General features: G+C 44.2%; 2 protein-coding genes across 2 annotated transcripts; both read right to left on the reverse strand.

Moving 5' to 3' along the window:
* Positions 1 to 26,986: 26,986 nt before the first annotated feature.
* Positions 26,987 to 28,133, reverse strand: LOC127304247 (probable magnesium transporter NIPA9). Its single transcript, XM_051334944.1, has 4 exons — positions 27,912 to 28,133; positions 27,661 to 27,790; positions 27,439 to 27,531; positions 26,987 to 27,050 (listed from the first exon to the last, which is right to left on the reverse strand). Exons 1-4 carry the CDS (start codon positions 28,131 to 28,133, stop codon positions 27,004 to 27,006), a joined length of 492 nt encoding a protein of 163 aa, XP_051190904.1. The 3' UTR covers positions 26,987 to 27,003.
* A 22,406-nt stretch (positions 28,134 to 50,539) lies between these two features.
* LOC127298325 (uncharacterized) lies at positions 50,540 to 51,387 on the reverse strand. The gene has a single exon (XM_051328213.2). It carries the CDS (start codon positions 51,305 to 51,307, stop codon positions 50,603 to 50,605), a length of 705 nt encoding a protein of 234 aa, XP_051184173.1. The 5' UTR covers positions 51,308 to 51,387; the 3' UTR covers positions 50,540 to 50,602.
* Between the last annotated feature and the right edge of the window lie 20,702 nt (positions 51,388 to 72,089).

Genomic DNA, 72,089 nt, shown 5'->3' on the forward strand with positions numbered 1-72,089 from the left:
GGAGCGAGTAAAGTTTGTCCTTAACCAATAAAGAGCAGGCCAGCCATGCCCGCACGAACGGCTGCCTCCTCAACCTCAAAGCTCTATTACCCCCGGCCTTGCGTGTCGGCATTTCCCGCGCCGGCCGTGCCGCAGGCGCATGCTCCACACGCGCGCCCGTCCTGCTCTCCTTCATCGCCATGCATCATCGACTAACTAAGGCATCTCACTCGAGCGGGCCGATCCAAATCAACAACCTAAACGGTCTGTTTCTGTCCGTTTGGATTGGCCTGCGCATAAGATGCGTCTCATGGTCCGGCCGGTCCCGACAATGCGTGTAGCGGCGTGATCCATTCGGTTTGCTGGCTAGTTGGCCCACGAACCAGAGGAGACAACCAAAATGGCATGAATTTAAGAAGCGAGCAAAATTTTGATGGAAATTTTATTGATTCAAACATTACTTATATCGTTTAAAACTAAAATCTAAACTAATTCAGGCGCCTCCATCTTCTTTGTCGTCGGAGACGAGGTCGACGAATGGCGCTGGCGTCCAGAGATGCTGCACCCAAGCAGGCACTTCCACTAGCGGCGCATACCGCAGAGGAGGCGGCGTGTACTGCGACGATGTCGCTGGCGGCGCGACGACGGAGGAGGTAGAACCTCCTGGACGTCCCATGTTGCATGTGGTGGCGCGTGCAGCGGCAGTGGTGGCGGCGGAAGGGAGGCTACGTGCTCCGCCACCATGGCCGAGAGCTGGACGACGTCCTACAAGACTGGCTAGGACCATTTGGCCACCTCTTCGGCCAATGACGCGGGCAGGGCGGCGGCAGAGGCCGCCTCCTCGTCGTAGTTGTTGGGGAGGTCCACCTCCTCGTCGTAGTTGTCGGGGAGGTCCGCCTCTAGTTTCACAGCGGTTGGAGGCACGTCGTCCATCTCGTCGTCCTCGTAGAAGACCTCGTCTTCGTTGTCGGGAGCGTTGTCGTCGGGCTTGAAATCCCGACGGTCGTCGATAACCAGGCGCGCCTCATGCTCCTAGGCGAGGAATGCACGCCAGTAGTCCTCCCGCCGATACACCTCCTCGTGTTGCATGACCGGCAACACGCGCTGGATCCGCCGGCGCATCTCCTAGCGCAAGGATTGCCGGACCGTCGGAGGTGGCGGAACAGGGAGCCTCCCCTTGTTCAGGTGCCCCCATGCGGGAGGGAGACGTCGCGGTGGCGGCAGGGGTCGCCCTGCGCCCACCGCTGTTGCGCCTCCAGCACCGACATGTAGCTCATGTTGCGGCCCAGTCGGTGCGGAGGAGGAGCCTGATGGGATTCGTAGCATAGAAAACAAAAAATTTCCTACCGCAAGAACGCAACCCAAGCCAAGATGCAATCTAGAAGACGGTAGCAACGAGGGGATGAACGAGACTAACCCTTGAAGAGTTCCAAATCCTACAAAAGGAGGCTCTCGTTGCTGCGGTAGACGATCACTTGCCGCTTTCAAAAGCGCGTAGAAGATCTTGACGGTGCCACAATCGGGCAGCACCTCCGTACTCGGTCACACGTTCGGTGTTGATGACGACGTCCTTCTCCCCGTTCCAGCGGGCAGTGGAAGTAGTAGATCCTCCTCGGAATCCCGATAGCATGACGGCGTGGTGGCGGTGGTGGTGGAGATCTCCGGCAGGGCTTCGCCTAAGCGCTACGGGAGGTGTATGAGGAGGGAGGTGAGCTAGGGTTTGGGAGAGAGGGAGTAGGGGCGCCGGCCAGGGGCTTCCCTATGGTGGTGCGGCCAAGCCATGAGGGCTGCCCCTCCCTCTCCTCCTCATTATATAGGTGGAACCCCAAGTGTTTGCCCAAAGTCTTCGAATAAGACCCCAACAGAAAAACTGCCTTATGGACGAAACCTAGAGGGACAGGGACACTCCCCTTCCCCTTTGTTGGCCGGCCAAGGAGGTGGAGTCCACCATGGACTCCACCCTCCCACTTGGTTGGCTGGTTTAGGGTTGGTGGAGTCCCTCCGGGACTCCTCCTTCCATAATGATTTATTCCGGATAATTCTAGAAACCACCTTCCATAAATTCACCGGATCATTTCCAAACTTGGAAAGTGACTTCCTATATATGAATCTTATTCTCCGGACCATTCCGGAACTCCTCGTGATGTCCTGGATCCCATCTGAGACTCCGAACAAAACTTCGAACTCCATTCCATATTCCATATCTACTTAAACGACATCAAATCTTAAGTGTGTCACCCTACGGTTCGCGAACTATGTAGACATGGTTGAGACCTCTCTCCGACCAATAACCAATAGCGGGATCTGGAGATCCATAATGGCTCCCACACATTCAACGATGACTTTAGTGATCGACTGGACCATTTACATATGATACCGATTCCCTTTGTCACGCGATATTTTACTTGTCCAAGGTTTGATCATCGGTATCTCTATACCTCGTTCAACCTCGTCTCATGACAAGTACTCTTTACTCGTACCGTGGTATGTGGTACCTCATGAACCATTCATATGCTTGCAAGCTATTAGACGACATTCCACCGAGAGGGCCCAGAGTATATCTATCCGTCATCGGGATGGACAAATCCCACTGTTGATCCATATGCCTCAACTCATACTTTCCGGATACTTAATCCCACCTTTATAACCACTCATTTACGCAGTGGTGTTTGATGTAATCAAAGTACCTTTCCGGTATAAGTGATTTACATGATCTCATGGTCGAAAGGACTAGGTAACTATGTATCGAAAGCTTATAGCAAATAACTTAATGACGTGATCTTATGCTACGCTTAATTGGGTGTGTCATTACATCATTCATATACTGACATAACCTTGTTATTAATAATATCCAATGTTCATGATCATGAAACTATGATCATCTATTAATCAACAAGCTAGTTATACAAGAGGCTTACTAGGGACTCCTTGTTGTTCACATAACACACATGTAACAATGTTTCGGTTAATACAATTATAGCATGGTATGTAAACATTATCATAAACTCAAAGATATAATATAATAACCATTTTATTATTGCCTCTTGGGCATATCTCCAACAGAGCCTGCACCGGCGCCGCCTACGGACTGGCAAAGAGGTGTGGCTACGGGGTGGAGGCAGGAAGCGCCGTGCGTAGGGTTCCGCCAAGGTGGAGAATCCTGGCGGCGGCGCCGGCCGGACGAGGATCCAGCCTCATGGTCATTGGCGGTTTTCTTCATCCACCTCGGCAGCTTCATCGTGCGCGAGATCGTGCGGGACTGGCAATGGTGGCGGCGGTGGAGTGGGGGAGAAGATGCAATCGCGTCCGTGGCTTAAGTACCGTTGGCCATCAATGCTGATGCAGGAGTTGAGGTGGCACGCGCAGCTTCTAGCGCCATCGGCTTCAATGTCGGCGCATGAGTTGAGGCGGCAGGCGCAGTGGTCAGCGGCGGCCTTGATGGCAGACGCTTCCGCCGGTTAGCCGTCGGGTCGCTTCCAAGTGTGGCACGCGCTGTCTGCACAGCGTCCACGCCGACGCATCGGTTTTCCAAATTTTAAGCGCCGATGGGTCACGGTGGACGGGACGGTCCATTTACGTCGCCCAGCATTAGCGTGCGCGAGCTATCGTATGTCCGTGTGGACCGTTTCGGACAGCCAATACCATTTGAATCATCCCGATGAATATGCTCTAATCAATTTACCAAAACAGGCTAGCTTGCGCATATGGCAGATCTATCCATCCGGCCAGCCATCCAACCGGCGATCGAGGCGAGCACGGTGGTCTCTCTCTCCGGCCTGCCCAAGATCGAGGGACCATGCATGACATGACGCATCACTAGCGGTGGTTACGTTACAAACACACCAGGGGAGGGAGGGGCTTAATGCCACTACAAGAAATATGTTAACTAGTGACCTTCTTACAGTGACCACGAATATATTAGTCATAACTATATGACCATTTCACATCAATTGGTCGTATGGCATTTGGGAGCGTCGAAACCCCAATTTTCTACGACTATTCTGTTGAGAAAGGTCATAACCCAGTCACACGAATTGGTCGTAAGATAGATGGCATGGTCCAGGACCTTAATTTTAGCCGTCTAGGACCAATTTATATGGTCATGTGTGATGTTTCATGATGTCATGCATATATTGATTGGTAGGTCACCTCAACATTTTTTCCTGCATGTCATGTCCATATGGAAATTTCCTCTTATGTGTCTCAATGGCACAAGATTTAAATCTACAACTGACATGTAGAGGACCATATATTAACCTGTTGACCAGGAGGTTTAAGGGCATCCACTATGTAGTCCATAAGGTTGTCCACAAGCAAAAAGTTGTCCTTGTAGATGACTACATATATAGTGGAGCCTATCCACAAGATTGTCCATAAGAAAAAAAGCTTGTAGGTAACCCACAAGCTTGTAGACAACACACAAGTAATAAAATATATTACTTCTATAATTGTAGTACACAAAGTGATAGAATAGTACCCTTCACTAAAATCTATTGGTTACTTCTTCTAACACGTGAGGTCTAGTTTAAGGTGTTATTTTGCAACATACATAGTGGTGAAATATATTTGCCACAAGACAACTTAGTAGGTCCAAGTTTATGCAATTTCAATTACATAAATGATGCCCTAATTAGACAGCTTAGCCAACCATGTGGGGCCTTTTCTTACAAAATAGTTAGTGGCTCGGGCAATCCTACTGGCGTCTTTTCCCTCCAGTCCTTAGCGAAAATTTTGCCCGCTCAAACCACGCGCCTTATTTCCCCCAAATTTCTCGCGGTAGGTACAATATGGCCCCACCCGATAGCAAGAAGACCAACCAGTCGAGATCGAGTTCTCCCGACCCCGACCCGCTCCACCACCAAACCCTACCCCGCCGCCGCCCACCTCTGCAGTCCCCCGCCTCACCCGATTCTTCAAGGTCGGCGACCCCGTCTTTATCTGTGTACCGGAGCGGTGCCCCTCGCCGGTCTCCGCCTCGCCCGCTCCAGTGGCTGGGCACCATCTCCTCCCTCGTCCAACTGCCTCAAGCCAGATCCACCGCCGGCCTACAACATCCCTTCCCCACGCACACAAGATCAGACGCCAGCCACCTCCGCCGACGGTGACGCGGGGGGGCTCTATTGAGGAGACCAGTCGCCTCCTTGCATCCGCCCGTGATGGGCGAGCTCGCGGGGGAATTCATGGTACCCGATCGCCCAACCAGTAGGTGCTCCTGCTGAACCGGCGGCGCCACCTTTCTCTTCCTATTTCCTCAGATCCCATCACCTCCTCCTTGACCTCCTCTAACGCGCTGCATCTTTTGAAACAGGAACCATGCGGTAGGAACCCGAAGACGGAGGTCTTCGATGACGGCGATTTCCAGCCACAGTGGAGCTCTTCTTGACTTCGCGCGGTTGCCGCAGATGGCTTCCGCGTCACCGACCACGGGGTCGCTCTCCACGTCGTCTCCGACCTCGCCTAGACCGGATCTGCCAACAAAATCTCCTCCAACCACGTAGTTGTCAACAACGGGCCTCTCCACCTTCAGACTAGGCGTAGGTTCGTCTTCTCTGCATTATCCCCTCTTGTTCATATATCTGCTGGCTATCCCTTGATCCACCTATGGTCTTGGGTTTTCGTTGTGGAAGAATCAGATCTTGAGCAGGAACTTTAGTTTAATCTTGGCTTGTTAGGATTGGAGACAGTATGGTCGTTGCAGTGTTATTCTTGTTAGGAATTCTTGAGTGGATGCAATACTGTCGTTGCCATGGTACATACATATGTTGCAAGTTGAACATGTCCCCAGTTCCATATGTAAGTAGAGCCATTCATTGCTAGTGTAATACTTCAGTGGTAGTCCGGCCTATCTGAACATGTCCCCAGTTTCATGTTCAGTATATCAGTGATTACTTAGATTTTATTGCATGTGCTGAATTACTAGCTTGATGTTTCTGACTACCAAATGTATTCTGAATAGGGGACTCTGCCGTCGAGGATGACTTCTATGCTGCTGAGGTGAGCTTTTGTCTAACCCAGTGGTAACCCTGGTTTGTCTTAGCTGCATCATTTGTCAGCGGCATACGTGATCTAGGATGGGTTGGTAGTGCTAATGCTAATGAGTGCTAATTTCCCTTGTTCTGATTTTCTCAAATTTTGCAAGACTGAAGTTAAAGACTAATGCCAAAATGCTGGACTATTGTAGTTGTTTGATTCTGCAAATAATCATCTCTGTAAACAAGATGAGAATGTCCAAATGCTGGCTCCCTGATTTTGTAGATAAACTGCTGCTGTTGTCACTAGCTTTTCAATGATGCTTGCTTGCTCTGTACAATTAGAATGCTAGATGTTGTTTTATGAACATGTGCTTGGACTGATGTTTACTTTTATCCATATACGCCATCTAATCTTGCATCTGATTCGGATCTCGAAGTATCCTTAAGGGTTAAGATCGTGATATTTTTACTTGATTCTATGCTTCTTTGCTCTTCTCATGCATAAAATTGAGACACCATAATTTATTTTTCATTTTGGTTTCCATGTTAATCCTAAAGGTATGTCTATTATATAAAATGTGGCCATTCTCTTGGTTCAACCTAATAACTGTTGGAATTTTAGTGCAAACCATAGGCACTTGTGCGTTATTTCAGGTCAAAAAACAAAATCTTAGTTGCTCGAAGCAGTTAAAGTGATATCTCTGCATATGTTGTACTGGAAATACACTTAACTGCAAACCATTGTTGTTAACGGTGTTGTTTCATTTGTTTGTTAGGTGCTAGAGTAGGAGTAGCGGTGGGGACAGTCACCGAAGTTTTACAAGGGTATGTTCCTCAAAGCCATTTTGTTCTCGTTATGTTTCGAACAACTAAAAGACTGCTTAATTCATGTTTGGCTTGATATAAGAATTGCATAAATTGCTTCTCTGTATGTAAAATAATTATGTTGCTCTACATCTCATGTCTTGTTAAAATTTTGCTTATGGAATTGGTGATTTTATCCATCTATGGTGTACGGGGACTACATCTTTGGCATTCCATAGATTACTGGTTCCGTTCTAGTTGGTTTGTAGAATATTTGTATGTACATTTACACTCTTAAGACCCTTGTAGAACTGCTATTATCATAATAATTCTACTACTACTGTCTACCAGTTCAGCTATGTATTGTCTGTTCTTTCCATGCTTGAGCAATATTGCCTAGCAGTTACGTGATTGCTCAGTTAAGTGATTGCTCAGTGGAAATATCTTGAACTAAGATTCCTACTTAGTTATCTTATTTGAACGCTTGCAGATCCCACTTGCATTCGTTGCAGCACAACAAACATTGGTTTTGGTAGGAGTAAACCGCACAAGTTTGACAAGCAGCTGCTCAAGAAGGTAGAAGATGCATACCATGTGTGCTCACTTGATTGAGAAGCTTGCAGGTAAGGTCCAGTGAACCATTGGCTCGGAGTGGAAGATGGTAGATATTTTGCAACTTGCTCACCTGATGGAGAGAATTGTTTGCTACGAGATTATTTTATGTAACATCGTCATGTGTGAACCTGTGAACTTGTCTGTCAAGTTACTTTGTAATGTTGTTATACGTGAACTTGTGAATTCGGCGGTAATATATGGTGTTATGTAATGATGTGTATTTATTGGATGAAAGACCTGGGAATACACATTACTGAACGTAAAGATGCTTGAGCACCAAACAATATTGGACTATAAAAAGGCCACGACAAATTGAGTTGGACCAAATAACAGTTTTGTAAAAAAGCTGCGGCCCATACAAATTTTGATCGGATCAGCCCAACGTATCAGAAAAATAGCCTGAAAATCAAAAAATATATGGAAATTCAAAGGCCTAGGCCCAGAAAAGTGAAAGGCTAGATTTTCGGGCTTGGCCCATGTAGACGCTAGAAATGGACTGGGCTGATTTCGATCCATGACTATTTGGCTTGGTCACAGATCTGCCACGTAGGATTGCCACGTTGGATCCGACGTGGATATGCTAGATTTCGAGTGACCAAAATTTTGGTCGTAGAATCTACGACCACCAATTTTTGTCATAGCCCTCTATGACCAATAAAAAATAAAGGTCGTTGTGAGCCGTCAGTGACGCTCAACTGACGACCAACAGTTATTGGTCACATCGTGGTCATAGATGGCACACAATGACCTTCCAATGACCAATATGGAGGGTCGCAAGTCACCAAATTTCTTGTAGTGTGCCTCCTTAGTTCAGAGCCATTCTATCGATCCATCGATTTGGAGTTAAATGGCGTTTGTCAGCTAACTGAACCAAGCTAGCTATGGTGCCTGATTAGGGTGGCACTGTTGGCAAAAGGAGGCAGCCCACCAGCCGTGTGCCTGTTGGATAATTAGGCACAATTTCCATGATTAATTCCAGAATATTAAGCATGACGACAGTAACTACTAACATGTGAAACTCGAACATACTAGATGCAGTGATCAACATGAACAGTAGCAAAGCAAACAGTACAACAACCATCGCTAAACAAATCGAGATATGTCGCACGTACCGATCTGGTGGAGGTGGCGGTGGAGGTGTAGCAGATGATGTCGCAGCAGTAACGTTGTTGATGACAACGTTGTGGACGACAGGGACGACGGTTCGAAGTAGACGGCGTTGAAGACGGCGGTAGGCAGCACCGCCCGACTTGGACGGAAGGCGACCCGTGATGAAGAGCTTGAGCAGTCGCGCAGAGCGCTTCCCAAAAACCTAATTCGCCCTCTCCCGTACATGATCGCAAGGACGAGCGGTTCCGGAGACCTGCTCTCCCGTTCGCCGATGCACGTCGGCGCGCGGGATGGAGTAGGCTACGATGGCGGCGCAAGCAGAGAGAGGTGGAAACCCTAACTCGTGTATTAGATGTTATTCTGCGGTAGCCGGGCAGGAGATTATATAGGCTCAGGAAACCCTAGGCAACGTGGGCCACGCCCACGTCGCACGAACGTTTCGAGTCGGTTACAGATAGCCCACGATCCGGGAGCGACCCGAACCGACTAACTGCGACGCGTCCGTCTAGGACTCTATTTGTTTTCCTGAACTGCAAAAAGAAAGGAAAGTCTCGGCTCGATCCACTCACCACGAGCGCGGCGCGCGCGTCGTGTCGAGACGAGCGAGGAGGAGGAGGAGGAGCGCGCGTGAACCACTCCTATTCTTACTCACTTACTAGTGGTGGAACAACCCACCTTATAAGGTGGTCTAACTTCCTCCCAACTTTCCATGTGGGACTAAACTTCTCATCTCTTGCCACTCTCTAGTGAGCTTCCACCAACTTGGGCTCAAACTCACAAGGCTGCCACTAAGTGGGCTTTGAGATTTATAGGGAAATTCTGAAATCTAGTATGGGCCAATGTGTATAGGCCCAATATTTCAACAGTGCCCGGGTCGTGTCCTCTCCTGGGGGAGATCATCCATGAGCACCAACCGATTTGACCAGGAGCCGTCACGCCTGCCTCCCCGCCACCTTCATCGATCCTTGTATATATATATGCCAGGGACCGCCCGTCCCGCCGCCGCCGGGTCACCCCTATGTGTACGTCTCACCATGCCATGCATGCAGGTGACAATCCATCGATCAACACATCAATCCACGATAGAAATTGACAAAGGATTTTTTTGTGTAGCCCACGATACAAAGGATGATTTCGCATTGAAAATTTGCATGCTCTTGTAAGTTACGTCATTGGATTCTTCTAGAAGTTTTTTGAAACCTACAAATATCCGCATGCTTGTAAACTGGATCTCGGGAACAACAATTTTGATATTACACCTGGACACTTTTAGTTGTAAACGAAAAGATGCACTAGAAACTTGCACCTTTCAGTCATGGATTTCTTCTTTTTTTCTTAGCCTTTCCATAGACTTGTACATATTTTTCTACATGTGCACATTATAAAAGCGAATATCTAAGTAAACAAACTCAGCTGAATTGTTGTTTTCTCAAAAGGACATACTACAGAATTACAAGTCTGCGATGAAGGCAAAACAAAATTTACATATAGCACGGAGGCTGCTGAAGCCAAAAGGCAACAAAACCATCAAGCACACTAACAAAAGTTTCCTCTCCCACCCGATAAACTTCAACTTGGGTAAATGATCAATTTCTTCAGCAAAAGGCATAACACTCCAGCTTCAAGCATCGACATCATCAAGTTGATACAAATCATCAACACGTGGCGGTACACCTACCAACAGAGGTAGTCTAACAACTCCAGTATTCGACGGATGCCCTTCAATTGCAATCTTATACAGTGCATTTTGTCCGGTCACTACCGCGCGCATCATGAAGACATATTGTAGCAAATTGATCTCCATGGCCAAGTCCCCAGTGGTGGATCGGTCACCACTTTTCAACTTAGTATCAGGCATTAAGCTTTTTCTATCATCTAAAAGAGGTTGTGTCTTTGTTTAGGTGAAACTTAGTCAGGTTAGGGTTAGTCACCAGTTAACATCTCTTTCTAGAGTGGAATTAACGCCGTTCAGGATGTTGGTTTGGTTCGGAGCCTGAAGATGTTCTTCAGTTACTCGAGCTTGATTATTGTATAACCCTAGCTATCTAAGTAGTAAAGCTCCTGGTTTAATCGTAAAAAACGACATCATCATCATCATCATCATCATCATCATCATCATCATGTTGATACGAATCATCAGCTCGTGGTGGTGAACCTAACAAAGGTAATCTAACAACTCCAGTATTCCACAAATGCATTTCCATAACAATCCTATGAATTGCATTTTCTCCACACACTAGCGCATCGCCCTCTTGTCCATCCTGAACACATGACCAATATTTCAAGAACACAAATGGAAAGCAAATCAACTCGGTAGGAGATTTAATTAGTTATTTTCTCAAAGCAATCTCTGATATGTAGATGGAGATGGCTCATCAAATGGTCGCCATCCCTGTGATCTACACGTTCCTACTCCGGCAGGTGCTAAGAATATTGTGAAAAAAGATTTAGGGATGATGTTAGCTCCAACGGTCTTACTAACCACGCCCCATACCTATTTCGCATGCGAACACTTGAAGAAGTGATGGTGAATTGTTCACAGAACATGTAGTGTTGCCCACCTAGTTCCTTGTCACCATGATATCTTCTGTACCTATTGCATTATGGGCCTGTTTGGTTTATGCCCCTTGCTCACCTTACCAAAATATTGGTCATGCCAAATCTCCTCTCACTTGTTTGGTTTGTTGCCAATTTTTTGGCTGCTCATGGGACCACTTCTGCTGCTCTCACAGATTCTAGCCAAAATTTTGGGCAACCCACGGTGGCAGAATTCTGCGACAAAAATTGGCTTGCCAATTTTGGTAGGGCTGTTATGGGCATCATCCAAAAATACCCTATATGCCAAGTCAATGAAAGCCAAATCTTAATTGTCAGAGGAGTTTTTGTGTTCACACTGTTAACTAACTAGGTTGGAACCGATAATCTGATCGGCTCGGGTTGCGTGTTAATATAAGCACCAGAAGAGCCCTGGGCGTGGCGTTTACAAAGACCGGGCTGGACCTAAGTCCAGATCCTATGCGGGACGTACTGTTTTATATTTCCAACAGCCCCCCTTAATCTAAACTTGGTACAGGATTTAGATTACGCCTAAACTCATAAAGATTTCTAACAGGAAGAGCTTTAGTAAACCCATCTGCAATTTGATCTTTGCTAGAGATAAACTTTATAGCCAACTTCTTCGCAACAACTCTTTCTCGAACAAAATAAAAATCTATTTCAATATGTTTTGTGCGAGCATGGAAAACTGGATTTGCAGATAAGAATGTAGCACCCAAGTTATCACACCAAAGGCATGGCTTTTCTTGCAACCTAACTCCAAGTTCATTTAGAAGAGCTTCAACCCAGATCATTTCAGCTGTAGCATTAGCTAGCGACTTATACTCTGCTTCTGTACTGGATCTTGAAACAGTAGCTTGTTTTCGAGCATTCCAAGAAACCAGATTTGGTCCAATGAATATAGCAAAACCCCCCGTAGAGCGCCTATCATCTGGACAACCTGCCCAATCAGCATCTGAAAAAGCACTTAAAAGTGTGGATGAAGACGGCTGAAACGTTATACCAAAACTAATTGCATCCTTCACATATCGCATTATCCTCTTGACAGCTGTCCAATGGACAGTAGTTGGAGCATGAAGAAACTGACATACTTTGTTTACTGAGAAGGCCAAGTCTGGTCTAGTGAGAGTAAGATACTACAAACCTCCAACAATACTTCTGTATTTAGTACTATCTTCAACGCCAAGAGGATCTCCAATAGCAAGAGACAGAGGATCTGTAGTAGATAGAGGTGTAGGAGCAGCCTTACACATTGTCATACCAAGTTTGCCAAGCAAATCAGATGCATACTTTTCCTGGGTTAACAACAACCCCTTCGGGGACCTCTTTACTTCAATGCCTAAGAAATAATGTAAATCACCAAGATCCTTGATAGCAAAATGTTCATTTAACTGTCGAAGTAAAGCTGAAATAGCACCATTAGAAGAACTGGTGACTATGATATCATCAACATAAATCAGAATATAGATAGTGATTCCTGCCCTCTTGAAAAGAAACAATGAAGTATCTGCCTTGGAAGGAACAAAACCAAGATCATGTAATTTAGAACTTAGTCGAGAATACCATGCACGAGGAGCTTGCTTTAGGCCATATAAAGCTTTATCAAGTTTGCAAACATGATGAGGAGCATTGGGATTTTCAAAACCTGGTGGTTGCCTCATGTAGACTTCCTCCTCCAGAACACCATGCAAAAATGCGTTCTTGACATCTAGCTGTCGCAAACTCCAACCTCTAGAGACTGAAATAGCTAACACTGTTCTGATAGTAGCTGCCTTAACAACTGGACTAAAAGTATCCTCATAATCAATACCATACCGTTGTTTAAAACCTTTTGCAACCAGACGAGCTTTGTACCTATCAATAGTGCCATCTGCTCGTCGCTTGATGCGATAAACCCATTTGCAGTCTATCAAGTTTCGACCAGAACTTGAAGGGACTAAGTGCCACATTTTGTTTTTGATCAAGGCATCATGTTCTTCCTCCATTGCCATGCGCAAGTGAGGATCTTCGAGTGCGTCAGACAGCGAGCGAGGTTCATCTGTAGACACAAGCAACCCATACCTTATAGTGCCATCAGTATAAACTTTCGGATTTTTGATACCTTTTTGTAGCCGAGTTTGTACACGAGCCACAGGAGGAAGTGCAGCAGGAGAATGCACAGAAGATCCAGGAGAATCTGCCCCAGAATCTGCATTGTTTTCAGCACTAGAATCATCAGTGTCATCAGCATCAGAATCATCATGGGGATCAGGGAAAGCCAATGATTGGCCTGATCGTGTTGGCGAGGCAGCAGCAGGAGAGGACAGTTGCATGCTGCTACTGTCATCGGGCGAGTTGACGTTGGGCGTGCATGCGGGTGCGTTGTCGCTGCGCGTGCCACTGCTGTCGGGTGCAGGAGGCGGGGACCGCGACGGAGCCCGAGACGGCGACCTGCGACGATGTGAATAAAAGAGAGGCGCATGTGTCTGACGCACGCGCGAACCTGGAGTGGACAGCGAACCCTCGGAAGCAGCGGGAGCAGCGGACCGGTCTGCCTCGGGATCAGCTTGCACGGTAGATGATGTACGAGGAGGATCGCTGTGGGATTGCGCACCTGAACTGTCGTTTTCTCCAGAATTAGAACTTGACTCATTTTGTTCAGTTTCTTCACTGTTTTGGCTCACATTTCCTGTTGTATCGTCACCGGCCTGCAACGCATCAGTAATTGGCACAAAAGTAGTCATATGATCATTAGTTTGTGACACATCCTTATGCAAGATAGGTGACATAGGTGGAAGGAGAAGAAGTTCCTTCCGAAGAAGAGGGCCGGCATTTGGACAAAGTGCAGTGAAAGGGAACACATTTTCATCAAAGACGACATCTCGAGATATATAGACTCGCCCTGTGGATATTTCTAGACATTTGACACCTTTATGAAGAGGGCTATAACCAATGAAAACACAACGCTTGGAGCGAAAAGCAAGTTTGCGTGTGTTATAGGGTCGAAGATTTGGCCAACAAGCACAGCCGAAGGTTCGAAGAGCATCATAATTTGGTGTGACATGGAGAAGCCTCTCAACAGGAGTATCAGAATTAATGACTTTGCCAGGGAGAAGGTTTATCAGAAAAGTGGCTGTGAGAAACGCTTCATCCCAATATTTTAGAGGCATAGATGCATTAGCTAGCAAAGCAAGACCAACTTCAACTATGTGGCGATGTTTTCTTTCAGCAGAGCCATTTTGTTGGTGAGCATGGGGGCATGAGACATGGTGAGAGATACCAACTTGTTGAAAAAAGGTATTGAGTTTTTCATATTCCCCTCCCCAATCAGTTTGCATAGTAATAATTTTTCTGTTGAACTTGCGCTCAACATATTTCTGAAACTGAAGAAAGGCTTGATGAACATCAGAACGCTTTTTAAGCAATTATATCCATGTAAACTTGCTAAAATCATCGATAAAGCTTACATAATAGGCATGTTTCCCAGTAGAGAGAGGAGCAGGACCCCATACATCAGAAAAGACTTGTTCCAAAGGAACACTGGATCTACTGGTGGAAGTAGGATAAGGTAACTGATGCATTTTAGCTAACTGACATGAATCACAAACATATGGGGTAACCTCTGGGGTGTAAGCTATTTTATTTTTCCTAAGAACCTGTTGAACGATAAACGAAGACGGATGTCCTAAGCGACGATGCCACGTAGATGAAGACGGCTTTATTGTGATGAAGGCATGCTTGGAGGATTCATTGGAGATGGGCATCAGGGGATAAAGACCTCCATAGCATGGACCTCTAAACAGGATTCTTCGAGTTGCTTGGTCCTTGATCAAAAAGAAGAAGGGATGAAATTCAATATAGACATGATTGTCAAGAGTAAATTTATGTACTGACAAGAGATTTTTCGAAGCACTTGGAACATGAAGAATATCATGGAGATGAAAAGAATTATGAGGAGTGCACAAAACTGAATGACCAATATGACTAATATGCATACCTGTGCCTTCAGCTGTGCGAACACGATCTTGTCCATTATATGTATCATGAGTAGTGAGCTTGTTCAGCTAGCCTGTGATGTGATCAGTGGCCCCTGTGTCATAGTACCAGTTTGTATCAACTCCTTGTGACGCAAAATTTGCCCCCTTGTCTCCACCACAATCACGATCACCATTGTCACCACGGTCATCACCGTAGCGCCACCAGCACTCCTTAGCAGGATGTCCATGAATGTCACAGATTTGACAAGTAGTGTCAACATATGGAGTAGGATGACGACGAGGACGCCCACCACCATCACGGCGACCTTGATAGCCTCCACCATCACGTCGGCCTTGGTAGCCTCCACCATCTCGGCGACCTTGATATCCTCCACCATCACGGCGATCACGATCATCTCGGCGTCCACGATCATCACGACGATCTTGAGGGCGACGGTCATCACCACGTCCTCGATCATCACGCCAGTCTTGAGGGCAACGGTCATCACCACGTCCTCGGTCATCACGCCAACGTTCTTGGCCGCGGGAGGGAGGATCCGGGCCACGTGGAGAAGGACCGCGACGTGCAACGTTGGCAGAAGATGAGAACCCAACATCATCAGTTTTGTGGAGACGGTCATAGGCTTGAACTTGATCAAATAAGTCCGACAGAGAGGTGGCCGGGTTGGCACGGACGGCGGTAATGAGGTTGTTGTAGGGGCTGCCAAGACCATTGAGGACATACCAGATGAGTTCATCTTCATCCAATGGTTTTCCCGTAGCAGCAAGTTCAGAGGCAAGCGTCTTCATCTTGGCAAAATACTTCTCGGCAGATAGATCATGCTTCTTGGTGTCGTTGAGAGCACCTCGCAATTGCTGCACCCGGGACTTAGATGCGGTCGAGACATGGGAGTTTAGAGCAGCCCAGACTTCAGAGGAGGTTTCCAATCCAATTACATGAACAAGGACGTCAGGGGATAGAGCATTCAACAGCCATCGAAGAACCTGTTGATCACGAGCAATCCAAGTGGAGTACTCAGGATTGTCGATGACCATCTTCTTCTGGTCAGAGTCTTCAATCTCAATCTCCTCAGCGGGTGCCTTCTCAGTTCCTTCAACGAGAGCCAGGACGCGTGCACCGCGAAGAGCAGGGACGACGAGGGCCTTCCAGACCAGGGCGTTCTCACGGGTGAGGAGTTGGGTTGGGGGAGCCCCGAGGGTGGCGGCCAATGCCGTCGTGGATGAAGAAGAGGCCATAGGCTTGGGTGTTGGTTTGGCTTGGGTTTAGGTTTTGGCGGCGGCGGCAGAATAGCTGCGGCGGCGGCAGGGTTTCTTGTTGTGGATTTTGGTCGTGGGTTTTGGCGGCGGCGGCAGAATAGCTGCGGCGGCGGCAGGGTTTCTTGTTGTGGGTTTTGATCGTGGGTTTTGGCGGCGGCGGCAGAAGGGCTGCAGCGGCGGCAGAGTTTGACGGCTGGCTTGGTTTTGTGTTTGGCGGCGGCGGCAGCTGATCGGGGCGGCAGCGGCGGCAGGTTTTTCAGGCGAGAGCTAGGTTTAGGAGGAGTAGCTCTGATACCATGTTAACTAACTAGGTTGGAACCGATAACCTGATCGGCTCGGGTTGCGTGTTAATATAAGCACCAGAAGAGCCTTGGGCGTGGCGTTTACAAAGACCGGGCTGGACCTAAGTCCAGATCCTATACGGGACGTACTATTTTATATTTCCAACACACACAAGTGTTAAAAAGATCGTCTCATTGTTGGCAGTATCACTTTCAGAATAAGGTTTTGAATACGGAATTGGTCCTTGAAGTATATCTAGCTAACTTCACTATAAGTGATATGCATTGGCTTCACTGTAGATTTCCCAGATTTGCTCCACTCCCATTTGGGGGAATCTTGTTCATCATTCAACGCCCACCAACAGATTTTGTATTTCCTTCTATTGATTTTGCAACTCCCCATTTAGCCATCTCCTAAAGCTCTCCATTGCCTAGGAGGAATTTTCGGAAACTAGGTACATTTGAACCCAACTCGGTACCTAGCCAATGGGGAGAGAGGAGAGAGGGTCCCCAGGTGCGAAGTTTGATACTCCCTCCGATTCATACTAATTGACTCAACTTTATTTAGGTGCGGATGTAACTAGTCAACGAACACATCTAGATGCATCTGTATCTAGACAAAGTTGAGTCAACTAATTTAAATCAGAGGGAGTACTTAATTATGTTAATTTAGTATATGCATAAAAATTTAAAATATATGTCTTCTTTGGACTAAGTTCAAAAGTTCATAACTTAGTCCGAAACTTTGTTACTTAGTCCAAAAAAAAATCCGGATTTGAAACACGAAATGATTGGCCCAGAAGTTAGGTTCACATGAATCTCAGTCGAGATGATGAACCTCAGTTAGTTTGGCCGCAGCCCAACAGATCATGAATTCTTTCTTTGAATGGAGAGTTTCCACACCGCATCCTTCCAGCTAGCTGCAAAATCGTTTTTTAGCACATCTTCATTTTTCTGCTGACAGTATCAGTTTCAGAATAACGTTTTGCATACGGAATTGGAGCTTGAAGTATATCTAGTTTTTTCGATAATGAAGTATATCTAGTTAACTTTTGATGACAGAAAGACATGTACTGTATTGTTTTTCAGTACGTCTTCAGTCTTGACCCCTTGTGTATTATAACATCGTGCACCAACTTGCCCCTTGTGGCTCCTCATAAGTTGGACGCCCCTACTCCATCCTGAACATATATACATAGAGTGTTGACCTAGGTAGGCACGTATTTGCCCATATCTTGAGCGAATCGAAGTGCATAATTATTGATCAATTGCTTAGCACAATTTTGAGCATCTCAGCCTGACCCGACCCTTGAGAGTCTAGATCGAATTTGAAGTTCGAAGAGGGATCTCCTGAATCCAATATAATCCTGTCTCTGCCAGCGATCTCGGAGCAGGTTCGAGCCATGATTGATCTAGTTTAGTGATCACGTGGTTAAACAACTCTTGTTCCCGTTGAAACCTTATGCCCCATCGTATCAGTACTGGACGCATACACATTTCTGAATTCAGGGTGACAAGTGATAGCTTCGATGCAGGTCTGCGTTGTTACTACTTTTGTCAATCCTACGCTAATACATGACCGCACTATAGTAGAGCTACTGATGACTCATTGTTTGGACGCTTCCTAGCGAGCTAATCGAGCGAACTCACGGGTGCAGTTCTTAGAGCAAGTATAATAGAGTCCAGTCAGCTGACTATAAGGTATTAAATAATATATTTTAGATGAGTTGGAAGAGAGAGAAGAGGAGAGAGAAGGGAGGTGGGCTACTATGCAATAGCAAATTCTTCAGACGTCTTTCCTAGGCACTTTGTGAGAGTGAAATGTGGGCCATATATTAGTAAAGTATTTCATTAGTATAGCCAACTATTGTACATGTTAGCTATATGATGACTACAAGTGACATGGCATCTTGTTATAGCCAGTTAACTGTACTATTGGAATTGCTCTTATAAGACAGAGTCTCCTGTCCGTCTGTCGTTGTTAATGCAGACCAGTGATCTTTGTGCACACGGATCTCCTCTTCAAATAGCTCCAGTAAGTTCGCGTCAACCGTGACCCGACTCAAGTGAGCTGCACGCTTTTCGAAATGGTAGTAGCACTCCAAAGATCTTGTCATGCAAATATTTCAATTATTTTACGATGCAAGCTCCGTTTTATTCCTGGTCAAGGCTATTTTACAGTTATTTCTACGCGTTCATGCTTGATTGTTTCGTAAAGTGAACTGCTGTCTCCCGTACGCCCTACCACAGATTAGCATTTTGCTGCCAAATAATACCTGCAGATCGCAGATTGGGCGTGATCGTGTACTCGGTTTCAGAAGCACAGTGTGACCGTGTGGCAGGGTGATGACGGCTTTTTTGTTTTTTGAGAATAGGGTGATGACGGCTGCAACTTGCTGGCTAGATTTTGCGGTTTTGTGGCAGAGAGAAATTTAACGAATAGAGCCCATCATGCGTATTGCTCAGAAATGTCAGCTCGGCCCAGTACAATCCATCAGTATAGCCTTTTCAGCAACTCTTACCAACAACAGGCTGGTGTGGAGCGCAATTCCTAGGCAAATCCTATACACCGACCAGGTCGGTGCCTACCAGACACCGCAGGTCCTGGTCGGGTATTGGGTCTGGCCCATTTTCACCTTTATTTCATTTTCCTTTTTCGTTTTCTGTTTCTGTTTTTTCTTTTTTTTCATTTTTCATTTTCTCTTTTTTTTGTTTCCTTTTCTTTTTTGTTTATTTTTGTTTTTGTTCTAAATCGAAAATTTTCAAATTTGAAAAGTTCAAAATAGAAAATAGTTCAAATTAGAAAAACTTACAAATTTGAAAAGTGTTCAAAACGAAAAATGTTCAAAGCTAAAAATTGTTCGTATCCGAAAAATGTTCATAATCGAAAAAGTTCAAATTTAAAATATGTTTATTTTCAAAAAAGTTCTAATTTGGGGATAAATAGAATTTTTCAAAAAATGTTCAAATTTTGAAAAATGTTCAATCTAAAAAAATATTCAAATTTTGAAAAACAATATTCAAGCATAAAAAAGGTTCAAATCTGAAAATTGTTCAACTTCCAAAAATGGTCAAATTCGGAAAATGTTCAAATCCAAAAATTATTCAAATCCAAAAATTGTTCAAATTCGGAAATTGTTCATATAAAAAAAATAAAAAACTCGGAAATAATCTTTTTTGATTTTTCGAAAATATACAAATTTAGAAATATTCAGATTTTGGACAGTTTATATTATAAAAAGAATTATTTTTCCAAAAATTTTCAGATTAGTATTTTATAAATTTTTAAACAACAAAAGAAATAAAATAGCAGAAAAGGAGAAAAACAGAAAAAAAAAACAAAAACAAACTTGACTGGGTCGGCCCAACAGACACCCTGGGGGGTGAGGCACCTGGTCCGCACCGACCAGGGTGGTGTATAGCACCTCCCCAATTCCTATATACACAGAATAGATAGACCGTTACGGCGCGTCGCAAACAACCCACGTGCGGTTGGTTGGCCTAGTTCGCGGTTCATTTCTGTTTTCTATTTTCCCGTTTTTTCTTTTCCTTTTTTTCTATTTCTTTTTTATTTTTTCCTACTTTTCATTTTTCTAGATCTGAATAATATTAATATTTAAAAAATGTTTAACTTTTAAAATTATTCTGATTTTGAAAAATATTCATATACAAGAAATGTTCATATTTTAAAAAAATATTCAAATTTTAAAAAGTTCAAATCTCAAAAATGTCCACATTTCAAAAAAGTTTAATCTAAAAAAGTTCAAATTTTAAAAATATTCACATTTTCAAAAGTATGCGGATTTAAAAAAAAAACAAAAAAATAACAGGAAAAATGAAAAAATAACTACCTAGCCACGACCCAATAGACTGGCGCGGGGCACGCCTAGGTGTGCGTCAGAACGCAGTTGCCACACTGGTTAGCACAGAGGAGAACCCGATGTGGGCTATGAGTTTGTTTCCTATTTTTTGTTTTTTTGTTTCTTTTTTTAAGGTTTGAAAAGTGTGATGATTTAAAAAGTTCAAATTGAAAAACCTGCAAATTTTAGAAATGTTTAAATAAAAAGGTGCAAAATCAAAATATGTTGAAATTCAAAAATGTGCAGATTTAATACATATTCAAATTCTAAAAAATTAAATTTCAAATTTGAAATGATGTTAATTTTTAAAGTTATTCAAATTTAGAAATGTGGATTTTCATTAATGTTTAAATTTGAAGATATTCAGATTTAACAAATGTTTACATTTGAAACATTCAATTTAAATATTGTTTTTTAAGTAATCAGATTTAAAAAACAACAGGAAAAGATTAAAGAACGAAAAAACAAAAAAAAAACACTACCTTATCTTTTTTTTACAATAAAAAAAAATCTGTTAGGCCGCGTCCCAACTAACTGTCGCTAGGAAGTAGGACCGCACGGGTGTGCGCACGGCCTAGGTATCGACCAGCTCGGCACATACGAGCTTGGGCATTTACTGATATATACATGGGAATGTTCAAACACATACGGTTTCTTAGGAATAATCTAATTTGATTTGAAAAAAGGAATAATCTGATTTTAAAAATTACTTTTTACAAAAAAAGTAATTGCTCACATTGATATGTGACCCATTTATAGGACGATAGCATCAGTGCATGCATGGTTAAGTGGGATCGAGGATGGCATCATGCCTACCCTAAAGCTCCTCATTGTACTTGGAATGATATTATTATCGAATAAGGGAGGCTAGGAATAATTGAGCATTTTTATGACATCACGGTAGACATGTAGATTTTTCTCGAATAAAGGAGGCGACGTAGGGGAGCATTCTCTTTTCTCACGCCATGGGGCGACCATAAGTCGATCAACAAAAAATGGTAAATATTTTTCCCAAATAAATATGCCACGAATAATGGAGGATTGTTTTGTCCCGATCATCAGCAGGATAAAAGATGCTACGAATAATAATAAAAATTTCTTACGCCATGGTAACTGTTTTTCGGAATAAAAGAGGCGATGAATAATGGAGAAATTGTTTGTAGACACCATGGTAGGCATGGGGCGACCGTGAGGCGATTGAGAAAATAAGATAGTCGTAGTGCGGCGACAAACCGCCCTGTAGGTCTATCGTTAGACGATCAATAAAATAATGTAGCAATATTTTTCCCCAATAAAAGAAGCAACAAATATGTCATCGTAAAAGAAGCCAATAGTATGTTTTCCGAATATGAACAATTCAACTTGTTTCTTTTCAAAGTTATTGCAAAAGGAACACCATGCATGGTAGACATAGGGCGATTGACCACACTGAGTCAGGACAATGCGCCGTGGTTGAAAAACTTGACGAACTACGGAGCATGTTTTTTGCTGAGATAGCACAGAGAAGGTAGTACTTTCAACGACTAAACGAGGCGGCTCATGGTGAAGTTTTTATTTTTATTTTTGGATTTGCTAAAAAATAAGATGGTAATATTTTCTCGGCTGAGAGAGTGATGGGATTCGTAGTATAGAAAACAAAAAATTTCCTACCGCAAGAACGAATAATAAGTCAAGATCTAATCTAGCAGATGGTAGCAACGAGATAAAGATGAGACTAATCCTCGAAGATTTCCAAAGCCTACGAGATTAGTTCTCGTTGTTGATATAGTCGATCACTTGCCGCTTTCAAAAGCGCGTAGAAGATCTTGACGGTGCCACAGCCGGGCAGTACCTCCGTACTCGGTCACACGTTCGGTGTTGATGACGACGTCCTTCTCCCCGTTCCAGCGGTCAGCGGATGTAGTAGATCCTCCTGGAATCCCGACAGCACAACGGCGTGGTGTCGGTGGTGGTGGAGATCTCCGGCAGGGCTTCGCCTAAGCACTACGGGAGAAATGGGAGGAGGGGGCGGCTAGGGTCTGGGGAGAGGGGCGCCGGCCTTGATGCCCTTGGGTGGTGCGACTGGTGTGGTGGCCGGCCCCCTCTCTCTCCTCCTCATTATATAGGTGGAACCCCAAGGGTTAGCCCAAAGATTCGAATAAGAGTCCAACTCAAAAACTTACCAAAGGGGGAAACCTAGGGGGAGTGGGACTCCTCCCTTTCCTTCTTCCATGGCCGGCCATGGTGGTGGAGTCCACCATGGACTCCACCTTCCCCTTGGGGTGGCCGGCTAGGGTTGGTGGAGTCCAACCGGGACTCCACCTTCCATGGTGATTTCTTCCGGAAGGTTCTAGAACATTCTAGCGCCTTCCATAAATGGACCGTATCATTTCCAAACTTGAAAAGTGACTTCCTATATATGAATCTTATTCTCCGGACCATTACGGACCTCCTCGTGATATCCTGGATCCCATCCGAGACTCCGAAGAACATTCGAACTCCATTCCATATTCCATATCTACTTAAAACGACATCAAACGGTTCGTGAACTATGCAGACATGGTCGAGACTCCTCTCTAACCAATAACCAATAGCGGGATCTAGAGATCCATAATGGCTCCCACACATTGAACGATAACTTAGTGATCGATTGAACCATTTACATACGATACCGATTCCCTTTGTCACGCGATACTTTACTTGTCCGAGGTTCGATCATCGGTATCTCCATACCTAGTTCAACCTCGTTACCGACAAGTACTCTTTACTCGTACCGTGGTATGTCATCTCTTGTGACCTAGTCACATGCTTGCAAGCTAATCAGACAACATTCCACCGAGAGGGTCCAAAGTATATCTATCCGTCATCGGGATGGACAAATCCCACTCTTGATCCATATGTCTCAACTCACACTTTCCAAATACTTAATCCCATCTTTATAACCACCCATTTACGCAATGGCGTAAGCATCCTTCCGGTGTAAGTGGTTTACATGATCTCATGGTCGAAGGACTAGGTAACTACGCACTAGTAGGTAAAGACTAATTAGTGGCGCACCAAAAACAGATTCTGTGGCGCATGGATGGTGCGCCACAGAAACTTCGCCACAAAAATAAGGTTTCTGTGGCGCACCTTCTCATGCGCCACAGAATTAAGGTTTATGTGGCGCACCTGTACTTCGGTGCGCCACAGAAAAAGATGCGCCACAGAAGTTCGTTTCAGTGCGCCACAGAAATTGCTCGTATTATACAAGATTTTGAGCTCCCTGCCATACACATACAGGTTATACACAGCAATATACATATATTATACAGATTATATACAGTTGCAGATATAATATAAATAGCATGTACATTGCACAGATAACATAGACATCATCATCACATTACTTAGAGCCCGATCGAGATACATATATAGTGACAAGTGTCAAATGTTTTACATACAACTCTTAATTCCTACAAATTTCTCCATTTCGGGATACAAAGCGGTCTTCATCCGGTTCCTCCTTTGCTCCCTCCTCTCTACCCACCAGGCTCGCTTGCATCGGGAACTTCATCTGGTTCCTCCTCTAATTAAAATAGAAGAAAGTGATACAAGTCCAAGTCCGATGCACAAGAGAAATGGAATAAATGTCTCATACATTGTTGGTCAACACAAAATATTAACATTTAGGGATGGCGTTAGTGAGACCAAGTCCGATGCACAAAAGATTGATATTTGTGCTATCTTACCAGGCTCACTAATGTCACCCCCAAGTGTACGGTGACCAAACAATTTAATCATCGGCACTAAAATGGAAGAAAGGCCAACAAATCCGATGCACAAGACAAAATGGAATAAATGCCTCATACATTGTTGGTCAACACAAATACTATGGTCAGAAACCATTGTTGCAGTATACGCCGCAGTATACTTTGCAGAAGGGCCCCCTTTCCCCGGCCGCCATTCCGTGAACGGGTCCTTGATAAGAAAACAACGCCGACCTGCCTCTCCGGCGCAGAACCACGGCAGTCCCAGCCGCCTCCCTTGTGGTCGTGTCTCCTGCGCTCTTTTCCATTGCCGGACCACGATTGGACTCACCGGGGGCATAATGATAATCGCCATCACCACTATCGTCAGACTCCACAGGTGCAGAGTACACAGCAGCAAATGCCACTTTTCTTCCCTCGCCGTCCAGTGAACGAGTCTTTGATGCAAAGACCGTGCCGGCCCCTGTTGCCGCGCTTCAGGCCGTGTCTCCCACGCCCTGCACTCTTCGCCTTCTTTTCCGGTAAACCTATAGACTGATCGTTGGAATAAGGAAACCGATGACAGCCGATTGCGATCGGCCGTCATCGGTTTCCTTATTCCAACGATCAATCTATTGGTTCACCGGACAAGAAGCGCTACAAGAAATCTGCCATAAGTTGACAAAATAGAGGTGTCACTGAAACGTCAATAATGACTACTTGTGACGTTACGGTGACGCTTTTCAAAACGTCGAAAGCTGGGAGTCAGCAGTGACTGCTTAAGACGTTCCACTTGAAAACGTCGTAGAGCTTTGTGACGTTTTAAAATGTCACTGACGGCATGACGTTCCCAAAACGTCATGAGCACCTGCCCCCGAGTCCAGCGTGGCAATCCGACGTGGCAAAATTATGACGAAACCAAAACGTCTTAATTCGAAATCAGTCCAGTCCAATTCTGTATTCTACATGGGCCGAGCCCAATAATTCCAGCCTTTTACCGTAAGCATTGGCCTTTGTTTTGGTCCATTTCTGTTTTGGGCCTTAGCCGTTTTGCACCCTTTTTCTATTTTGGGCCTCACCATTTTTCCAGCCTTTCTCTATTTGGGCCTTAGCCTTTTACGATCCATTTATTTTTGGGTTGGTCAGGTTTATATTAACAAGATTAGACAATATATAAACATCAACACATGATGAAATCATCCATATAAGAGCAGTAACTGAATATATTACAATATTTCCACAAATCAAATATATATACAAGAAAGACACTGACAACAGATTCATATTTGTACTACAGTAACCCATTGCATTGTAGTGATCTCTGCTCAGTACTTGTTATTGTGTCCAGTGCCACCCCAAAGATATCATGGGAAAAACGAGCAGTTCCAGATTCACATTACAGGGACATTCAGTTCCAGATTCACATTACAAGGAATTGTCCGCACCTGCTCGAGGTCGTCCACAGCCAAGCAGCAGGATGGCATTGGAAGCAGCGTCCTCCTCCCGGCGACATCAGCAACGCGCTGGCTGCCGGCAAAGGCGTGAACCCAGGCAGCCAGGGTGACACACCATTACAACCTGCGTTGCAGCAGAAGGTCCCAATTATCGGTAGCTGATATAACCTTATGAAAGGAATGACACCAAAATTCAATCAGTAAACACCTAACTCAATCGAATATCTACTAATCAGGGCATGATTAACTGTCAAACAGCAAGAAACAACAAATTGCAGTAGGCAGCCCAGCGCAACATTAGCATGATCACGAGAGACAAATGTTCCCCAAATTAGAATGGCCTTCAACATACAAAGAGAACCAAGTGCATTTTTTAATATTCTGCTAGGAATTCTACAAAATATTTTCAGTCTATAAAAGTTCCAGCCTGAAAGGTTACAAAATAAAATGTGCATCTCAACAATGGAATAAGCTTAAAGATGGATACACATATCGCAGGAAAACTGTTTCATGGTCCACTTTAAAATGCACAAAGAAAGTTGCTGTCCATTAATTAAATTTGAGCATGGCATCTTCAAATTTCATAATACAACTACTGTCGTTATTTTAAACTAGGGATGCCATGACAAGATAATATGCATCATCAGAACGAAAACACATTTGAAGACAATCCAATTACTTTATTTCTAACACATCTAGGTTTAATTGCAACACACACAAAAAACAAGCCTTATGCTGCCTGTTTAATCGCAGCTGCAACTCAAAATAAAGAGAAGAAATGTAAAACAAGTTGCTGCTTATTATAGATGGCATATAATACAATAGAAGGAATTAAATAGCAGAAAAAAACTGAACTGCATGGATTGTATAGTTGAAACCAGTTTTGCTACATACAAGAAATACCAACATGTGGTTCATTAGCACATAGCACTGCAGTTCTGAACGTTTTAATTCAAAAAAATAAGAACACTGAAGTCAACATAGCCTTAAATAAAGTAAACACGGTATAGTGAGAAAGTATCTGTTGTGTCTACTTACACCATGCAGCATGTAAGGAAGGAGATTGAATTCTTGGTTTTGAGAAACTTCACATGAAGCCCTAAGAACAGTATTCAAAAGGCATGTTGGTTGAATTCTTTCTTGTAAGTAGTTAACTGCTATGTCAATCTGCATAGTAGGGGAGTAGTGTTGGTTGGATTTAGTTTAACTACCATCAATTTTACAAGGTCCAAATTAATCAATAGATATCCCTTCGTAGGTGAATGTGTCATTCAAGAGATATCTTAGATTCTAGACAATAGATAAGACATGGACCAGTTAACGAAGATCAAGATGTTTTTCTTTTTTGTAAGTAGTTAACTGCTATGTCAATCTGCATAGTAGCGGAGCAGTGTTGGTTGGAATAGCGGAGCAGTGCTCACCAAATCTTGGTCACGCCTTTGTTTCTTGTACATATGAAGCCAAGTGTTGAGCAGAACCTTAATTTGCATATACCATATGAAATTGCCGTCAGTTGCAAGTTAAAATTTATGGTAGTAACATCTAATGCAATCCCTACAATATGACCTGTTCTTCTCTTGACATGTTTTTTAACAAAATGGGAATGAACTAGTTGAAAGAGAAGAGCAGTTTAAACACTTCCCTAGCTTCAGTAAGAGGTTTTCCCTTGGGAGGTAGTAACAAAAGAGTATATGAAAATAAAAAGGTTGTACAGATGTAAATGCACGCCTAAAATTCTTGGTTGTGGGTCTAAACATAATATAAGCATAATGGGTGCAAAAATTCCCGTGAGAGAAATTACACTTGTGTTGTGGAAAGAAAACTTGAGTGGACGCAAAACAGCGTACATAGCAGAGAGCGTGGTACCTACAAACAAGATGAGAATGCAGAGCACCAGCCAGGGTATACTGACAAGGGGAATCTCTTCCACTTTCTGCTCCTCCCCTCCAACGCCGACTCCTGAAGTTAGAGAAGGCAGAGCACATCAAGTCTAGATTCAACAAAGGTCTGTTTCGATTCTGTTTCCAGCTCGTCGCCATTGCATGAAAATCGTAAAGGATGTGAGAACTTGTGACCCTTGTAGTTCACCTATGGTGCCGACACCGGCCAGCGTGATGGCGATCCAGTCGAGGCCATTCATGACCTCCTTGAGGTAGAAGTGGGAGAAGACGCAGAGTATGGCGAGGCCGCAGCCGGCAACGGGCTGCACGACAGAGACCTGCGGAGAGAAAGCAAGTAAGCGTCATTATTATCAACCAACCCGCGGCGCGCGCCGGCCCTAAGTGTAGCTGTGCAGAAACGCACGGAAGGATTGGGAGAGAAACGAAGGGGGAACGCATGGGCGCCTGCGAGAGCGCGGTGAGCATGAGCGCGGCGCCGCACATGTCGAGGAGGAAGCCGCTGATCCAGAGCCTGTTGAGCGCGTACCGCCGTATCACCTGCGCGCGCAGCAGAGCGTAATAAACAGTGAGAAGATAAACGGCGGCGTCGGCGATCCGGGGAAGGGGAGGGAGGGGAGAGGGAGGGAGGGAGGGGAGAGGGAGGGAGGGAGCAGAGCCCATACCACGCCGAGATTGGAGTAGCGCAGCCGCCGGAGCAGCGCCTCCGCCCCGGGCCGCAGAGCCGGCGCCACCTCCCCTGTACCGCCGCCGTCGACCGGATCGAGGAGGAGGGACGCGTCCAGCACCAGCCGCACGGGTCGCTCGACGGCCATGGCTGCGGTGAGGTGGACGGACGGGTTCGAGTTTCTGTTCTGTTGGGCGTTGGGGGTTGGGGCCGGCCAGCGTGAGCGCCACCGCCTCCCACATCTCCGATCTGATCCGGCAGTCACCGGGCGCGCGCGTGCGTGGGGATTCGCGGAACTTTCTGGGTGCGGGCGGAGGAGGAGAGCACGCGGGGGAGGCGGTTCGGGGGCCGGAGTTGGCCGAGATCTAGGCCGGAGAGGAGGGGCGGCGGAAGGGAAATGGCTAGGGTTTCTGGCTGGCGCGGCGGTCTGGGTCAGTTTTGTTAGAGTGGTTTGGACTGGTCGTGGCGCGCGAGCCCAAAATCTTTAGCCGCCAATGGGAAAATCCAGCGCAGCAATTTCGGTTCATGTTTGGTGCGTTGGATGCATTGGACGGTTGAGATCCAAGTCTGGGGCTGATCCTTGGTAGGTTGTTTCCTGGCTTCTGATTGGCTAGATTTTTTTTGGCCTGCTAATGACGTTTTGACCTAAATTGCCAATGACGTTTTTGCCCAATAACATCACAATTTTCTAGGGTTTTGCCCCCCTGATACGTCTCCGACGTATCGATAATTTCTTATGTTCCATGCCACATTATTGATGATATCTACATGTTTTATGCATACTTTATGTCATATTTATGCATTTTCCGGCACTAACCTATTAACGAGATGCCGAAGAGCCAGTTGCCGTTTTCTGCTGTTTTTGGTTTCAGAAATCCTAGTAAGGAAATATTCCCGGAATTGGACGAAATCAACGCCCAGGGGCCTATTTTTCCACGAAGCTTCCAGAAGACCGAAGATGATACGAAGTGGGGCCACGAGGCGGCCAGATGCTAGGGCGGCGCGGCCTGGCCCTTGGCCGCGCCGACCTAGTTTGTGGGCCCCTCGTGTGGCCCCCGACTCTGCCCTTCCGCCTACTTAAAGCCTTCGTCGCGAAACCCCCGGTACCGAGAGCCACGATACGGAAAACCTTCCAGAGACGCCGCCGCCGCCAATCCCATCTCGGGGGATTTAGGAGATCACCTCCAGCACCCTGCCGGAGAGGGGAATCATCTCCCGGAGGACTCTACACCGCCATGGTTGCCTCCGGATTGATGAGTGAGTAGTTCACCCCTGGACTATGGGTCCATAGCAGTAGCTAGATGGTTGTCTTCTCCTTATGTGCTTCATTGTCGGATCTTGTGAGCTGCCTAACATGATCAAGATCATCTATCTGTAATGCTATATGTTGTGTTTGTTGGGATCCGATGGATAGAGAATACTATGTTATGTTGATTATCAATCTATTACCTATGTGTTGTTTATGATCTTGCATGCTCTCCGTTATTAGTAGAGGCTCTGGCCAAGTTTTTACTCTTAACTCCAAGAGGGAGTATTTATGCTCGATAGTGGGTTCATGCCTCCATTAAATGCGGGACGGTGACAGAAAGTTCTAAGGTTGTGGATATGCTGTTGCCACTAGGGATAAAACATTGATGCTATGTCCGAGGATGTAGTTATTGATTACATTACGCACCATACTTAATGCAATTGTCTGTTGTTTGCAACTTAATACTGGAAGGGGTTCGGATGATAACCTGAAGGTGGAATTTTTAGGCATAGATGCATGCTGGATAGCGGTCTATGTACTTTGTCGTAATGCCCAATTAAATCTCACACTACTCATCATATCATGTATGTGCATTGTTATGCTCTCTTTATTTGTCAATTGCCCAACTGTAATTTGTTTACCCAATATGCTATTTCTTATGGGAGAGACACCTCTAGTGAACTGTGGACCCCGGTCCATTCTTTTACATCTAATACAATCTACTGCAATACTAGTTCTACTGTTTTCTGCAAACATCATCTTCCACACTATACATCTAATCCTTTGTTACAGCAAGCCGGTGAGATTGACAACCTCACTGTCACGTTGGGGCAAAGTAATTTGGTTGTCTTGTGCAGGTTCCACGTTGGCGCCGGAATCCCTGGTGTTGCGCCGCACTACACTCCGCCGCCATCAACCTTCAACGTGCTTCTTCGATCCTACTGGTTCGATAAACCTTGGTTTCTTACTGAGGGAAACTTGCTGCTGTACGCATCACACCTTCCACTTGGGGTTCCCAACGGACGCGTGTTGTACGCGTATCAAGCTAAATTTCTGGCGCCGTTGCCGGGGAGATCAAGACACGCTGCAAGGGGAGTCTCCACCTCCAATCTCTTTACTTTGTTTTTGTCTTGCTTTACTTTTATTTACTATTTTGTTTGCTGCACTAAATCAAAACACAAAAAAATTAGTTACTTATTTTACTTTACTTAATTCGATGCATGTTTTTATTTCACTAGTTAGGCTTAATGGAAAACAACAAAAATATTAGAGATCTTTATAGTATTTATCTCGAGTTAGGACATGAGGTGTTTGAAGAGAAAATTAAAAAACCTATGGAACTTTATATGCGTGCTAATGGCAATGTTATTAGTATGAATGCTTTGAACACTATTATTGCTAATGCTATGGAAGAATTTAAGCTTGGGGAAGCTGGTTTTGATGAGCATGATATTTTTAGTCCCCCAAGCATGGAGGAGAAAATTTACTTTGATGATACTTTGTCTCCCATTTATGATGATAGTGGTATTGTGCCACCTACTATGGAGGATAAAGTTTATTATGATTATACTATGCCTCCTATATTTGATGAGAATAAAAATTATAGCTACTTTGTTGAATTTGCTCCCACTACAATGAGTAAGAATGACTATGCTTATGTGGAGAGTAATGATACTTCTATGCATGTAGCTCATGATAAGAATGTTTCATGTGATAGTTATATTGTTGAGTTTGCTCATGGTACTACTGAAAGTTATTATGAGAGAGGAAAATATGGTTGTAGAAATTTTCATGTTACTAAAACACCTCTCTATATGCTGAAAATCTTGAAGCTGCACTTGTTTTATCTTTCTATGCTTGTTGCATTATGCTTCATGAATTTGTTTATTTACAAGATTCCTTTTCATAGGAAGTGGGTCAGGCTTAAATGTGGTTTGAATTTGCTTTTTGATGCTCTCTTTTGCTTCAAATACTATTTCTTGCGAGTGCATCATTAAAACTGCTGAGCCCATCTTAATGGCTATAAAGAAAGAACTTCTTGGGAGATAACCCATGTGTTTATTTTACTACAGTACTTTGTTTTATATTTGAGTCTTGGAAGTTGTTACTACTGTAGCAACCTCTCCTTATCTTAGTTTTATTGCATTGTTGTGCCAAGTAAAGTCTCTAATCGAAGGATGATACTAGATTTGGATTACTGCGCAGAAACAATTTTCTTGCTGTCACGAATTTGGGTTGAATTCTCTGTAGGTAACTCAGAAAATTATGCCAATTTACGTGCGTGATCCTCAGATATGTACGCAACTTTCATTAGTTTTAAGTTTTCTCATCTGAGCAAGTCTGGTGCCTCTAAAAAGTACGTCTTTGCGGACTGTTCTATTTTGACAGATTCTGCCTTTTATTTCACATTGCCTGTTTTGCTATGTTAGATGGATTTCCTTGTTCCATTAACTTTCAGTAGCTTTGTGCAATGTCCAGAAGTGTTAAGAATGATTGTGTCACCTCTGAACATGTGAAATTTTTGATTATGCACTAACCCTTTAATGAGTTTGTTTCGAGTTTGGTGTGGAGAAAGTTTTCAGGGGTCAAGAGAGGAGGATGATACAATATGATCAAGGAGAGTGAAAGCTCTAAGCTTGGGGATGCCCCGGTGGTTCACCCCTGCATATTTCAAGAAGACTCAAGCGTCTAAGCTTGGGGATGCCCAAGGCATCCCCTTCTTCATCGACAACATTATCAGGTTCCTCTAGTGAAACTATATTTTTATTCCATCACATCTTATGTACTTTGCTTGGAGCGTCTGTTTGTTTTTGTTTTTGTTTTGTTTGAATAAAATGGATCCTAGCATTCATTGTGTGGGAGAGAGACACGCTCCGCTGTTGCATATGGACAAATATGTCCTTAGGCTTTACTCATAGTATTTATGGCGAAAGTTTCTTCTTCGTTAAATTGTTATATGGTTGGAATTGGAAAATGATACATGTAGTAATTGCTAAAATGTCTTGGATAATGTGATACTTGGCAATTGTTGTGCTCATGTTTAAGCTCTTGCATCATATACTTTGCACCTATTAATGAAGAAATACATAGAGCATGCTAAAATTTGGTTTGCATAATTGATCTCTCTAAGGTCTAGATAATTTCTAGTATTGAGTTTGAACAACAAGGAAGACGGTGTAGAGTCTTATAATGTTTACAATATGTCTTTTATGTGAGTTTTGCTGCACCGCTTTATCCTTGTGTTTGTTTCAAATAAACCTTGCTAGCCTAAGCCTTGTATCGAGAGGGAATACTTCTCATGCATCCAAAATCCTTGAGCCAACCACTATGCCATTTGTGTCCACCATACCTACCTACTACATGGTATTTCTCTGCCATTCCAAAGTAAATTGCTTGAGTGCTACCTTTAAAATTTCCATTCTTCACCTTTACAATATATAGCTCATGGGACAAATAGCTTTAAAAACTATCGTGGTATTGAATATGTACTTATGCATCTTATCCCTTATAAGTTGCTTGTTGTGCGATAACCATGTTCCTGGGGACGCCATCAACTATTTCTTTGTTGAATATCATGTGAGTTGCTATGCATGTTCGTCTTGTCTGAAGTAAGAGTGATTTATCATGATCAAATGGTTTGAGTATTCATATTGTTAGAGAAGAACATTGGGCCGCTAACTAAAGCCATGATCCATGCTGGAAGTTTTAGTTTGGACAACAAACCTCAATCTCTTATGAGAATATTATCTGTTGTTGAATGCTTATGCATTAAAGAGGAGTCCATTTTCTGTTGTCTATGTTGTCCCGGTATGGATGTCTAAGTTGAGAATAACCAAAAGCGAGAAATCCAATGCGAGCTTTCTCCTTAGACCTTTGTACAGGCGGCATAGAGGTACCCCTTTGCGACACTTGGTTGAAACATGTGCTATGCTATGATAATCCATGTAAATCCAAGCTAATTAGGACAAGGTGCGGGCACTATTGGTATACTATGAATGAGGCATGCAACTTGTAGGATATAATTTACATAACTCATATGCTTTATTACTACCGTTGACAAAATTGTTTCTTGTTTTCAAAACCAAAGCTCTAGCACAAATATAGCAATCGATGCTTTCCTCTTTGAAGGACCTTTCTTTTACTTTTATGTTGAGTCAGTTCACCTATCTCTCTCCACCTCAAGAAGCAAACACTTGTGTGAACTGTGCATTGATTCCTACATACTTGCATATTGCACTTGTTATATTACTTTACATTGACAATATCCATGAGATATACATGTTACAAGTTGAAAGCAACCGCTGAAACTTCATCTTCCTTTGTGTTGCTTCAATACCTTTACTTTGAATTATTGCTTTATGAGTTAACTCTTATGCAAGACTTATTGATGCTTGTCTTGAAGTACTATTCATGAAAAGTCTTTGCTTTATGATTCAATTGTTTACTCATGTCATTTACATTTTTTTGATCGATGCATTCATTACATATGCTTACAAGTATGATCAAGGTTATGATGGCATGTCACTCCAGAAATTATCTTTGTTATCGTTTACCTGCTCGGGACGAGCAGGAACTAAGCTTGGGGATGCTGATACGTCTCCGACGTATCGATAATTTCTTATGTTCCATGCCACATTATTGATGATATCTACATGTTTTATGCATACTTTATGTCATATTTATGCATTTTCCGGCACTAACCTATTAACGAGATGCAGAAGAGCCAGTTGCTGTTTTCTGCTGTTTTTGGTTTCAGAAATCCTAGTAAGGGAATATTATCGGAATTGGACGAAATCAACGCCCAGGGGCCTATTTTTCCACAAAGCTTCCAGAAGACCGAAGATGATACGAAGTGGGGCCACGAGGCGGCCAGATGCTAGGGCGGCGCGGCCTGGCCCTTGGCCGCGCCGACCTAGTGTGTGGGCCCCTCGTGTGGCCCCCGAATCTGCCCTTCCGCCTACTTAAAGCCTTCGTCGCGAAACCCCCAGTACCGAGAGCCACGATACGGAAAACCTTCCAGAGACGCCGCCGCCGCCAATCCCATCTAGGGGGATTCAGGAGATCACCTCCGGCACCCTGCCGGAGAGGGGAATCATCTCCCGGAGGACTCTACACCGCCATGGTTGCCTCCGGATTGATGAGTGAGTAGTTCACCCCTGGACTATGGGTCCATAGCAGTAGCTAGATGGTTGTCTTCTCCTTATGTGCTTCATTGTCGGATCTTGTGAGCTGCCTAACATGATCAAGATCATCTATCTGTAATGCTATATATTGTGTTTGTTGGGATCCGATGGATAGAGAATACTATGTTATGTTGATTATCAATCTATTACCTATGTGTTGTTTATGATCTTGCATGCTCTCCGTTATTAGTAGAGGCTCTGGCCAAGTTTTTACTCTTAACTCCAAGAGGGAGTATTTATGCTCGATAGTGGGTTCATGCCTCCATTAAATGCAGGACGGTGTGAGAAAGTTCTAAGGTTGTGGATGTGCTGTTGCCACTAGGGATAAAACATTGATGCTATGTCCGAGGATGTAGTTATTGATTACATTACGCACCATACTTAATGCAATTGTCTGTTGTTTGCAACTTAATACTGGAAGGGGTTCGGATGATAACCTGAAGGTGAACTTTTTAGGCATAGATGCATGCTGGATAGCGGTCTATGTACTTTGTCGTAATGCCCAATTAAATCTCACACTACTCATCATATCATGTATGTGCATTGTTATGCTCTCTTTATTTGTCAATTGCCCAACTGTAATTTGTTTACCCAATATGCTATTTCTTATGGGAGAGACATCTCTAGTGAACTGTGGACCCCGGTCCATTCTTTTACATCGAATACAATCTACTGCAATACTAGTTCTACTGTTTTCTGCAAACATCATCTTCCACACTATATATCTAATCCTTTGTTACAGCAAGCCGGTGAGATTGACAACCTCACTGTCACGTTGGGGCAAAGTAATTTGGTTGTCTTGTGCAGGTTCCACGTTGGCGTCGGAATCCCTGGTGTTGCGCTGCACTACACTCCGCCGCCATCAACCTTCAACGTGCTTCTTGGCTCCTACTGGTTCGATAAACCTTGGTTTCTTACTGAGGGAAACTTGCTGATGTACGCATCACACCTTCCACTTGGGGTTCCCAACAGACGCGTGTTGTACGCGTATCACCCCCCAAGTGGCCAAGGACGGTCAAAGCTAGGAACGTCATAAAGCTATGACATTTTGATTTCCAGTCATAAAAAAAACGTCATATTATGGTAGATTTCTTGTAGTGAAGGCGAAGAGTGCAGGGCGCGGGAGACACGACCTGAAGCGGGGCAACAGGGGCCGGCATGATGCTGGGCAGGCCGGCACGGTCTTTGCATCAAGGACTCGTTCACTGGACGGCGAGGGAAGAAAAATGGGATCTGCTGCAAAGTACTCGTCACCTGTGGAGTCTGACCATAGTGGTGATGGCGATTATCATTATTCCCGGCCCCGGTGAGTCCAATCGTGGTCCAGCCATGGAGAAGAGCGCAGGAGACGCGGCCACAAGGGAGGCGGCTGGGATTGCCGTGGTTCTGCGCCGGAGAGGCAAGTCGGCATTGTTGTCTCGTCAAGGACTCGTTCACGGAATGGCGGCTGGGAAAAAGGGGGCCTTCTACAAAGTATATTGCGGCGTATATGTTACCAAACATTCTAATCATCGGCACTAAAATGGAAGAAAGAGCCAAGTGGTATCTCAACTAGATATCATATGCCTCATACTTTGTTGGTCGAAACAAATATTAACATTCAGGGATGGAGTAAGTGAGGCCAGGTAGGATGCACAAGAGATTGATATTTGTGCCATCACACCAGGCTCACTTGCTCCACCCCCGAGTGTACGAGTGACCAAACATTCTAATCATCGGCACTAAAAAGGAAGAAAGAGCCAAGTGGTATCAACTAGATAGCATATGCCTCATACTTTGTTGGTCCAAACAAATATTAATATTCAGGGATGGGGTCAGCGAGGCCAGGTAGGATGCACAAGAGATTGATATTTGTGCCATCACACCAGGCTCACTGGCCCCACCCCAGAGTCCACAAGTGACCAAACATTCTAATCTCGGCAAGTACAAATAAAATTAAAGACCAAATCATTTATAAAGAGAACCATTTAGCATGGAGCAGATGCTCCGTAGGAATTATTCATCACTTGGTATAGACCAAGTGATGCTGGCAAAGGAGAGGCCAAGCAAGAACCAGTAAATCCAGTAAGTGATAGATATGCCTAAACAAGCAAGAACACATAGGATATCCCAGCTAACCAGATGAGACAAGTCTTGGTAGCCAACTGAATCACCTAGCACCACCTAGCCTTTTAAAACCATCAGAAACAGTCCATTTTCTTCAAAGGATACCACAGTGGCATTCATTTACATGATTCCCTACTGTGGATATCTCTATTTTCATCAAAGCCAACAACTAATAGAAATTTATCATTATTCAGTTGAGTTCAAAACAAAGCTCGGGTACCATAAGGGATTAATCATCACTTGGTAGTAACCAAGTGATGCTGGCAAGAGAGAGGCCAAGCCTGAGCTAGTAAATCCAGTAGAGATGGATATGCATAAGTAAGCAAGAACACATAGCCTATCCAAGTTAACCAGATAAAACCAACCTTGACAGCCAACTTAATAACCTAGCATCACCTAGTCTTTTAAACCATCAGAAACTTCCCATTTTCTTCAAAGGATACCACAGTGGCATTTATTTACATGATCTCCTACTGTGGATATCTCTATTTTCATCAAAGCCAACAACTAATAGAAATTTATCATTACTCAATTGAGTTCAAAACAAAGCTCGGGTACCATAAGGGATTAATCATCACTTGGTAGTAACCAAGTGAGCCTGAGCTAGTAAATCCAGTAGAAATGGATATGCATAAGTAAGCAAGAACACATAGCCTATCCAAGTTAACCAGATAAAACCAACCTTGACAGCCAACTTAATAACCTAGCATCACCTAGTCTTTTAAACCATCAGAAACTTCCCATTTTCTTCAAAGGATACCACATTGGCATTCATTTACATGATTCCCTACTGTGAATATCTCTATTTTAGTATACCATCATAAGCATTCCATTTAAATCACACATTTTCGTATCTGTTCTTATCCAAGTTTTTGCCTCAGCATTTGCATCATTGGCTAAGCTAAGACATCAAGCATCTGGCCAGGGAGCATTCTTTCTTTTCAGGGAACTATATGAACTATATGCACATGATCCAGTAAGCATCCCCACTAATCAGAGCATTATAAGCATACCATAAGCTCACAAGAATCCATCAAGTAAATCATCAGGGGTCCAGAAAACTTGGGGTCCAGAAAACTAATCTCAACAGAGATTTACTTGGGGTCCAGAAAACTAATCCCAGGCCAACCAAGAGCAACTATAAATATGTATGTATGCAAGCCCACCAGTAGCATTTCATGCATTTAAATTCCTATGAACCAGTTAACCTCACTGAGCACAACAAGCATTCCTATGAACCCTAAACCTGCAGGGCATCAAATTCAAAGAGGGGATCGAACCAGGGCATCACCGACGACGACGGCATTTCGTCGAGCACGTTGTGCTCGCGCGGGAGAGGAAGAGGGAGGGGAGGGGAGAAAGCTCACCGACGACGACGACAGTTGTGGAGGATCTCACTGACGACGACGGCAGGGGTGGAGGTCGCGGCGGCTCCTCCACCTTGACGCGGCGGCGGCTCCTTGATACGTCTCAAACGTATCTATAATTTCTTATGTTCCATGCTACTTTTATGATGATACTCACATGTTTTATACACATTATATGTCATTATTATGCATTTTCCGGCACTAACCTATTAACGAGATGCCGAAGAGCCGATTCTTTGTTTTCTGCTGTTTTTGGTTTCAGAAATCCTAGTAAGGAAATATTCTCGGAATTGGACGAAATCAACGCCCAGGGTCCTATTTTTGCACGAAGCTTCCAGAAGACCGAGGGGGAAAGGAAGTGGGGCCACGAGGCGCCGACACACTAAGGCGGCGCGGCCTGGGCCCTGGCCGCGCCGGCCTGTCGTGTGGGGCCCTCGTGCGGCCCCCTGACCTACCCTTCCGCCTACAAATAGCCTTCGTCGCGAAACCCCCAGTACCGAGAGCCACCATACGAGAAAACATACTGAGACGCCGCCGCCAATCCCATCTCGGGGGATTCTGGAGATCGCCTCCGGCACCCTGCCGGAGAGGGGAATCATCTCCCGGAGGACTCTACACCGCCATGGTCGCCTCCGGATTGATGTGTGAGTAGTTCACCCCTGGACTATGGGTCCATAGCAGTAGCTAGATGGTTGTCTTCTCCCCATTGTGCTATCATTGTCTGATCTTGTGAGCTGCCTATCATGATCAAGATCATCTATCTGTAATGCTACATGTGTGTTTATTGGGATCCGATGAATAGAGAATACTATGTTATGTTGATTATCAATCTATGTGTTGTTTATGATCTTGCATGCTCTCCGTTACTAGTAGATGCTTTGGCCAAGTTGATGCTTGTAACTCCAAGAGGGAGTATTTATGCTCGATAGTGGGTTCATGTCTCCGTGAATCTGGAGGAGTGACAAGAACCTCTAAGGTTATGGATGTGTTGTTGCCACTAGGGATAAAACATTGATGCTATGTTCGAGGATATAGTTATTGATTACATTACGCACCATACTTAATGCAATTGTCTGTTGCTTGCAACTTAATACCGGAAGGGGTTCGGATGATAACCTGAAAGTGGACTTTTTAGGCATAGATGCATGCTGGATAGCGGTCTATGTACTTTGTCGTAATGCCCAATTAAATCTCACAATACTCATCATGTCATGTATGTGCATTGTCATGCCCTCTCTATTTGTCAATTGCCCAACTGTAATTTGTTTACCCAATATGCTATTTCTTATGGGAGAGACACCTCTAGTGAACTGTGGACCCCGGTCCATTCTTTTACATCGAATACAATCTCTGCATCTTTGTTTTTACTGTTTTCTGCAAACAATCATCATCCACACTATACATTTAATCTTTTGTTACAGCAAGCCGGTGAGATTGACAACCTCACTGTTTCGTTGGGGCAAAGTACTTTGGTTGTGTTGTGCAGGTTCCACGTTGGCGCCGGAATCCCTGGTGTTGCGCCGCACTACATCTCGCCGCCATCAACCTTCAACGTGCTTCTTGGCTCCTACTGGTTCGATAAACCTTGGTTTCTTACTGAGGGAAAACCTGCTGCTATACGACATCATACCTTCCTCTTGGGGTTCCCAACGAACGTGTGAGTTACACGCCATCAAGCAGTTTTTCTGGCGCCGTTGCCGGGGAGATCAAGACACGCTGCAAGGGGAGTCTTCACAATCCAATCTCTTTACTTTGTTTTTGTCTTGCTTTATTTTATTTACTACTTTGTTTGCTGCATTATATCAAAATACAAAAAAATTAGTTGCTAGTTTTACTTTATTTACTGTCTTGCACTCTATATCAAAAACACAAAAAAATTAGTTACTTGCATTTACTTTATCTAGTTTACCTTTTTTTTTTACTATTACTAAAATGAGTAATCCTGAAGTTGAAATTCGTTCGTTTAAACAACAAGGGGGAGAATGTTTAAAAGATGCTTGGTATAGAATTTGTGATGCTCATAATAGGTGCACTAAGAAACACTCCACTATTATCCTACTCAGGAATTTTTATGTTGGTATCTCTAGTTGGAATAGGTATGTTCTTGATTGTCTCGCGGGAGGTAATTTCCTAGGTACTCCTGCTTTAGAAGCTAGTTGCATTATTGAGAGTCTATTTGGAAAACCACCTGTTAATGAAGTGAAAACTGAAATCTCTCTTGAAGATATTATGAAAAAGATAGAGACCATAGAGCAAAACCTTCCGAGTATTGAAACTAAATTGGGAATACTATTCAGTAGCACTAATAAACTTGATGAATCTCTAGGAGGAATTAATGATAGAATTTCTATCTTAGAAACTTGTGCTACTCATGATAATCAAACCCATAGGATAAATAAACTTGAAGAAGCTATGGGAATTTTGGGTTCAACTTTTTCTTCTTTTAATTATAGGGAGAAACCTTATGTGGGTAAGGAGCAAAAGTTCATGTATGTCTCTAAGGTGCCTAAACCAAAATACTATTATAGGCTTAAAATTGACAAAGCTCTTAATACCACTATAGATAATAGAGCATCTAAGGTACCTGTCGATGTTGATGCTTCATCTCTTGATAATACTTGATACACACTTTCTGCGCCTAGCTGAAAGGCGTTAAAGAAAAGCGCTTATGGGAGACAACCCATGTTTTTACTACAGTAATTTTGTTTTATATTTGAGTCTTGGAAGTTGGTTACTACTGTAGCAACCTCTACTTATCTTAGTTTTATTGCATTGTTGTGCCAAGTAAAGTCTCTAATAAAAGTATGATACTAGATTTGGATTACTGCGCAGAAACAGTTTTCTTTGCTGTCACGAATTTGGGTCTAATTCTCTGTAGGTAACTCAGAAAATTATGCCAATTTACGTGAGTGATCCACAGATATGTACGCAACTTTCATTAGTTTTAAGTTTTTTCATCTGAGCAAGTCTGGTACATGTTAAAAATTCGTCTTTACGAACTGTTCTGTTTTGACAGATTCTGCCTTTTATTTTGCATTGCCTGTTTTGTCATGCTTGATGGATTTCTTTGTTCCATTGACTTTCAGTAGCTTTGTGCAATGTCCAGAAGTATAAAGAATGATTGTGTCACCTCTGAATATGTGAATTTTAATTATGCACTAACCCTCTAATGAGTTGCTTTGAGTTTGGTGTGGAGGAAGTTTTCAAGGATCAAGAGAGGAGGATGATATACACTATGATCAAGGAGAGTGAAAGCTCTAAGCTTGGGATGCCCCGGTGGTTCACCCCTGCATATATCAAGAAGACTCAAGCGTCTAAGCTTGGGGATGCCCAAGGCATCCCCTTCTTCATAGACAATATTATCAGGTTCCTCCCCTGAAACTATATTTTTATTCCGTCACATCTTATGTACTTTGCTTGGAGCGTCTGTTTGTTTTCGTTTTTGTTTTGTTTGAATAAAATGGATCCTAGCATTCATTGTGTGGGAGAGAGACACGCTCCGCTGTTGCATATGGACAAATATGTCCTTAGCTTTACTCATAGTATTCATGGCGAAAGTTTCTTCTTCGTTAAATTGTTATATGGTTGGAATTGGAAAATGATATATGTGGTAATTGGTATAACATCTTGAATAATGTGATACTTGGCAATTGTTGTGCTCATGTTTAAGCTCTTGCATCATATACTTTGCACCCATTAATGAAGAAATACATAGAGCATGCTAAAATCTGATTTGCATGTTTGGTTTCTCTAAGGTCTAGATAATTTCTAGTATTGAGTTTGAACAACAAGGAAGACGGTATAGAGTCTTATAATATTTACAATATGTCTTTTATGTGAGTTTTGCTGTACCGCTTCATCCTTATGTTTGTTTCAAATAACCTTGCTAGCCTAAACCTTGTATCGAGAGGGAATACTTCTCATGCATCCAAAATCCTTGAGCCAACCACTATGCCATTTGTGTCCACCATACCTACCTACCACATGGTATTTTTCCGCCATTCCAAAGTAAATTGCTTGAGTGCTACCTTTAAAATTTCCATTCTTTACCTTTACAATATATAGCTCATGGGACAAATAGCTTAAAAACTATTGTGGTATTGAATATGTACTTATGCACTTTATCTCTTATTAAGTTGCTTGTTGTGCGATAACCATGTTTCTGGGGATGCCATCAACTATTTCTTTGTTGAATATCATGTGAGTTGCTATGCATGTTCGTCTTGTCTGAAGTAAGAGTGATTTATCATGATCAAATGGTTTGAGTATGCATATTGTTAGAGAAGAACATTGGGCCGCTAACTAAAGCCATGATCCATGGTGGAAGTTTCAGTTTGGACAACAAACCTCAATCTCTTATGAGAATATTATCTGTTGTTGAATGCTTATGCATTAAAAAGAGGAGTCCATTATCTGTTGTCTATGTTGTCCCGGTATGGATGTCTAAGTTGAGAATAACCAAAAGCGAGAAATCCAATGCGAGCTTTCTCCTTAGACCTTTGTACAGGCGGCATAGAGGTACCCCTTTGTGACACTTGGTTGAAACATGTGCTATGCTATGATAATCCATGTAAATCCAAGCTAATTAGGACGAGGTGCGGGCACTATTAGTATACTATGCATGAGGCTTGCAACTTGTAGGATATAATTTACATAACTCATATGCTTTGTTACTACCGTTGACAAAATTGTTTCTTGTTTTCAAAATAAAAGCTCTAGCACAAATATAGCAATCGATGCTTTCCTCTTTGAAGGACCATTCTTTTACTTTTATGTTGAGTCAGTTCACCTATTTCTCTCCACCTCAAGAAGCAAACACTTGTGTGAACGGTGCATTGATTCCTACATACTTGACAATATCCATGAGATATACATGTTACAAGTTGAAAGCAACCGCTGAAACTTAATCTTCCTTTGTGTTGCTTCAATACTTTCTACTTTGAATTATTGCTTTATGAGTTAACTCTTATGCAAGACTTATTGATGCTTGTCTTTAAGTACTATTCATGAAAAGTCTTTGCTTTATGATTCAGTTGTTTACTCATGTCATTACCATTGTTTTGATCGCTGCATTCATTACATGTGCTTACAATAGTATGATCAAGATTATGTTGGTAGCATTGTCACTAAGAAATTATCTTTGTTATCGTTTACCTACTCGGGACGAGTAGGAACTAAGCTTGGGGATGCTTGATACGTCTCAAACGTATCTATAATTTCTTATGTTCCATGCTACTTTTATGATGATACTCACATGTTTTATACACATTATATGTCACTATTATGCATTTTTCGGCACTAACCTATTAACGAGATGCCGAAGAGCCAGTTGCTGTTTTCTGCTGTTTTTGGTTTCAGAAATCCTAGTAAGGAAATATTCTCGGAATTGGACGAAATCAACGCCCAGGGTCCTATTTTTGCACGAAGCTTCCAGAAGACCGAGGGGGAAAGGAAGTGGGGCCACGAGGCGCCGACACACTAAGGCGGCGCGGCCTGGGCCCTGGCCGCGCCGGCCTGTCGTGTGGGGCCCTCGTGCGGCCCCCTGACCTACCCTTCCGCCTACAAATAGCCTTCGTCGCGAAACCCCCAGTACCGAGAGCCACGATACGAGAAAATATACTGAGACGCCGCCGCCGCCAATCCCATCTCGGGGGATTCTGGAGATCGCCTCCGGCACCCTGCCGGAGAGGGGAATCATCTCCCGGAGGACTCTACACCGCCATGGTCGCCTCTGGATTGATGTGTGAGTAGTTCACCCCTGGACTATGGGTCCATAGCCGTAGCTAGATGGTTGTCTTCTCCCCATTGTGCTATCATTGTCTGATCTTGTGAGCTGCCTATCATGATCAAGATCATCTATCTGTAATGCTACATGTGTGTTTGTTGGGATCCGATGAATAGAGAATACTATGTTATGTTGATTATCAATCTATGTGTTGTTTATGATCTTGCATGCTCTCCGTTACTAGTAGATGCTTTGGCCAAGTTGATGCTTGTAACTCCAAGAGGGAGTATTTATGCTCGATAGTGGGTTCATGTCTCCGTGAATCTGGAGGAGTGACAAGAACCTCTAAGGTTATGGATGTGTTGTTGCCACTAGGGATAAAACATTGATGCTATGTTCGAGGATATAGTTATTGATTACATTACGCACCATACTTAATGCAATTGTCTGTTGCTTGCAACTTAATACCGGAAGGGGTTCGGATGATAACACGAAAGTGGACTTTTTAGGCATAGATGCATCTTTGGATAGCGGTCTATGTACTTTGTCGTAATGCCCAATTAAATCTCACAATACTCATCATGTCATGTATGTGCATTGTCATGCCCTCTCTATTTGTCAATTGCCCAACTGTAATTTGTTTACCCAACATGCTATTTCTTATGGGAGAGACACCTCTAGTGAACTGTGGACCCCGGTCCATTCTTTTACATCGAATACAATCTACTGCAATACTGTTTTTACTGTTTTCTGCAAACAATCATCATCCACACTATACATTTAATCCTTTGTTACAGCAAGCCGGTGAGATTGACAACCTCACTGTTTCGTTGGGGCAAAGTACTTTGGTTGTGTTGTGCAGGTTCCACGTTGGCGCCGGAATCCCTGGTGTTGCGCCGCACTACATCTCGCCGCCATCAACCTTCAACGTGCTTCTTGGCTCCTACTGGTTCGATAAACCTTGGTTTCTTACTGAGGGAAAACCTGCTGCTATACGACATCATACCTTCCTCTTGGGGTTCCCAACGAACGTGTGAGTTACACGCCATCACTCCTCCACCTTGACGCTGCGCCGGCCCCTCCTCCTCCACGCCGCAGCGGCTTGTGCTGCTGGTGGCGGGGATGGGTGGAGCGTGGCGGCATGCGGCCCTCGCGGAGGAAGGCGGCGGCGACAGCGACGGCAGCGCTCGCCATGGAAGGCGGCGGCGCGCGGCAGTAGGGAGAGGGGAGAGAGTGGTACGGGCGAGGGAGGGGTACGGCATGATATAGGAGGTGTTATATCTGTGGCGCACCCGCGCCAGTGTGCCACAGAACACGTTATTTCTATGGCGCACCGAGGCTAGTGCGCCACAGAATACGTTATTTATGTGGCGCACCAAGTGCAGTGCGCCATAGAAAAAGTAAAACCAATGATTGGGCATGACAGGGTGTGGGCCCCACCAAGTTTTTGTGGCGCATGGTTCCCTCGTGCGCCACAAAATTAAGCTGTTTCTGTGGTGCACCGTGCCTGGTGCGCCACAAAATAACTTTCTGTGGCGCATTTTTAGTGGTGCGCCACATAACTAAGCTCCACCTATAAGCATTTCCCTACTAGTGACGTATCGAAAGCTTATAGCGAGTTTGAACTTAATGACTTGATCTTATGCTACGCTCATTTGGGTGTGTGTCCATTATATCATTCATCCAATGACATAACCTTGTTATTAATAACATCCAATGTTCATGATAACGAAACCATGATCATCTATTAATCAACAAGCTAGTTATACAAGAGGCTTACTAGGGACTACTTGTTGTTTACATAACACACATGCACAAATGTTTCGGTTAATACAATTATAGCATGGTATGCAAACATTTATCATAAACACAAAGATATATTATAATAACCACTTTATTATTGCCTCTTGTGCATATTTCCAACAGTCTCCCACTTGCACTAGAGTCAATAATCTAGATTACATTGTAAGGTACCTAAAACCCATGGCATTCTGGTGTTGGTCATGCTTTTCCCTAGGGAAAGCTTTAGTCAATGGATCTGCCACATTCAGATCTGTGTGTACTTTGCAAATCTTTACTTCACCATCTTCGATGTACTCGCGAATCAAATGAAAACGCAGCTTGATATGCTTTAGCTTCTTGTGTGACTTTGGTTCTTGTGCATTGGCGATGGCACCCATGTTGTCACAATAGATGACTAATGGGTCCAATGCACTAGGAACCACACCAAGCTCAACAATGAACCTCTTCATCCATACCGCTTCCGATGAAGCCTCCGAAGCCGCTATGTATTCTGATTCAGTTGAAGACTTCGCCACCGTGCACTGCTTGGAACTCATCCAGCTTACTCCAGCACCATTCAATATAAACACGTACCCAGACTGAGACTCAGAGTCATCAGGATCAGTGTTCCAACTTGCATCGGTGTAACTGGTTACAACGAGCTCTTGGTCACCGCCATAACAAAGAAACATATCCTTAGTCCTTTTCAAGTACTTCAGGATATTCTTGACCGCTGTCCAGTGTTCCATTCTTGGATCACTTTGATATCTGCTGGTCAAACTAACAGCATGTGCGATATCCGGTCTAGTACACAGCATGGCATACACGATAGAGCCTACTGCCGAGGCATAGGGGATCTTGTTCATCCTCTCTCTTTCTTCTGTCGTAGCCGGACCTTGAGTTTTACTCAAGACCTTACCTGGCAACATAAGCAAGAACCCTTTCTTGCTTTCATCCATTCTAAACTTCTTTAGAATCTTGTCCAGGTATGTACTCTGTGAAAGCCCTATTAGGCGTCTTGATCTATCTCTATAAATCTTGATGCCTAAAATGTATGCTGCTTCACCAAGGTCTTTCATTGAAAAACACTTATTCAAATAACCTTTAACACTGCTTAGTAGTTCTATATCATTCCCAATCAATAATATGTCATCTACATATAATATCAGGAACGCTACAGAGCTCCCACTCACTTTCTTGTAAATACAGGCCTCACCATGAGTCTGTATAAACCCGAAGTCTTTGATCACCTTATCAAAGGTTCCAACTCCGGGATGCTTGCTTCAGTCCATAAATGGAACGCTGAAGTTTGCATACCTTGTCAGCATTTTTAGGATCGACAAAACCTTTGGGTTGTACCATATACAACTGTTCCTCAATGTCACCATTAAGGAACGTCGTTTTGACATCCATCTGCCAAAGCTCATAATCGAAAAATGCAGCTATTGCTAACAAAATCCTGACAGACTTTAGCTTCGCTACATGTGAGAAAGTCTCATCGTAGTCAACTCCTTGAATTTGTCGGAACCCCTTTGCGACAAGTCGAGCTTTATAGACAGTAATATTACCATCAACATCTGTTTTTCTCTTGAAGATCCATTTATTCTCGACAATGTTGCGGCTATCAGGTAAGTCTACCAAAGTCCATAATTGGTTATCATACATGGATCCCATTTCGGATTTCATGGCTTCTTGCCATTTGTTGGAATCTGGGCTCATCATTGCTTCCTCATACGTCGCAGGGTATTCATCATTGTTATCCACAATCATGACATTTAGACAGGGATCATACCAATCAGGAGTGGTACGCTCCCTCGTCGATCTGCGAGGTTCAGTAGCTTCCCCGTTCGAAGTTTCATGATCATCATCATTTGCTTCCTCTCCTATCGGTGTAGGCTGTACAGGAACATCTTCCGGCACTGCGCTACTCTGATCTATGAGAGAAGGTTCAATAACCTCGTCGAGTTCTACTTTCCTTCCAGTCAATTCTTTAGTGAGAAACTCCTTCTCAACAAAAAGATCCATTCTTGGCAACAAAGATTTTGCCTTCGGATCTTTGATAGAAAGTGTATCCAATTGTTTCTTTAGGGTATCCTATGAACGCATTTCTCCGCTTTGGATTCTAGCTTGTCAGGTTGTAACTTCTTTACATAAGCTCCACAACCCCAAACTTTAAGGAACGACAACTTAGGTTTCTTTCCAAACCATAATTCATACGGTGTCGTTTCAACGGATTTAGATGGTGCCCTATTTAAAGTGAATGCGGTTGTCTGATAAACCATATCCAAGAGAGTTCGATTACGATGTTCGGACACACCATTGCGTTGTGGTGTTCCCGGTGGTGTCAACTGTGAAAGTATTTTGCATTTTTTTAAATGCATGCCAAACTCATAACTCAGATATTCACCTCCGCGATCAGAACGCAGAAACTTAATCTTCTTGTTACGTTGATTTTCTACTTCATTTTGGAATTCCTTATGTTGGAGATATGCCCAAGAGGCAATAATAAAATAGTTATTGTTATATCTTAGTGTTCATGATAAATGTTTACACTCTATGCTATAATTGTATTAACCGGAAACATAGATACATGTGTGTTGTATAAACAAACAGAGTCCCTAGTAAGCCTCTCATTTAACTAGCTTGTTGATTAATAGATGATAACATCCAATGTTCATGATCACGAATGAACAAGCTAGTTAATCAACAAGCTTCTAAGAACTCATTTAACTAGCTTCTATTAATCAACAAGCTAGTTATACAAGAGGCTTACTAGGGACTTCTTGTTGTATACATAACACACATGTACCAATGTTTCGGTTAATACAATTATTGCATGGTATGCGAACATTTATCGTAAACACAAAGATATATTATAATAACCATTTTATTATTGTCTCTTGGGCATATCTCCAACAGAGAGTTGGTGTAAGGAGTAAGTATAATTTTTTGAAGACATCGCAAGAAAATCGCCAGAATATTATATGGGGACATTACTGTAAGAAGGAAAAAAAGCTGGAAGGTACTATTCACGGGGTGCAGATGAACATTACACAAATGTATGTGGTGATTGTGTAGTATACCAGTAGAACCACACTAAGTGAAGGCAATGTCGCGGTTGAAAAAGGTGATAGACTAAAGTTTTTTTTGGAGAGAAGGTAGTATTTTCGACGACTAAAAGGGGCGACAAATGATGAAGTTTTTTATTTATTTTTGAAGTTGGTACAGAAGAAGATGTAGAATTTTCTTCGAGTAACTATGTTTTTCTAAAGACAACCGCAAAATATCACAAAAAAATTATAAGAGAGTTTATTGTAAGGTCAAAAAAATCAGGCATGCACTGTTCACGGCTACTTGTTCACAACCACAGTTTATAATATATTAGGCAATGGAAAAATCAGATTTTCTTCAAAACATTGTAAATCGATATTAAAGGTATATTGATAAGGAAAAAAACTAAAACAAGAATAGATGCGTTTATTTTTTGAAATCAAATTATCAAAGAAGATTTCAATATTATGTCGTAAATCTCCAAAAGAATTTTCCCAACTCTACTAAAAATGTCCATGTGAGTTATTATCAAATGTATTGTCAAAAATCTACTACAGAATGGTTCATGTGTATGACATATATTGCACATAAAATTCCCATGAAAATAGTACATTTCTTATGAGGAAACTTTTAACTAGAAATATGTTCTGACATTTATACATAGAACTTAAGTGTGTTTATAATGAATAACATGTTCTATTATTTATGAAAAAATGTTCTATGGGTAGTTTAGGCGTTCAAGTATGTCACATACAAGGTTCGCTCCACTTATGGGAAAATGACAACAAATATATAGTTTTCATTAATTTATTCCTTAAGTATGGAATTTAAATGTAGTCATTATTTTATGAAAACAACTCAAGTGGCTAGATAATATTTTTATTCCAACAACAAAGATGATAATACTTGTATTGTTTACTATATTTTTATCTTTAAGACAAAAAAATTATATAAGCACACTATACATACCCGTAACAAAGAAGAACCAATGAAAAAAAAACATAAAAATATAAAAGAGAAACCAGAATCATGGAATAACAAAGTGAAATATATAAAAGAGGAGAGTAAATGGGATATTAATCTGTTAGACAAAAGGAAAAAAACGAGTGAAAAGTCAAACTAGATAAATGAAATATAAAAAAGTAAATATACAAATAAATAAATAAATTAAAATATGATGAAAAAATAACAAAGATAAATAGAAATGGGTAAATAAAATAAGATGATGAAGAAAATAATTCAACTTTTTTGGTCTCGTAAGTTTTCTATTTGAAATTTCAAAAAGACAGTTCAAAGTATCAAAAAAGTCAAAACAAAATCTTATGCATAGACAGTGATGTATTTTACCAACTTGCAAAATCGCAATTTTGAAATACATTGTATTCTTGGTTGCACAAAAATGACAAAACATGACACCTAAAGTAGTGAATAGTGCAAAATTTCAAACCCCCAAAATCTGTCCGATTTTGTCAACATATATCGGTTGCATGTTAAGGGCATACTATATTATCTATGCCCAGGATTGTTTTCAGATTTTGTTGAAACTTTGAGGTGCCGTTTTCAAAAAATTTAAAAATAGCATGCTCCATGTAGCCTGAGATCTAAAACGAATTTCTGAGCAGCCGGCCCAACAAGCCGAAGCAGGGTTTGTAAAGCTCAGTAGCTGGCATCCCTTTCGCCATAAACGGGAACTAGGAATCCGGTCTTTCACTCGAAAAACACGAAGGAATCCTGGTTAAATTTGCTTAGTTTGAACATGTACTCCGATTAACATGCCAAAACAAGTCAGGCAGTGAAGCTGTAATAAGAATCGACGCATCTCCATGGGCAGAGCTTGACAAAGTTCAGGAGCTTCAGGTTCAGGTAATAGTACAATACAGATCAGGTGTTCCATCTCTTCCTTAGGAAAGAGAGGACAGCCAACGCATTGCTCGCGGCATCGCGCTATATGTACACTGTTCCATCGCGCGCGCGAGCGCAATCGAACCACGTTCTCTGATGGCTAGAAATCATCGAGACCAAACAACGGCTCTGGCGCTGCACCGAACTTGGACGGCACGATCAGAGACGACGACACCCTGAACGCCTGCTCCGCGGTCGTCTCCACGCCGCCGCCGCCGGCCAACTCCAAAACGTCCATCATGCCCGCGCCCCAGACAACGTCCTCATTTTCAAGCGTTGCCGACGGCGGCGGCGCCTCCGTGCGCCTCGGCACGACGAAGCTCGGCTGCACCGCGCTGGATGCCACCTGCACGTGTTCAGCCTCGACACCGCAGCCTCGCGGCAGAATCTGCTGGCGCTGCGCGAGCGTCGGCTGCTGCCAGTGCCGGAACACTGCGGCGAGCGCGAACTGGTCGCTCACACCAGGGCCATACGCCGAGGATGACCTGCCCGCGGCCGCCCTCGCCATGACGTGCTGCAGGTTCTTGCTAATCCTCGCCCTCGCCGGGGAGGCTGCTTGCCGCGCGGCGAAGTTTGTGCGCGTGCCGTCCCCGCGCAGCGCGCGCGCCGCCTCGTCGTAAGCGCTCGCCGCGTCCTCGGCGGTGTCGAACGTGCCGAGCCACAGGCGGACGCGCTGCGCTGAGTCCTTGATCTCGGCGACCCACCGGCCCGACGGCCTTTGCCGGACGCCGAGAAAGCGGCGTCGACGGCACACCTTCATCGCGGTGCCGGTGGCTGTTGGCCTGCCGCTCTCCTGTGGCGCCATCGTGCTACCCTGCCCGGCCTGGATATATACTGACCTCGAGTTAACTACGAGTATCTTAAGCACTTAGCCAGTTCGAATACCGTCGTCAGTTCACACTGCAATGCAAGCTCTGCTACCAAATACGTATATATAGTGCTGAACTACTGATCATAAACACACCTGAACCAAAGAGATGGAAGGCATCTGGTACTTGCTAAATTCTCCCTGCTCCCTTTGTCTTTTCTCTAGTTCTTTTGCAAGATGACTCTTTGTAATTGGGAGCTGCTAGCTACCTCCTGTTCGGATTGGGGTGACATCGACATGCAAACTTACTGAATAATCAACCAGTTAACCGTGCGCAATTATTGGCCATTTGGACGCTAACACAAGTTCATTATTGCGCTGCAATCTCTTGTTTAGTGCCCACAGGATCGCCCACTCGTGCTCTTCACTTTGTTAAGTCTAGCACCTGCACTCACTCTCTCACTGTACAGCTCCATGAAGTGAGGCCTCTGTCATCTTCCCAAGCTAGACGGTCCACGACGACCGGAACACTTGACCGTTTTGCGTCAGATTACCATTATAAAGTTTCATCCGTCAGGGTTGCCTCGTCATCGTCTGTGCTCCTACGTGTTTGTCGACACCCGCCACTTCACGTCGGGCTGCCAAGTGTGCGGCTTTGCAACGGTACAGTAACTAAACTAATACGAATCCACATCGTTTTCTGAGTGAAAGAAATGAACACCGTACCGAACAATTGTTGTTGGGAGGTGAGATCATTGGTTCAGGGGAATATACCTGTGATGTACGCTGATTGTATACTGCGTATTGCAGGAAATGAAGAGTAGTATAATTGCCATAGGGACTGGTTTGGTTTTGTTTACCAGTAAACATTCCGTTGGGAGAAAGCCGTCGTTTGGAGCTTTCCTCCCCCATCGCGATCGTGGCTGCTCCGACGGACGGAGACGAGAGAGATGAGATCGATCGAACGGATTTTTGGCGCGCCGCGGGACGAACTGAATGGAGAGCGGCCTGTATGTCGGGACAAGTGGGTAATTATATATCGTCTCGTTGTTTTGGATTCTCTGTTCAGTCGGCTCCTCTATCCAAGGCTAGTTTGGATATGCTCAACAGCATGAGATTTTGGCTAGCGCAGTTAAGTTTCTTGGAACTTCGTCGTTGCCAGGTTCAGAGATTGCCCGGAATTACATGGAGCTGTGGTGAAACCAGCTTCTGAACAGTGGGGAGTTCTTTTTCCCTGTTCAGAAATCCTACTGTAACGCCTTACTGTGCACCAACTATTTTCTTTGGAAAAAGCGCGGGTGGATGATATTGCATAGTTTTCTCGAAAGGAGATCAAAATGTCATCATAGTAGTCCCGGTACAGAGAGAGCGACCATCTTTTCCGGCGGCGGCTCCGGTGACTTCTCTCCCCCATGGGCTTCGTGCTCGTCGGGCGGAGGAGAGTTGCCGGATCCGCCGCACGAATCTGTATAGCTGTAGTCTAGTACTAGTCTACTTAGCTAGGGTTTGGCCCACCTTTGCTTTGTCTCCAATGGCAGAGGTGGTGGTCTCCAATAAATTGGCTCCAGTTCCTTCACCGGCGCGCCGATCTATTCCGTGGCCGACGACTGATCTGTGAGCTTCCTCTTCCAGTCGAGTACAACGCGGCGGCGGTGGCGTCCTCGTCTCGGAATTTTGTTCTCCAGCTTCGCCGTTGCGGCGGCGCGTGCTCCGGCGCTGCTGTGAAGCTAGGGAGATTGTACATGAGCTGGTTCAGGCCGGCGTTGCCGGCGGAGGACCGGAGGACGGCGAGACCTGCTCTGGTTTGCTTGGTTCGAGGCCGGCGGATCTGGTTCTTTTCCTCGATATCGTCGATGGCGAGTTCTGGATCCGGAGCTCGATGCAGTGCTTGGGGCAAGGCCCCGACCGACGAGCCCCAACGACAAAGGTGTCGTCTCTGACGACCCACCTTCGAGGTTAGAAAGCTGTGTGCAGCGATGGAGCCGCACCGAGCTCGGGCTGTTGGTTTCCGCCCTCTTCTCTGGCGAACGCGGCGGCGGCGCCGGAGAAGGACGGCAGACGGCGGTTCTGATGCAGGGACCTTCAGGGGCTTCAATGTACTTTTCTTTGTTTCGAGGTCCTTTTTGCATTTTTGTGGGTCCACGTTCTGGTCCCTTCTGTTGTATGCGTACGTGTCCTGTATCCCAGCCGTATGAATGAATGGTACACGTATTCTCTCAAAAAAAAAGGAGGTTGTTTTCAAGATGGAGCATAACATAGCTCAAGGACTTGACGGTCTCTCGCTTGCCGAATTATACCAATGTTCTTCGGAGCTGATTAAAGATGATTTGACGGCATTATTCGTCGGTTTTCATCGAGGGATGCTCACTCGATAATAATACGGAGTAGAATTTTGGTGTTGTTACCAACATATGTTTTTAGCATCAAATTCTTTACAACAGTCGGAAGGAATTGCATTGTATAACAGCCATCCCACATAACATCGGTCATCCCACTCAGAAGACATTCGTAGTCTTGCATGAAATAATCACAAGCTTCATAAGAAGAAGCTTGATTAGGTTATTATCAGAGTTGATTTTGGAAAGGCCTAAGATAATATCAACTGGAATTTTCTACCAGTTATTTTTGGAGATGAACACCATGCAAATGATATTAAAGACCATGTGCTCTACTTTATGTAACCATTCAAGATATCTCCGATTTTTTTGGCGACGTGCATTTCATATTTTTATGCAAGCTATTTACACCATCAATTTCTTGAACTTATTGATTTCATTTTGTATAGATCTCAATCAAGAACCCCAAAAATGATTAATTAGTCAAATAGAGAAGCAATTCACGTTGATTAAATTAATTATCTATGCCATTGTGACTGACATAGGCATCCCCAATGGGCCTGCCGAAGATAGTACCCGGGGTTTACTGAAGGTCCATGTATCGAAGAATATGAAGTTCGGAAGCCCAAGACAGTGTCAAAGAAAGTTAGAATTGTATTAGGAAATATAGAGTTGTAATCTTGCGGGACGGGTCAGAAACCCTCCCGGACTCTGTAACTTGTGTATTACGAATCCCTCGGCTCCGCCTCCTATATAAGGGGGAGTCGAGGGACAAAGAAAGCATCGAATCATTGTTTCTCAAACCCTAGCTTTTACATCGTCGAGTATTTTTCGGCTGAAACCTTCGAGATCTACTTGCCCTCTACATCCAACGAAACCCTAGTCTACTACTTGTAGGCATTGACAAGTTAATCCCTTGTCAATTGGCGCCGTCTGTGGGGTCTAGAGGCGACAAGGAGCTGATCTCGATGGCACGTTCAAGATCGTCGACTTCGTCGATAGCAAGCAACATCATGGACAGAGGTAAACAGATCGAAACTGGTCTCGTTGATTTTGTTCCTCACCCGCCCTCCCGTTTGGATGCATATGCGAATCTGGAGGAGCCCATGGAGATGACGTTCGGAAGGTTCCACTTTCGCGTCGGGAAGGAAGGAGCGTATCGTCTCGAAGTTCCGATCTTCTCGAGATTATCAGCGGTCGATCCTGATTCCTTAAGCTCGGCATCTTCGGTCGAGTCAGGCGACGAAGAAATCTCCTCGCCACGCTTCATCAGCACCAGGGCAAGCGAAAAACTCGCCAAGATCTTCAACGACATGTCCTTCGAGTCATCCGCGGACTCCTATATAAGCGATGACTCGAGTAGCATCGACAGCTTCGACTTCATCGACAAATCCATCACTGTTGGAAAGGTCTTCACCAATCTCTATGATGGTGTCACCAAAACCAGCAAGGTGCAGAATCCAAAATATCATCAAATTTACGCCATTGGAGAAGCAAGTCGCGATCAGGAGGAAACATCAGAGGCTTTCGACGAACTGGGAAATCCATATGTCGATCCCTCTGACTTAAGGCGAGGTTTGGGCAGTAAATATGTCGAGCCTACACCACGTGTTAGGATTCAACTCCCGCAATCATCATGGGATAGAGCCGCAAGGGCTATGGATGGTTCAGAACCAATGGCGACAACTGCTACGACTGAAGAATTGCAGGCTTACCAATATAGGCTCGCTCGAGCAGGAAGGGAATTGGAAAAACAGACAGCTGCTTTGAACAGGAGAAGGGAGGCAGCTTCCTCATCAAGCAGGCGAAGGGCGGAGTTAAGTCGACAATCAGGAACTTCGGGAGATAGTCACAGGGAAGCTCGAAGGAGAGCAAGATCTCGGCTGCAAAATATACCTGAAGCTGAAAGAGAGACTTTAATTCAAAACCTCGATATGTCTTTTATGTCCATCGACACGAGGGGGAATATCATTCCAAAAACACCGGAAGCAGGATACATGGCAACGCAAGCTTTCATCTTAGCGTCTAGGCCACCTCCCGGAGATCCAAGAGATGTGTTATACAACATGGCCATGGCAGGATGTGGAGCCATGGGGGCAGCGTTCGCAGCCACACCTCCCGAAGGAGCTGCAAGACAAAATAGCCCGAGACCTACCGCAGCAGTGCAAGATCCACCAAGAGCAAGTGGAGTCAGAGATACGGCGACTCAGGCCAGGGTAGATAGAGCGTGACAAGATAGAAGAGAACGCCGGTATTCACCAGAACTTGCTGAAGAAGATATGTGTGGACTCCCGTGTTCTACGCGACGGGTCCGAAAAACTCGAGTCCCATCGGGATTCAAGTTGCCCGATAGTTTCAAGAAATTTGACGGCCTGCAAGATCCCGAGGATTGGCTAGTCGATTACCTCGAGACGGTAAAGTTGATAGGTGCAACCAGAGCAACAGCCATGCAGAGCATTCAAATACACCTAAGCGGAGCCGCAAGATCATGGATAAAGAAACTTCCCCCAGGTTCCATCGACAGCTGGGACAGTTTTGAGGATGTATTTGTCAAGAACTTCCGATCAACCTGCAAAAAGCCTGCGACACTTGAGGAATTGAGATCATGTCGACAAAAGCATGTTGAATCAATGAGGAAGTACATTCAAAGGTGGAACATCATCAAAAACTCGGCAGAAAACATATCTGACGAGAGAGTGATACGTCTCCAATGTATCTATAATTTCTTATGTTCCATGCTTGTTTTATGACAATACCTACATGTTTTGTTCACACTTTATGATGTTTTTATGCATTTTCCGGAACTAACCTATTAACGAGATGCCGAAGTGCCAGTTCCTATTTTCTGCTGTTTTTGGTTTCAGAAATCCTAGTAAGGAAATATTCTCGGAATTGAACGAAATCAACGCCCAGCATCTTATAATTCCACGAAGCTTCCAGAACACCCGAGAGGCACCAGAGGGGGGCCACAGGGCCACCAGACGCCAGGCTGGCGCGGCCAGAGGGGGGGCGCGCCCCCCTATTGTGTGGCAGCCCCATCATCCTTCCGACTCCGCCTCTTCGCCTATTTAAAGGTCCCTGACCTAAATCTTCGATACGAAAAAGCCACGGTACGAGAAACCTTCCAGAGCCGCCGCCATCGCGAAGCCAAGATCTGGGGGACAGGAGTCTCTGTTCCGGCACGCCGCCGGGACGGGGAAGTGCCCCCGGAAGGCATCTCCATCGACACCACCGCCATCTTCATCACCGCTGATGTCTCCCATGAGGAGGGAGTAATTCTCCATCGAGGCTAAGGGCTGTACCGGTAGCTATGTGGTTAATCTCTCTCCTATGTACTTCAATACAATGATCTCATGAGCTGCCTTACATGATTGAGATTCATATGAGCTTTGTATCACTATTCATCTATGTGCTACTCTAGTGATGTTATTAAAGTACTCTATTCCTCCTCCATGATGTAATGGTGACAGTGTGTGCATCATGTAGTACTTGGCGTAGTTTATGATTGTGATCTCTTGTAGATTATGAAGTTAACTATTACTATGATAGTATTGATGTGATTTATTCCTCCTTTCATAGTATGATGGTGACAGTGTGCATGCTATGTTAGTACTTGGTATAATTGCAATGATCTATCATGCACTCTAAGGTTATTTAAATATGAATATCGAATATTGTGGAGCTTGTTAACTCCGGCATTGAGGTGCTCTTGTAGCCCTACACAATTAGTGGTGTTCATCATCCAACAAGAGAGTGTAGAGTGGTTTTATTATGTGATCAATGTTGAGAGTGTCCACTAGTGAAAGTATTATCCCTAGGACTTGTTTCCAAACATCAAATCTCCGTTTGTTTACTGTTCTGTTGCATGTTTACTCGCTGCCATATTTATTTCAGATTGCTATTACCACTCATATACATCCATATTACTTGCATCTCACTATCTCTTCGCCGAACTAGTGCACCTATACATCTGACAAGTGTATTGGGTGTGTTAGGGACACAAGAGACTTCTTGCATTGTGATCGCAGGGTTGCTTGAGAGGGATATCTTTGACCTCTTCCTCCCTGAGTTCGATAAACCTTGGGTGATCCACTTAAGGGAAAACTTGCTGCTGTTCTACAAACCTCTGCTCTTGGAGGCCCAACACTGTCTACAGGAAAAGGAGTGTGCGTAGACATCAAGCTATTTTCTGGCGCCGTTGCCGGGGAGGAAAGGTAAAAGGCATTTACACTCCGGTCCCAGGTAACCAAACACTTTTCTGGTACCGTTGTGAGTGCTCGAAGCTATTTCCTTTAGATCCTGGAATTGCATCTTTTTGTTTCTTGTTTACACTAGTGAGGCATAATGGAAAGCAACTGTGAGCTTTTTAAGCTATTTCCTGATTTAAGACATGGATGGTTTGATGCGGAAATTAAAAAACCTATGGAACCTTATTTGCATGCTAGTAGTAATGATATTAGTATGAACGCTTTGAACACCATTGTTGCTAATACTATGGAAAATTCTAAGCTTGGGGAAGCTGGCTTTGATGAGCATGATATTTTTAGTCCCCCAAGCATGGAGGAGAAAATTTACTTTGATGATACTTTGCCTCCTATTTGTGATGATTATAATGATAGTAGTCTTTTGGTGCCACCTACTATGGAGGATAAATTTGATTATGATTACAATATGCCTCCTATATTTGATGATAGCTACTTTGTTGAATTTGCTCCCACTACAATTAATAAGAATGACTATGCTTATGTTGGGACTAGTAATAATTTTATGCATGAAGCTCATGATAAGAATGTTTCCTTTGATAGTTATATTGTTGAGTTTGTTCATGATGCTACTGGAAATTATTATGAGAGAGGAAAATATGGTTGTAGGAATTTTCATGTTACTAAAACACCTCTCTATATGCTGAAAATCTTGAAGCTGCACTTGTTTTATCTTTCTATGCTTGTTGCATTATGCTTCATGAATTTGTTTATTTACAAGATCCCTTTTCATTGGAAGTGGGTTAGACTTAAAAGTGTTTCTTATTTGCTTCTTGATGCTCTCTTTTGCTACAACTCTTATTTCTTGCGAGTGCAGCATTAAAACTGCTGAGCCCATCTTAATGGCTATAAAGAAAGCACTTCTTGGGAGATAACCCATGTTTTATTTTGCTACAGTAATTTTGTTTTATATTTGTGTCTTGGAAGTTGTTACTACTGTAGCAACCTCTCCTTATCTTTATTTTATTGCATTGTTGTGCCAAGTAAAGTCTTTGATAGTAGAGTTGATACTAGATTTGGATTACTGCGCAGAAACAGTTTTCTTGCTATCACGAAATTGAGTCGCTACGTCTGTAGGTAACTCAGAAAAATAAGCCAACTTACGTGCGTGATCCTCAGATATGTACGCAACTTTCATTCAATTTGAGCATTTTCATCTGAGCAAGTCTGGTGCCTCCAAAAAATTCGTCTTTACGGACTGTTCTGTTTTGACAGATTCTGCCTTTTATTTCGCATTGCCTCTTTTGCTTTTTGAATGGATTTCTTTGTTCCATTAACTTTCTGTAGCTTTGGGCAATGTCCAGAAGTGTTGAGAATGATTGTGTCACCTCTGAACATGTGAAATTTTAATTATGCACTAACCCTCTCATGAGTTTGTTTCGAGTTTGGTGTGGAGGAAGTTTTCAAGGGTCAAGAGAGGAGGATGATATATGATCAAGAAGAGTAAAAAGTCTAAGCTTGGGGATGCCCCCGTGGTTCATCCCTGCATATTTCAAGAAGACTCAAGCATCTAAACTTGGGGATGCCCAAGGCATCCTCTTCTTCATCAACAATTTATCAGGTTTCTTCTATTGAAACTATATTTTTATTCCGTCACATCTTATGTACTTTACTTGGAGCATCTGTGTATTTTTATTTTCGTTTTTGTTATTTTCATTCCCTGAATAAAATGCTTGTGTGGGAGAGAGACACGCTCCGCTGGTTCATATGAACACATGTGTTCTTAGCTTTTAATGTTCAGGGCGAAGGATGAAACTGCTTCGTTAATTGTTATATGGTTGGAAACAGAAAATGCTACATGTGGTAATTGGTATGGTGTCTTGAATAATTTGATACTTGGCAATTGTTGTGCTCATGTTTAAGCTCTTGCATCATATACTTTGCACCTATTAGTGAAGAAATACTGTAGAGCTTGTTAAAATTTGGTTTGCATGATTGGTCTCTCCAAGGTCTAGATATTTTCTAGTAAGGGTTTGAACAACAAGGAGGACAGTGTAGAGTCTTCTAATGCTTGCAATATGTTTTTATGTGAGTTTTGCTGTACCGGTTCATACTTGTGTTTGCTTCAAATAGCCTTGCTAGCCTAAGCCTTGTACTGAGAGGGAATACTTCTCGTGCATCCAAATCCTTGAGCCAATAACTATGCCATTTGTGTCCACCATACCTACCTACTACATGGTATTTTCTGCCATTCCAAAGTAAATTGCTTGAGTGCTACCTTTAAAACAATTCAAAATTTATCATCCCTTATTTGTGTCAATGTTTTATAGCTCTTGAGGAAGTATGTGGTGTTTATCTTTCAATCTTGTTGGGCAACTTTCACCAATGGACTAGTGGCTTCATCCGCTTATCCAATAATTTTGCAAAAAGAGCTGGCAATGGGATTCCCAGTCCCAAATTAATTAACTCTCATAATTTTACAAAAAATAGACACTCCTCCATGGTATGTGATTGTTGGCAGGCACCCGAGGATTCGGTTAGCCATGGTTTGTGAAAGCAAGGTTGGAAGGAGTGCCACCCAAAAATAAAAATGTTTCATGGGAGCCGCTCTTTGAAGGTTTGTCTGGCGAGGGGGTTAGAGTGCCCATTACCATTCGTTGACAACAACAAACACCTCTCAAAACTTTACTTTTATGCTCTCTCTATGTTTTCAAAATAAAAGCTCTAGCACAAATATAGCAATCCATGCTTCCCTCGTCGAAGGGCCATTCTTCTACTTTTATGTTGAGTCAGTTTACCTACTTCTTTCTGTCTTAGAAGCAAACACTTGTGTTAACTGTGCATTGATTCTTACATGCTTGCTTATTGCACTTATTATTTTACTTTGTGTTGACAATTATCCATGAGATATGCATGTTGAAAGTTGAAAGCAACCGCTGAAACTTAATCTTCCTTTGTGTTGCTTCAATGCCTTTATTTAGAATTTATTGCTTTATGAGTTAACTCTTATGCAAGACTTATTGATGCTTGTCTTGAAAGTACTATTCATGAAAAGTCTTTGCTATATGATTCAATTGTTTACTCATTGTCTTTATCATTGCTTTGGATCGCTGCATTCATTACATGTGCTTACAATAGTATTGATCAAGATTATGATGGCATGTCACTTCAGAAATTATCTTTGTTATCGTTTACCTACTCGGGACGAGTAGGAACTAAGCTTGGGGATGCTGATACGTCTCCAACGTATCTACAATTTCTTATGTTCCATGCTTGTTTTATGACAATACCTACATGTTTTGTTCACACTTTATGATGTTTTTATGCGTTTTCCGGAACTAAGCTATTGACGAGATGCCGAAGTGCCAGTTCCTGTTTTCTGCTATTTTTGGTTTCAGAAATCCTAGTAAGGAAATATTCTCGGAATTGGACGAAATCAACGCCCAGCATCTTATAATTCCACGAAGCTTCCAGAACACCCGAGAGGCACCAGAGGGGGGCCACAGGGCCACCAGACGCCAGGCTGGCGCGGCCAGAGGGGGGGCCGCGCCCCCCTATTTTGTGGCAGCCCCGTCAGCCTTCCGACTCCGTCTCTTCGCCTATTTTAAGGTCCCTGACCTAAATCTTCGATACGAAAAAGCCACGGTACGAGAAACCTTCCAGAGCCGCCGCCATCGCGAAGCCAAGATCTGGGGGACAGGAGTCTCTGTTCCGGCACGCCGCCGGGACGGGGAAGTGCCCCCGGAAGGCATCTCCATCGACACCACCGCCATCTTCATCACCGCTGCTGTCTCCCATGAGGAGGGAGTAGTTCTCCATCGAGGCTAAGGGCTGTACCGGTAGCTATGTGGTTAATCTCTCTCCTATGTACTTCAATACAATGATCTCATGAGCTGCCTTACATGATTGAGATTCATATGAGCTTTGTATCACTATTCATCTATGTGCTACTCTAGTGATGTTACTAAAGTACTCTATTCCTCCTCCGTGATGTAATGGTGACAGTGTGTGCATCATGTAGTACTTGGCGTAGTTTATGATTGTGATCTCTTGTAGATTATGAAGTTAACTATTACTATGATGGTATTGATGTGATTTATTCCTCCTTTCATAGTATGATGGTGACAGTGTGCATGCTATGTTAGTACTTGGTATAATTGCAATGATCTATCATGCACTCTAAGGTTATTTAAATATGAATATCGAATATTGTGGAGCTTGTTAACTCCGGCATTGAGGTGCTCTTGTAGCCCTACACAATTAGTGGTGTTCATCATCCAACAAGAGAGTGTAGAGTAGTTTTATTATGTGATCAATGTTGAGAGTGTCCACTAGTGAAAGTATTATCCCTAGGCCTTGTTTCCAAACATCGAATCTCTGTTTGTTTACTGTTCTGTTGCATGTTTACTCGCTGCCATATTTATTTCAGATTGCTATTACCACTCATATACATCCATATTACTTGCATCTCACTATCTCTTCGCCGAACTTGTGCACCTATACATCTGACAAGTGTATTGGGTGTGTTGGGGACACAAGAGACTTATTGCATTGTGATCGCATGGTTGCTTGAGAGGGATATCTTTGACCTCTTCCTCCCTGAGTTCGATAAACCTTGGGTGATCCACTTAAGGGAAAACTTGCTGCTGTTCTACAAACCTCTGCTCTTGGAGGCCCAACACTGTCTACAGGAAAAGGAGTGTGCGTAGACATCAGAGAGCGATAGATGCGTTTGTGGCAGGAGTTCGACGAGGAGATTTTGTGGAGGACTTGGGAAGAACCAACCCAAGGACAGTATCAACATTAATGGAAATAGCAAACAGATGGGCAGGTGGCGAGGACGCTGTGCATAATAAACGACACAGGTCACCAGAGGAGGACCGCAGTCGAAATTTTCAAAATAGACGATGATTTTCTCGACAATTTTCGAGTTACGATGCACCTGGCCAAATCTCGGCTGGATTTCGAGCAAGCGCTGGATGAAACAATAGAGATGATTATCAAAGGAGCAACGAGCAGCGAGGCGACAATAGAGATGACTCCCGAAATAATAGGCCAAATAATGGGCCTAGATTCCAGAGACCTTTCGTGTCCCCTGAGGAGATGATGAACAGACCATGCCAGATGCACTTTTATCTCGACAGCAATGGAAAGAGACAGTCAGGACACCTGCAAAAGGATTGTCGAAATTTTCAGGCAATGTTAAGGTGGGCAGGACACGCCAATACCCGGGCGACAAATATAAACCCGCAAGGGCCCAGGAGTGAGATTCACTTGCCACCTCCTCCCGCAATTACGGACAAAAATCGACATCATCTCAGAATAGCGGCAGCACCAGCGCCACCACCTTACATTGATCCCAACTCCAATGGAGCGGTCTCGATGATTCAGAAAGGCAGACCATCCAACAGAGCTCAGAAAGTAATCTCGCGACAGGTGTTCATGGCAGAGAAGATGCCTCCACCAACAGTCGAGTACCTCAATTGGTCAGGGCAAGACATTGGCTTCACAATAGCGGACCATCCGCAGCAAGTCCCTCGACCAGGGCAGTCAGCACTTATCTTGCCAGCAGTAATCGCGGGATTCGACGTATCGCGAGTATTCATAGATGGAGGCAACAGCTTAAACCTTATGTATGCAGATACACTAAGGAAGATGAACATATCCCTAGCAAATCTAAAACCAACCGATACACGTTTCCATGGAATCACGCCGGAGAAGCCAAGTTATCCGTTGGGGAAGATCTATCTCGATGTTCAGTTTGGGACCCGAGAAAATTACAGGATAGAGAGGCTGGAGTTTGAAGTCGTAGATTTCCCATCACAGTACCACGCTTTGTTGGGGCGCCCAGCATATGCTAGGTTTATGGCGGTACCACATTATACATACTTGTTGTGGAGGTTACCTAGACATAAAGGACCAATTACAGTCAAAGGAAGTTTTGCGCTAGCCGATAAATGTGACAAGGATTTTCATCGACTGTCAGAAACTTTCGGGATGCAGGCAGAATACATGGAGTCAAGGCTTACGACCGATTACGATGTACTACCAGATGTAGGGAGGCCTAATAAGGAATCAACTTTTAACACTGCAAAGGATTCCAAGGAAGTACAGATCCACCCGACAGATCCGAAGAAGACGACGTCTATCGCGACAAATATGGACCTCACATAGGAAAGCGCGCTCGTCGAGTTCCTCCGTGAGCACTGGAAAATCTTCGCATGGTGTCCAGCTGACATGCCAGGAGTACCCAGGGAACTTGCCGAGCACCACCTAAACTTGGATCCATTAGCGAGACCAATAAAACAACCTTTGCGACGTTTTTTGGAGCCAAACCGCAAAGCTATGTTATGAGAAATCGATCGACTGAGAGAAGCTGGTTTCATCAAGGAGCTGCATACAGAGGCCACGTGGGTCGCAAACCCAGTATTGGTTCCGAAGAAAAACACTAAAGTCCTTCGCATGTGTGTCGACTTTACGTGTCTTAACAAACACTGTCCAAAGGATCACTTTCCCCTCCCGAGGATCGATCAAATTATCGACTCCACGGCAGGATGTGAACGTCTTTCCTTCCTGGATGCTTACTCTGGTTATAACCAGATCAGATTGAAAGAAGAAGACGAGATCAAAACAGCGTTCATCACACCTTACGGCGTGTTTTGCTATCGAACAATGCCCTTCGGGTTGAAAAACGCGGGAGCAACATATCAGCGGATGATGCAGAAGTGCTTAGCAACACAGATCGGGAAAAACGTACAAGTATACATCGACGATGTCATCATAACATCAAAAAAGGTGGACACACTAATCGAGGACTTGAAGGAAACTTTCGACAATCTCGATAAGTTCTGTCTCAAACTGAACCCGACAAAATGTTCTTTCGGCGTCCCTGCAGGAGAACTTCTCGGGTTCTTAGTTTCAGCAAGAGGGATTGAAGAAAATCCCGAAAAAATCCAGGCCATCGTAACAATGAGAAAGCCAACAAAGTTGAAAGAAATACAGCAGCTAACCGGGTGAGTCGCAGCTTTAAGCAGATTCGCCGCCAGGTTGGGTGAAAAGGCGTTACCGTTTTACGCCTTAATCAAACAAGGAGAGAAGTTCCAGTGGAATGCAGAGGCAGATAGGGCCTTCGAGGACCTTAAGCGCATAATCTCGACACCACCAATCTTGGTGGCGCTTAAAGAGAAGGAACCCCTCTTGCTATTGATGTCTACGCCCCCTCCTTTTCCTGTAGACAGTGTTGGGCCTCCAAGAGCAGAGGTTTGTAGAACAGCAGCAAGTTTCCCTTAAGTGAATCACCCAAGGTTTATCGAACTCAGGGAGGAAGAGGTCAAAGATATCCCTCTCAAGCAACCCTGCAACCACAATACAAGAAGTCTCTTGTGTCCCCAACACACCTAATACACTTGTCAGATGTATAGTTGCACTAGTTCGGCGAAGAGATAGTGAAACACAGGTGGTATGAATGTATATGAGCAGTAGTAACGGCGCCAGAAAATAGCTTGCTGGCGTGTAGTAAGTAAACATGCAGCAGAACAGTAAATAAACGGAGATTGCAGTATTAGGAAACAAGGCCTAGGGATTATACTTTCACTAGTGGACACTCTCAACATTGATCACATAACAGAATAGATAAATGCTATACTCTACACTCTCTTGTTGGATGATGAACACCACTAATTGTGTAGGGTTACACTAACCCTCAATGCCGGAGTTAACAAGCTCCACAATATTCGATATTCATGTTTAAATAACCTTAGAGTGCATGATAGATCAACACAACTACACCAAGTACTAACATAGCATGCACACTATCACCATCACACTATGAAGGAGGCATAGATCACATCAATACTATCATAGCAATAGTTAACTTCATAATCTACAAGAGATCACAATCATAACCTACGCCAAGTACTACACGATGCACACACTGTCACCATTACACCGTGCAGGAGGAATAGAGTACTTTAATAACATCACTAGAGTAGCACATAGATAAATAGTGATACAAAACACATTGCAATCATAAAGGGATATAAATAAGCACTTCACTATGCTATTCATAACAGTGAATAAGTATTCTGTGAAATATAGCCTAAGAGACTCACACGGTGCACACACTGTCACCTTTACACACGTGGGACAAGGAGTCTCCGGAGATCACATAAGTAAAATCCACTTGACTAGCATAATGACATCTAGATTACAAGCATCATCATATGAATCTGAATCATGTAAGGCAGCTCATGAGATTGTTGTATTGAAGTACATAGGAGAGAGATTAACCACATAGCTACCGGTACAGCCCTTAGCCTCGATGGAGAACTACTCCCTCCTCATGGGAGACAGCAGCGTTGATGGAGATGGCGGTGGTGTCGATGGAGGAGCCTTCCGGGGGCACTTCCCCATCCCGGCAGCGTGCCGGAACAGAGACTCCTGTCCCCCAGATCTTGGCTTCGCGATGGCGGCGGCTCTGGAAGGTTTCTCGTACCGTGGCTTTTTCGTATCGAAGATTTAGGTCAGGGACCTTTAAATAGGCGAAGAGGCGGAGTCGGAAGGATGACGGGGCGACGACACACTAGGGTGGCGCGGCCAGGGCCTGGGCCGCGCCACCTGCATGTGTGGGGCCCACAAGGCCCTCCTCTGGCGGCTCTCGGGTGTTCTGTAAGCTTCGTGGAATTCTAAGATGCTGGGCGTTGATTTCGTCCAATTCCGAGAATATTTCCTTACTAGGATTTCTGAAACCAAAAACAGCAGAAAACAGGAACTGGCACTGCGGCATCTCGTCAATAGGTTAGTTCCGGAAAACGCATAAATATGACATAAAGTATGTATAAAGCATGTAGGTATTGTCATAAAACAAGCATGGAACATAAGAAATTATCGATACGTCGGAGACGTATCACTATATATTGCGGCTACACCCCAAGTGGTCAGCACAGCTCTTGTTGTCGAAAGAGAAGAAGAAGGAAAACTTCATGGAGTGCAGAGGCCGGTATATTTCATCAGTGAAGTTTTATCGCCTTCAAAACAGAGGTACCCTCAGTATCAAAAGCTAGCATATGGAGTGTTTACAACCGCAAGAAAATTGCGGCACTATTTTTCGGCACACCCGATAATAGTGGTCAATGAGGCGCCCTTGTCCAATATACTAAACAATCCAGAAGCTACGAGTCGTGTCTCCCTTTGGGGAATAGAGCTTTCCCCTCGGGACATTACGTATGAAAAAAGAAAGACAATAAAGTCGCAGATTCTACCAGACTTCATCGCAGAGTGGATGGAGTTACAAAATACAGGACCTCCGGATTTATCGAGAACTTGGACTATGAACTTCGACGGGTCCAAGAGATTAGAAGGAGCTGGATCAGGCGTGATACTAATATCACCCGAGGGCGACAAGCTGAAGTACGTCTGGAGGAGGACGTTCCCAAACGCGTCTAACAATGAGGCAGAATACGAAGCTCTTATACACGGGATGAAGATGGCGAAAGCTTGTGGTGCAACCCGACTAAAAATCTTTGGCGACTCACAATTGGTGGCCCAGCAAGTCATGAACCAATGTGATGCAGTCAATGATAGCATGGTGGCATACAAAGAAGTGTACAACGAGCTCGAGAAGTTATTTGATGGATGCGAAGTAAATCACATCAGCAGGCTGAGCAATGATGAAGCCGACGTTCTCGCAAACATCGGGTCGCAATGTCTCGCAATTCCACCAGGCGTATTTTGGGAGGAGATAGCTGAGAGATCTACAAAATCAACAAAACCAAAAAAGAAGGAGAAGGAAAAGAAACCATCGGGGGCTGCAAAAGAAACACTAGAAGAAGAAGAGGAACAGGACCTGGTTATGATGGTACAAATACCATGGATGCAGGTGTACATATCATACATCCTAAGGAAAGAAATACCCGACGATCCAGTTGAAGCAAGGCGAGTTATTAGACGATCTAAAGCTTTTACTGTGGTCAAAGGGGAGTTATACAAAAGAAGTATTTCGGGAGTATTACAAAGGTGCGTCACACCCGAGGAAGGAAGTATGATCTTGAAGGATGTACACGAAGGAATTTGCGGCCATCATGCAAGCAGTCGAGCTATAGCAGCCAAGGTCTTCAGAGCAGGGTTTTATTGGCTGACAGCAATTGAGGATGCGAAAGAGATAGTTCGTACTTGCGACGTGTGCCAGAGGTTCGCCGCAAAACCTCAATCTCCGGCAGCAGAATTAATGCCAATACCATTGTCTTGGCCCTTTGCCCAATGGGGCCTCGATATGGTGGGTAAATTACACAAGTCTTGGCCAGGAGGAAAGGAGTACATGCTCGTCGCTGTCGACAAATTCACAAAGTGGATAGAAGCGAAGCCGATAAACTCACCAGACGGAGCATCTGCCGTTAAATTTGTAAAAAATATCGTCTTCAGGTTTGGAGTACCTCACAGCATCGTCACAGACAATGGTAGTAACTTCACATCCCATGAATTCAAAGACTACTGTGCAGAAGTAGGCATCAAGCTACACTTTGCGTCGGCTGCGCACCCGCAAACCAACGGCCAAGTCGAGAAAGCCAATGGCATCATCTGCAATGGCATCAAGAAGCGCTTATTAGCACCACTAGAGAAAGCTCGACACACCTGGCCAGAGGAGCTGCCCAGTGTGTTATGGAGTATACGAACAACACCAAATACAGCGACACAAGAAACTCCGTTCTTCCTGGTCCACGGAGCGGAAGCAGTATTACCAATCGAGATAGAACACGATTCTCCACGAGTCACGGAGTATGATGAAGAAGTTTCGAGAAAAGCACTGGAAGATGACGTCGATGCACTCGACGAAGCTCGAGATGAAGTACTCTCACGGGTAACCAAGTATCAGCAAGATCTGAAGAATTACCACAGTCGATGTTTGCGACCAAGATCCATCCAGGTGGGAGATTTAGTTCTTCGGCTCACACAGAAAAGTCATGAGAAGCTCGAGTCGCCATGGCTTGGCCCCTACATCGTCACAGAAGTAATCGGAGGAGGAGCATACAGGATAAAGGACAAGAAGACAGGGGTAGTCGAGCAAAACCCCTGGAACGTGGCGCAACTCAGGCGGTTTTACGCCTAGAGTCGAAATATAGATCCTTCTCTGTAAAAATACAATGTACTGAAATGCCCGCGAGTTTTCAGACGCACTCTTTTCCTTTTTCGGGGCACCGAGTGGGGCCGGAAAAGGTTTTTGATGAGGCGGGCTCGCGGTGCTGCAATATAATAAAGATAGTAGAGATATATATTTTTCTTCGACATGCCCGAGGGCTTATGCTCAAGACTTGCAATATATATTTCCAAAAATATTTCGCCTTGATGCGAAAACACCTCGTAAAATAAACAAAGATACAAAATAGCGATCAATAACAAGGCACGGGGGCTCGTACCCGCAAATATAGCATGTTCAATATAATTTAGTTGCTTTGGTTTAAAAACCTCGCACATACAATAAAGAAATTCACTACCGAGACACTCGGGGGCTTGATGAGGAAAAATAAAAACATTTATTGGCTTTACAATATAGAACATGTTTACAACATTGTTATCACCAGAATTTGACCAAGGCGGAGGTGGGCCACGATCAAGACAAGCTTGAAGGTTATATATGGAGAAAATACGAAGATCGGCCTTATATGCAAAGTTGGGCTAGATTGCTCATTTATCTGCAATTTATTAGATCGTATCTTAAGTTAGAAGTTAGAGTTTTACCTGTGCACGGTGGGATATTCCCACGTTAGAAAGTCCGCTGGACTATAAATATGTATCTAGGGTTTATGGAATAAACAACAACACAACGTTCACCCCAAAAACAAACCAATCTCGGCGCATCGCCAACTCCTTCGTCTTGAGGGTTTCAATCAGGTAAGCGACATGCTGCCTAGATCGCATCTTGCGATCTAGGCAGCACAAGCTCCACGTTGTTCATGCGTTGCCCGTACTGAAGCGTCTTTGATGGCGGGCAACGTAGTTATCATAGATGTGTTAGGGTTAGCATAGTTCTTCGTATAACATGCTTACGTAGTGCAACCCTTGCATGTCTAGCCGCCCTCACGCCTATCTCAGGCGTGGGGGCGGCACCCTGCTTGTTCATCATCTAGTAGATCTGATCCGTTACGATTGCTCCTTGTTATGCAAGGATTAGTTTAATATCTGCAATAGTTAGGCCTTACAAAGGGGGGGAGGATCCAGTGGCACGTAGGGTGGCGTTCGCAAGTCCTAAGCAGGATGTTCCGCGGATCAACTTCATTGTTGGTTCTTTGGCCTTGTTTAGGATCGGCTTATGAGCACCGTGCGTGGCCGCGAGGCCCAACCTGGAGTAGGATGATCCGATTATGCGGTGAAAACCCTAAATCGTCGTAGATCTCATTAGCTTTATCTTGATCAAGCAGGATCACCAAGTATTCGTGCACCCCGTACGAATCATGGGTGGATCGGCTCTTTGAGCCGATTCACAGGATAACCTGAGAGCCGATCGAGGCTCGTATTTAATGTTTACGTGTATGCCATGCAGGAACTAAGCGAGGCATCCCCATCACCTTCCTGACCAGGTATAGGTCAGGTGGCACGCCCTTGCACTTCGCATCGCCGCGTGTGACCAGAAGAGCATTGCGGGCCGTCGCTCGGAGGGGTCTCAGCCAGCCGCAGCTCTAGGCTCTTCCCGGCTCTACCGTGTTGACAGCCGCTGCCCGCCGGTGGGTTTTGGCGATCAACACATTCTCGGCACGCCGGTGGGACAATCATCTACATCAACCACATCGCCATCTACATACGAGATGGCGACGGACGGCACGCGATCACCTACGAAGAGCTGCCTGCTGAGCTCAAGAAGAAACATGACGAGATCAAGGCCACCCTCGAAGCCGACCTCATCGGCTCATATCACAGAACTCGTTCACATGGCGTCAGGCGGAAGGGGTTCTCACCGGAAGGCGCACTCGATGAAGTGGATCTATCTGTCCCGTCAGAAGAACGTACCAGAGCCGTGCGCCAGGAGATTGGTGGCATGGTGGCTCACTCGTTGCGTCTCCATTCCGAGAGCCTGGTGAATACTTTGGAGCACGTCGCCGTTCGGTTGGTCAAGGAGGTCATGAAGAATCAGCACTCTCTATTAGAGCCAACTCTCAGGACCTACCGAGGAGAAGTGCCACTCCAGCCCCGTCTGCCGTTGTCGTGCACATCGGCGGCACCAGGAGTACCTCATTCACCGTCACGCACCGTTGACAGGATTAACGGTACTTGCCTTGGGAGGTGCCAACCAGGGCACTCGTTCAACATCAACATGATAGGACTGGGACACCCCCTGGATGGAGAAAAAGGCGAGGGCAACTGCTCTCGTGGCAAAGATAAGGAGGAGGCTGCTCCATGCGATCGGCCCCGACACCGCCAAAACATCTTGGTGATGATCAAGGTAGAAGCCGATGCTAGCGATCGGCCCGTAGTATCCGTATCACATGCTCTCCCGGTATGTGGCGTCGACCTCACAGGTGACGGAAAGCTAGGGTACGGGTTTACATCAGCTGATGAGCTAGAAGAAGTCGACATCGGTCCTGGGGACAAGCCTCGACCCACTTTTATCAGCAAGAAGTTAGATCCACAGCTCGGGGACAGATGATAGCCCTGTTGAAGGAATACCCAGATTGCTTTGCATGGGATTACACGGAGATGCCTGGGTTGGACAGGAGCATCATTGAGCATCGGCTCCCCCTTAAGAAAGGATTTCGGCCATTCCAACAGCGAGCACGTCAGATGAGGGCCGAGATCCTGGAAGAAGTCAAGAAGGAGATCGAGAAAATGTTGGCCGCTGGATTCATCAGGCCATGCAGGTATGCTGAGTGGATCTCCAGTATCGTTCCGGTGGAGAAGAAGGATGGCCGATGGCGCGTGGCCATCGATTTCCGAGATCTTAACAGAGCCACCCCAAAGGACGAATATCCAATGCCTGTGGCAGAAACATTGATAAACGCTGCTGCTGGCCACAAGGTGTTGAGCTTCATGGATGGCAACGCCGGTTATAACCAGATTTTCATGGCTCCGGAAGATATACACAAGACCGCATTCAGAGTACCAGGGGCAGTAGGCTTGTTTGAGTACGTGGTCATGACCTTTGGACTGAAGAATGCTGGTGCAACATACCAACGAGCCATGAATTATATATTTCATGATCTGATCGGCAAGTTGGTGGAGGTCTATATCGACGACGTGGTGGTCAAATCGGTC

Source organism: Lolium perenne, chromosome 5 (assembly GCF_019359855.2).
Source record: "Lolium perenne isolate Kyuss_39 chromosome 5, Kyuss_2.0, whole genome shotgun sequence".
NCBI classification, from domain to species: domain Eukaryota; kingdom Viridiplantae; phylum Streptophyta; class Magnoliopsida; order Poales; family Poaceae; genus Lolium; species Lolium perenne.

Excerpts from the sequence above, each read along its gene's own strand:
- LOC127298325 (XM_051328213.2), bottom strand. The coding sequence starts at position 51,307 with ATGGCGCCACAGGAGAGCGGCAGGCCAACAGCCACCGGCACCGCGATG.
- LOC127304247 (XM_051334944.1), bottom strand. The coding sequence starts at position 28,133 with ATGGGCTCTGCTCCCTCCCTCCCTCTCCCCTCCCTCCCTCCCTCTCCC. Across the intron at positions 27,791-27,911 it reads CCGCGCTCTCGCAGGCGCCC|GTCTCTGTCGTGCAGCCCGT; the intron begins ATGCGTTCCCCC and ends TTCTCTCCGCAG. Across the intron at positions 27,051-27,438 it reads CATTCTCATCTTGTTTGTAG|GTTCTGCTCAACACTTGGCT; the intron begins GTACCACGCTCT and ends ATGCAAATTAAG.